Below are 60948 nucleotides of genomic sequence, written 5' to 3'. Positions count from 1 at the left end.
GTGCTAATCTTCGTCCAAAAGAGTAACTCACGACCTGAGTCACGAGTTCCGATTCCGAATCTGTGAGTTTCCGGTCCCTAAAACCTGTTCCACTCGGTGAATTTCGCTATCACAAATCGTCATGCGATTCGCGCGAGGAGGATCTATCATTCAATAGGCCATCGCTGCACGTGATGAAGTGGCACTCATCAACAGCGCTATTATGGGAACTCATTAGATTGAAGGCCACCGTTAGAACTCCTCCCAAAATAGGTACATTCATCAGGTGGACCACATCTTTCTAAACACAAATTATCAGCTTGATCCGAAACTTCTCCAGCTCTCAAGAATATTTTAATGGTGTACGTTCAAAATCCACTTTGTCGTTCACTTAATCATTTTACCTGACTCATTTTTTGGATAATATCTTAAAATGATCTAAATAAAATAATGAACGGCATGGATAAAATACTTACATCACGATGGCTCCACATAGCCCTGCCCGGACTGATTACGGTCCGGGCGGGGTAGGACGCAATCCGCGTCCTACCCACTTCCCAGCCGAGTTAAAAGAACCCTTCCTCACACACCCACACACGCTTCCTCTCTCTCTCTCTCAATTTTTTTTCTTTCAATTAATTTCTTTTCCTTTTTTATTTTTCATAAACTCCCGCCAAAATCCCATGGCTTTTCACGTTGCTTGCCCAATTACATGGTGCGTCTCGGATGCTATATCCTAATCTCTCTCTCTCTCTCTCTCGTCTGACCGTAACCTTCTCCCTGTCTATTTGCATCTGGCAGCCGGCGGATCTGCTATTGCGCACTGGGCTTTCCCTCGAAGCTCCAGAGCGAGAAGGGGAGGAGCGACTTCTTGGAGGAGATTTTTAGGGTTGAGGAGTTCCTGACCGATCCGTGGTCGATTAGGGCGGGAGGGAGGACGACGGTGCAGATCTCGGTCCCTCGGATCACAGCGGCAGCAGGGTCGGTGGTGGCCGACGGTGGAGATGTGGACGAGGTCTTTTCGGCGCAGAATAAGCGGGCCGCACTGCAGAAGAGGGCGGTCGCTGCATCTTTGGCGGCTGAGGATTATGCTAGGAGGTTCGAGACCGGCAATCCGGCGGTAAGCTCTCTCTCTCTCTCTGGAATTTTTGAATTTTAGTATGCTCATTGTTTGGATTTGATGAGTAGTTGGTTTTTCATCATCTTCTTCTTCTTTTCGTTTTTACGTGAATTTTGCTTGCATTCTTTTGATTCTTTTTATTGAAGAATTTTGATTTTTTAATTTTTTTTCAAATGTGTTTTTTTATTTTATTTTTATTTTAAATGAATGGATGTTTGATTGGTTATTTTCTTTTCTCTGTACTGGTAGAGTTCATTAGTAGAGACCACACAATGGCCTTTTTTTTTTGCTTACATTTCTTGGGCATTTCATACACTGAATATGTGGGAGTCTGCATTTGGATATTCTGATTTCATTGTGCATGCAATGCCTCCACTGAATTCAATATCAGTGAGTTTTATGTCTGACCTGAAACATAACTGATATTAATTTACGGCATAAGATTTGAGAAAATTGGGCTCACAAGTGATGTGTCCCGAAATCCATGTTGCCCCAAATGGTAGAACAGACAACTTCAGAATTCTGATCCAGATTTCATTTAGGGTGCAGCCAAACGCATCCTTGATTGCATGGTGCCTCAAAATTTGATTAGAATCTTGACTTGGTCTGTTATTGTTTATTCCCTGCATTTTTTTCATTGCTTATAGTGATATTCTTGTGTGATCTCAGGATGTCTCTGGAAAAGCGGTGCTGGATCTCATTGGAGAAGATTGTGGTTCAGCCCTTATCAAAGTTATGTGTCGGATATGCCTTTCTGGTGAATTCGAGGGAAGCGACGGAGCAACACGAATGCTCGCATGCAGAATTTGCAGTAAGAAGTATCACAGGAACTGCTTGAGAAGATGGGCTGAATATAGAGGTCTGTGACTATTTCAATCTTTCCTGTCAGGCGGACTGTAGAATAGTTGTAATTTCTCTTCCAATAACCTGTTTCTGTGGCATTTTTTGAGCAGATCTCTTTCATTGGAGTTCTTGGGCATGTCCCATGTGCCGCATTTGTGAGGTCAGTCCTTCTGTTGCTTTGTTGCTTTATGTATGTATTATCTCGATCCTTTTTCATTATATGGAAACCTGTACCTACACATGCTTCCAAGGGACAGATCAAGGAAGCGAATCTTCATCTGCTTAAGCTCTTTCAGGAAGCTTGGGAATAGCTTATAAGTTTTGATGCAAGGAATTGTTGTTATAGGAACAGAGGCATGGTGCTATGGCTTCGGAAGGACTAGCATGCTTCCTTCTTTAAATTTAACAATCGCCTGGACTGGTTTTGTGTGCATGTAATATTATTACATGACAGTGTCACAAACACCTTTCCTATGTTAATTTTTGCATCTAATTGTTGGTGAGAAACCGCACAGTTTTAGGACTTGAGGAAGCCAGAATGAACCTGCGTGTCTGCTCACTGCTGTAGGCACCATGTGACAGAATCTGGAAAGAACTTGATTAAAAGAAACCTAGGGATGCAATTCTCATTGATAAGTGGCGATATTAGGCATAGAGCGAGTGACATAATGGGGAAAATGCACTGAAAACTAACTTGGGCCAACACTAAAGAATTGATTAAAAAAAAATACTGTAAGGTACGGTGGACGCTAGTACACCTTAGGTCCATGGCTTTTTAAGGTCACAGGGTTTGCATGATTTTATCTTAAAATAATTATATTGATTTTTTTTTGGGATCCATGATACCTAAATGAATAGATCAGAACTAGCGTTTAGCTTCACAAACACAACATCTGAATTTGACTTTTCATCAACATTTTAAGAATATCAAATAAAACTCGCATGAATGATGTTGGATGCTATACCCAAGCAGGAGCACCAAGCTTGTTTAAGAAGCCTTTGGATCCATGCAAGTTCATTTGGATGTGGCCTCTAGACAACAAAACTTCCACCCAGTACATTGAATAGTTATTGGAGACCTACTATTTGAACTAATTTATTTTTCTCTTCTACCAGCCTATCTTGAGCAAACTTAATATTTTGGTCATGGTGGTAACTGGTAAATGGTAACTTGAGCCTTCAGCAGTTAGCCAGTTACCCTTTGGCTTTGGATGTGGAATTGTTCAACACCTTGTTACCATACATGTCAAGAACTTGGAATTGTCCTGTAATTGGGGACATATTGCCTTGTTGTGGTGTTATCCTTTTCTTTTAGTTAATTGAATGTCTTTTACCTATACAAAAGTAACTTGCAAGTGTCCTGAAGGTAAACTTCTTGTTTTATCTATAAAAAGCACTTGCTAGCATCATCTAATGCAGGATATGAAAATTAGATATGATGCGCAAGATTTTAGGCTTTAGATCATAATAATTTAGAGACAATCACAATAATTCCACATCCCACATAAAGTCAAGCATTCAACAAAGGGAATCTACGAGGGTCCAAGCCTACACATGTTAGGGCTGAATCAATTAAAAATTATATATCAAATAATAATCAAAGGATAATAGATTCATCCACACATGCAAAGAATTATTTCCCAATCCAAGGGATGCTCACGTTTCAATTTGGGAAAACTTAGGATTTCAAAAGTGGAATAGAACTTGGGGATTTGAGATGATCTAGGGTTAGAGTTATGGAAACAAGGCGAAAGAGGAGTGAAATAGAGACGAGAGGGAACCTGTGATCAGCCCGCACGTGTAGACAGAAACCGGCCTGACGCATGTGTGTGGGGCCCACAAATCTGGAATCGGCCAGCTAGGGCCTGGTCGGCCAGGGATGGGCCACCTTCCCTCCAAATTCCGGGCCAAACGGATGATCGGTTTAAACATGGTGCTTCGTCGAAGTTTCAGCCCTCCTGCAGGGCCAAATTCTGAAAATCTACTGTAAGGGAAAGATTAACTGCAAACGTGGGTGGATTTGATGAGGGGATGACTGTAGGAGATGAGGAATATGGAGGGTAGGAGATGGGGGTGATTTGGGATGGGTGTGCCCTCGCGCCACGATAGTTAGCCCTTTGAAGAAGGGAGGGTTTCACACCCAGTTAGGTTTTTACAACTCAAAGAATTAGAGAAGCAGGAAAACGTAGAATTTTATTAATCATCTTTAATGAAAAAACCCTACAAGGGGTTGCCTATTTATAAGAAAAACCTATACCTCAAAAGTTACACCATGTGCGCATACTATTACTTAAAGACGAAGTAATAAAAAATAACAACTAATCAATGCAATCTAAACCGTTCATGATGTTCCTAATAACGGTAATAAGCAAAACTCAAAGTCCTAGGTCACCTAGGGTAGTGGGCCACGATCATGAGATCTAATTATGGGATCCACATGATGTTCGGGTCCACCCCAAGGAACCAAAACACAGTCATCTAACTCGGAGGCCCTCCATGGATGTCGTCATCAATTCAGATCGAAGGTTGGGCCCTCCTTGCGTACGTGCGTAAGGGGGGCGTGCGTGTGCGCAAGATGTCCCCATCATCATCTTTGGTTACTTAGATATTTGTGGAGCATTACGCCATTTTCTCTTGTTTGTCTATACTGTCTGGATCCACCTGCAAGTGTCAATGGGTGTTGCCTAATGGCAGCGAGCTTTTTCTTCTTCTTCTTCTTTTATACAGTGGATATGTTGTCTTACACCTTATCTGTTGTGCATGAACCTTGACCTAGAGTGTCACAATTTATACATTTACTGTAGAATTAGACTGTAACATGGTTACTAACATTTGCATTGTGTTTTGGTTTCTTCCAGACGTGCCGAAGATCTGGAGATCCAAATAAGTTCATGTTCTGTAAAAGGTGTGATGGTGCTTACCACTGCTATTGTCAGCAGCCTCCACATAAGGTTGGTTATGCCCTTGCCTTTCTTTATTCTTAAAACTTGTATAGCAATTTTATTACTGCATGCACCATCACAACACATCTCTTTAACTGTGCAGAATGTTACTCCTGGGCCTTTTTTGTGCGCGAAGCATACAAGGTGTCACAGCTGTGGATCCACAGTCTCTGGAAATGGCTTTAGTACGAGGTAGGTTCCATTATGAAGAAAAGTTCTGCATGTAGTATCTTTATTTCTTCTTGTCAATCCAATATGTTTTAAACACAATGATTTAGCCTGAGCTGAGTTGCTTAATTGTTGAATTAAGAATTTCCCCTGATGTTTTTATACCTTGACTTAGCTACAATCTGTTGACATTTTTTTGTGATTCCTGTATGATTTCTTCTGCTTCCTTCACGCAATATTCATCTGGATGATAATCTGACACAACCAAATTGAAAAAAGGAAAATCTTGATTCAAATACGTACCTTTTTTCTTGAAGATCAAACCACAAGAGTAATTCGCAGATGCAATGGAAAATAAAAATTAAGGTTGTGGATTAATACCCAACAACATACTAGCCATGGTGTTAATAATCATCACATTCCTCGCCCTTCTTCTACCATAGGCAATACATGCCAAAAAGAAAGCAACTCATGCTTTGATATCTAATCGAGACGCTTACAAATAGCCTGAACTTGGAGGATTCCAATAGTTCGTGCACATGTTGCTCACCGGATTTAGATTTCATGCCATGGAAGGTTGCCCTATCGATTTGACGCGTAACCCCCTTCTTGCAACTCAAGTGGCATCAGAGCCCGATTCGGTTTTTAAGTTTCCAATGAATTGCTAGATCTATGCTAAGGTCAATGTAGGGAGCTTGGCGTAAGTTTGTTTGTGAGTGCCAACAAATTGCTTAATCTCTGTTTTGCTCATTGGAAGAGTCTTTTGGATCTTTGAAACCCTATCTTCCTTGATCTAAGGTATCGTCATTCAGTCACCATCATTTTCTATTTCTTTTCCATAACTCTCTACCACACCATCCCTATCTCAGCCAATCTTTACTTAACTATAGTCATATCAAGAGTCAAGACACATATAACACCAATTGCAATGATCTCCTACTACCCATTTCCACTTGATTTCCATTCGATAACAATATTCAATGATTCTATCGAATCTCACAAGCCCTAATTCAAATCCATCCCATCAAGAACCTCTCCAGACATGATTTCTCATACCAAACCCATCGGTCTTTTCTTCTTCTTTTTTTTTTTTGTTGAAAGATTTCTCATACCAAACCCATCGCTCATATGTTTACCCTTCCCATCAAGAACCCTCCCAACATGATTTCAAATATCAAACCATCAGCCATATGTTTAATGTTTCTTTGATTCCTTGAGTTTGAGGATGTCGAAGGCCCAACCTAATGCAAAAGACATCAAATCACTACGATATAAAATCGAGGAATTAACACAACATTTTGGGAATGATGATATTATCTTGGAATTAAGATTGAATAGCAGAATAGCTTGATGCGGGAGAGTGGATCTTGGAATTACATAGAGTTTTGGAAAGTTGACTTGTCAAGTTATTGGCAACTTGATTCAAGGGTGGAGAATTGGCATGGTCGAGCATTGACCATACATGGAAACGGCAAGCGTAGTCCAATATCATCATGCATTCCAACATGCATGGTTTAATCATAGATGCGTCTCCAAAGTGTGTAACTAAACCTCCAAGAGAAATTGTTGTTAGTTAATAATGCAGGGGCATTTTCACACCGGGCTCGAGTGGGGTGACCTGTGGGATGTAGGGCAAACTCGGGGTGGGCGGCCTGTGTGAGGCGGGTGGCTCATGTGAAGCGGAACCCATGTGAAGTGGGGCCCACGAGGGGGGTTTGGCCGAGATCCTAACCCCCAAGGGATGTGAGGCCTGGGCTATGAGATAAAGGGATTCATTTGCCATGCTCTATCAGTTCGAGCTTTCAGAGCAAGTGGTTAATTGTAACAAATAACAAATTTTTATTGGGCTCCTTGTACGAGGAATTTGTATGATGCAGGGGCATTTTCATAACAGGCTCGAGTGGGTTAACCTGTGGGATGTAGGGGCACACTCGGGGTGGGCGGCCCATGTGAGGCGGGTGGCTCGTGTGAAGCGGAACTAATGTGAAGTGGGGCCCACGAAGGAGGGTTTGGCCAAGGTCCTAACCCATGAGATGTGGGGCTTGGGTTCTGAGATAAATGGATTCATTCTCCATGCTCTATCAATTTGAGCTTTTAAAGCAAGTAGTTAATTGTCTTGCATCAGTTAAGGTGATGAGGGTATTCGAGCACCTATATGAGTTTATCGGAGGAGGAGAGCTAAGGCTCTAACCCCAGTTTCATTATGGTTGGATGATCATTACATGGGGCCCAGTGGACCCAGTTTAAGTTTTTAGCTGTGTTAAAGACCCCACATGCATGGTTGTGCATTTTTTTTAAAAATCCCACACCGGGATGATGCATGTGGGTTGCTTATTTAAAATTGATTAATGCATCTTTGGATTGTTTGGATGTCACCCAGCCTGACCTAGACCATATTTGGACGTTACAAACGTTAGACCATGTTGTTGGATATCTTGGACACATCAATTTAGTGATCCAGACCATTGGACATGTTAGGAGACTTAGGTTTAGGTGTAGTGTTAAACACTATAGTCTGCGCATCCGAGCCATGGACACGTTGAACCACATTCATCCAGATTGTTGATCACGTGTGGACGTGTTGACATACATACTGCACGTTGGAGATCATCCTTGTGTTGTATAGCATATCGTTATTTCTGTTTTATTTTAGGTTATTGGAGATTTATGTTTTAATCTTGACCGTTAATAGGTTCAGACGATCAAGAATAGTTATAGACTTGGGGTTTGCTTAGTGATGCAGGACATGAAAATTAAATATGATATGCAAGATTTCAGACTTTAGATCATACTAATTTTGAAACAATCACAAAAATTCCACATCTCACATAAGGTTAAGCATTTAACAAGGGGAATCGACGAGGGTCTAAGCCTACACATGTTAGGGCTGAATTAATTAAAATTATAGACCAAACAATGCTCAAAGGAGAATAGATTCATCCATACATGCAAAGGATTACTTCTCAATCCAAGGGATTCACACATTTCAAATCGGGAAAACCTAGGGTTTGTAAAAGTGGAATAGGACTTGGGATTTAGGATTAACTAGGGTTAGGGAAATAAGGCGAGAGAAGAGCGAAAGAGAGGAAAGAGAGAACCTGTAATTAGTCTACACGTGTGGACAACAGGCTGGCCTGACACACGTGCGTGGATTGCTGCCCCCACTTGTGTGGGGCCCACGAACCCAAAAAGGGCCAACTAGGGGTTGATCGGCCAGAGATGTGCCACCCATACACCAAGTTTCAGGGCAATTGGATGACTGGTTTGAGCATGGTGCTCCGTCGAAGTTTCGGCCCTCTTGCAGGGCCTGATTCTGGAAATCTGTTGTAAAGAAGGATTGACTGCAAAATAAAGGTAGATTTGAAGATTGGATGGTTGTAGGAGAGGATGAATATTGAGGGTAGGAGGTGGGGGCGATTTGGGATGGATGTGGCTTCGCACCACGGTAGTTAGCCTTTCGAAAATGGGAGGGTTTCACACCCAATTAGATTTTCACAACTCAGAGAATTAGAGAAGCAGGAAAACACAGAATTTTATTAATAATCTTTAATGAGAAAAAACCTACAAGGGGTTGCCTGTTTGTAAGAAAACCCTATACCCCAAAAGTCGCGCCATGTGCGCACACTATTACTTAGAGACGGAGTAACAAAAATAATAACTAATTAAAGCAATCTAAATCGTTCATGATGTTCTTAATAATGATAATAAGCAAAACTCAAAGTCCTAGATCATCTATGGTAGTGGGTCACCATCATGAGATCCAATGGTGGGATCCACATGATGATCGGGTCCACTCCAAGGAACCAAAACACAGCCCTCTAACTAGGAGACCCTCTATGGATGTCGTCATCGATCTAGATTGATGGTGGGGCCCTCCTCCTTGCGTACGTGCGTAGGGGGGGCGTATGTGAGCGCGAGATGTCCCCATCACTTAGGTTTTCTTATATATGCTTGTTTGAGACTTGAGACTTGGGATGATGGAAATATGAAATGAAATTTCTCTACATTGCTTCTTTTGAGCAATGAAATTTCATGTGAATGGAATTTGGTGTGAAGCCATTGGAGTGATTCCAAGTTATCTTTCTTATTCCTATCAAGGTTTTTCATTTTTCTCTCTCTCAATCACTCCTTTACCACTGACTTTTTTCTCTTCTTTATCAAACCCTAACTCCATCATCAACCCAACTCATCACTGACCAAACTGACCTAACCCCACTACACCGTTCGTACTACTGTATGGACGTGCCTGTACACTACACGGACCTGTCCGTACAGCCGAACGGCCTCCCCCCTCATTGATCCTCTCTTCTTCTCTATTTTATGAAATGACTACCTTAACATTTTATAAAATCCTAAATTCTCAATTTCTTGATTTCCAAAGCCAAACCCTAATCCATTCAAACCTTAGCAAAGCGCAAGTGAATCGTCGAATCTAGAACGAATCCTATACTAGATGGAAGTTCTACCTTCCATTGGGCCATGCCGATCAATAGCCTTAAGGATCTATTTTGTGGGATTGTGATGTGGTCTTGAACTTGAGCTTAATTGAATATTTGATTTTTCTAAATTTGTGGTAGATTGACTTTATTTTATGCTTCGATTTACTCTGGTAATCCGTTAATTAATTTATTTGCATCATCCTAATTTAGACCATCCATCTTGCATCAAAGGCGAATATGTATGCGACTAAGGGGATCAGTCTTGATCGACAAAGGCAATAAAAGAGTAACCTTGATAGGGTACAAGATCAATAAACTGGAGGCTGCAAGAAGCTTGTATACCATGCCAATATAAGACAATAAGTAGAAGATTTGGCTGAATTTCACAATTTTGATAATCACAATAGTAAACCCATTCCCCAAAATTTGCGTGATGTGCATGAATGATGTTGAATCGATTAATCACCTTTCATTCATTGGCCTTTTGTTCGAGGGTTTTGGATGAGTTTCGTCACTCTCTACAAATATCTTGTGTGATGTCGGGGTCTACTGAATATTTTGTCTTAGTCTGGGAAGGTGGAGGGTTTGGGAAGGAAAGCAAGGTGGTTTGTCAGCTAGTTGTAATGGTAGTTCTTTGGGCTATCTGGGGGGAACAGAACAACCGTTGCTTTCGAAATAGGAGTGGATCTATGGTAGAGGTGGTAAGAAAGGTCAAGGTTGATGTGGTAGAGAGGATTTTGTAAATCTTCTTATGCCCTATCTATGACATGGAGTGGGCTGACCCTCAAAGGGTCATAGGAGACCTGATCTTTGTGGAGTTGACCGAGTCACCAAGCATCTTGGGAGATCAGATTTATAATTGTACAATGATAATGTGGATGGTGAGGTTGTGTATGGTGACAAAAATGAAATTTGGGTGCTTTGCAAGAGCCTCCTAATGCCAAAGCAATCCAAGCTGGACAAGTCCCCAAATTTGTGAGCACCTTCGACGAAGAGCAAGAGTTATCATGGTTGACAAGGGCTACAGACATTGGGTGTATTTGTGCTGACAATTGACGATATATTCGAGCACAGGGGGATTGGGGACTGTTTCTTTACATGTCAACGACCATGGGCTACATGCATTGGTCTACTCATCCGAGCTATGACGATGGAATTATCTTTGTTAGTCCCGGCACCAATTATATGTGGGGAGATATCATCGGAAATTTCATGTTTTTATGTCTGTGTGCATAGGCCGTGACGCATACAGTTTTGATTGTGAGGTGTTTGATGTTGTGAGATTTCTCATCTCTTGCTGATGCAGGAGCATCTGGGCCAAAGTTAACTGCAAATGTCTTGGTAATGGTTCACCATATGACATGCTTTTGGTGATTTGACAAGGGAATGTCATGTTTGTCCATGAGGGTGGCAGAGCCCTTTGTTGGTGGCCCCATGGGCGACATCTACATGCCCAGACACACTCTAGCAGGAAGGCGAGTGAAGATGCAACATCAACTTGAGGATGAGTTCTTTCCAACCAGGGGAGTCTGATGTAGGGAAAATTATATGGCTGGAATTTGGATTTCTATTCAAGTGTTCAACAGCTAGACTGTGTGGTGTGATATGAAGCTACAAGTTGAATGGGTTATGGGGAGTAGTTTGGTCATTTTACTGCCCAATTGGTTGTTAGAGTTAGTTTTGATTAGTTGACTGTTGTGATTAATAAAGTTATCACATGATTAGTTATGGTTGTTCTATGAATACTCTGTTGAGTGATTGCAAGGTGTCTTTTGGCATTTGGTAATAAAATTTGATTTTCTCTTCTAACACGAGGGAGGGAGGGAGGCATTTGGTGCGCAACCCCCTTCCCAGACCAAACATGTTTTCTGAATGCCAAACAGCTAATAGTAGCTGTAATAGTTCTTTTGTTTAATATTTGGAATGGGAGTTGCTGGATCAAATTCTCGTGATGCATGTTAGCATTTGTGATGGGATTTGCTGGATCAAAGCTGTTATTCCAACAAACAGTTCCAAACTGCTACTTATAGAAGCATGCAATGGAATTATGGAAGTGGTTCGTTTAGATAAATGGCAGTGTATGTTTTAAAAGGTTATCTAAGAAAAAATTATCTAAAGGATGCTGCTTTACTATGTCAGTTACCTGATTAATGCATGGATAGCATGGACTCAAGTTGTTCTTAGACAATAGCAGATGACTAACTGTTTGCAGACTCCTTGTTCTATTTATCTGAGTGTTTAGTATTTGTTTGCTAATATGTGATGGCTGACTATCTGTTTACCTTTAAAACTTGCAGGTGGTTTTTGGGGTATACCTGCTGTGATGCTTGTGGGAGATTGTTTGTGAAGGGGAATTATTGTCCGGTTTGTTTGAAGGTATCATTTATGAGAATTATGGGGTCCTACCCATCGGAGGCCATACAGTTTGCTGATGCACTGGATTCTGTGCATCTGAGACTATAACTAAGTGATCAAGGCAATTGATCTGATGGGTCTCCCTCCCTCCCTCTCGCCCCTGCCTTAATTTTTTCCTATAGATAAAAACTGCTAGATGGTTTTAAACTTCTTTTGTGCCCACGATAACAGTTCGACACATTTTCTTCGTTCGACATAGGTTTACAGAGATTCTGAATCAACACCGATGGTTTGTTGTGATGCTTGCCAGCGTTGGGTGCACTGTCAGTGTGATGGCATCAGGTTTATTTCTGCTCTCTTTCTTAGCTACGCTGGTAATGATTCTATGTTGCTATTCTCATCCTTCTCATTGCATTTCAATGGGAAACATGTTTGAAAACTATATGTAAAAATGTTAATTTGAGACTGCTCACAAATTGCATTGTTGGTTGCACATTACTGTTACATCTCTCATTTATGCATATGGATGAATGTGATGATTTATGAGGGGTTGTGGGGTGAGTGTGATCTATATAAGCACGTGGCTGTTGCAGGGTATTCTGTGTAATGAAGATTCAGAAACTATAACTTGAGCCTCTTCCTTTTTGAAAACTATTAGTTCCAAGCCTTATCTTGTCTATCAACCTCTTCGATGAGGTTTCATCAATTATCATCTTTCAATCCTAGTAACAAGTGCCAGCCTTCTTTTGGTGGCTGCCCCTTCATGTGGAGATTTATCTAGTGTTTTAAATAACACGTAGTGTATTGTGTAGCATTCAACTCTCTATAGCATATAGCATAAGCTACACGATACTCCTATTTTTTTTAGTTTAAAAAAAGAAAAGAAAAAATGTGATGAATATTAAATAGTAAGAACAAATGTAAATTTTTTTTTTTTTTAAAATGATGAATATTAAATGGTAAAAAAAAAATAGAAGCCTGAAAATTTTATTCCATTTTTCAGGTAAAAGCATGTTCAAACGGTCTTCAAAGTCTCTTTCTCTTTCCCTTCAGACATCTCTCTCTCTCTCTCTCTCTCTCTCTCTCTCTCTCTCTCTCTAGCTTACTGAAAAATAAAAATTGACAAGTCACAAACTCACAAACCCTATGGATGACAAATAACATACTAACATTGAAGTATTTAACCATAGAAAACAGTGGACCATAGGAAACAATGGACAACCAAATGATAGAAAACAAAATCATAAAAAGCAATGGACAGCCACAATACAGAAAAATAGATCCACCCTGTTGGAGTAGGCGATGGGCCACACCATAAAAAATAATGGTCAATTATGAGCCACCTAAGAAAATCAAGCATATCCAACCATCATGTGGGCCATGCATAGAAAACAATGCACAACCTCCCAAACACCTCCATTTTTTAAAAATAATAATAATTAAAAATTAAAAGAAAGTTAAAAAAAAAAAACATTGCATAGCATTCTATACACACACATTGCATAGCAACCGGCCAAAACACACCACATAGACCAGAGTAGGCCCCTGAAACACAAAAAAAGGGGAAAAAATTGCATAGGAACCCTTGTGCAATAACATTGCATAGAGACCGGTCCCCTACAATGCAATTTAAAAAAAAAAATCCCCCCCCCCCCCAAAAAAAAAAAACCATAAATCATCATCCGAAATGAAAAAAAAAAATTCATTAACAAATATTAAAGGGCAAGAGCATACTTCTATCAAGCTCAAGTAGAGATTAAATAATAAAAAATTGAATATTTGAGCTTCATAGCCATATGGATCTAAAAAAGAAGAAATCTGATTTTATTTTATTTTTTTCATTTGTTTCAGCTCCAATGCTCTTGAAAATACAGCAAATGGACCTTGCAGAGTTGATTGATCGGCCAAAATCTCCTTTTTAATGGCTTTGAGGATCGAGAGAATCGAAAATGAGGATTTGGGGCCGGAGGGGTTTGTGCGTCAAGTATCAGGTTTCGAAAGAGGGCTTTCCAAAGGCCTCTCTCGAAGCGCTTAGGTTTTAAGATATTTTTTAAAATGTGAGTTCTACACCATTTACAAATAGTCCCAAGTCCTCAACCATACACACGGAGGCCCACTTATAGTTGTTTTATATGAGTACGTGTACAAAAATTTTCCATTCACAATAGGACCCACTATTTGGATGGTCTGGATGGCTCTACGTCATTGACATGTGTGAGAAGGATGGGTTACTGCCATTTTACAACAACAGTTGAGCTAACAACATTAGAATTTCTTATTAAAAAAGGTGTAATGTATGCTAAATATGCTACACACTAAGGCCCCTAATAGCATATGCTACAGGGGAAATGCACTATTTTGGTGTGCTATGTAGTGTTGTAGCTATGCTACTCTATGTAACGTACGCTATTTACAACATTGGATTTAGCTAATGGCCTGTTTGGATTGGTAGGAACCAAAACGTAGATGAGGAAAGGATAGTGCCACATCTGAGGAAAATTGTGGAGAAGGAAAAGGTTTCCTTTTCTTAAGGTCCGAGAGTGGAAAAGGAAATAGCCCTTTATAGAGAAAATCTTAGGAAAAGGAAATTGATTTCTTCAATCTTCCTGCCTTTTGCAAACAAGGGAACTGTTGCATCTGAGGAAATTGAATCCTCAATTACTTTTTTATTTTCACCAATCCTAACAACCCCTTAATGTATCATAGAAAAGGATAACCTGAATGGATGGTAGTCTCTCCAACTTTTTTTTAGTCACTCAAATGGGCTTTTAATATAGTTCTGTATTGTTTGCTTGAGATTGCAAAATGCTGGCTTGTTAGCATAGAAGTCAGAATATAATTGCCTCTTTCCTTGTTCAGCATTCCTTTTCTCTGTGAATATATGGCACCTTATCTACAAAGTCATCGTTTTGCAGTGATGAAAAGTACCTGCAGTTCCAAGCAGACAGAAACCTATATTACAAATGTGCTGCATGCCGTGGAGATTGCTACCAGGTGTGTTTGGCTTTCTGATAATTTCAGGTGGAAAATTCTTGAGAACTAGTAGGTAAGATTCTTTACATGATGAACAGGTGAGGGATCTCGATGATGCAGTTCAAGAGCTTTGGAGGAGGAGAGATGAAGCTGATCTTGACCAAATTGCAAGCTTGAGGGCAGCTGCAGGACTGCCATCTCAGGAGGATATATTTTCTATTCCCCCCTTTTCAGATGATGAAGAAAATGGCCCAGTTATAGTGAAGAGTACCTATGGGCGGTCCTTGAAGCTTTCTGTCAAAGGATATGTTGAGAAAACACCAAAGAGTAATAAAGAATATGGGAAGAAATCATCAAAGAGCATGTCCTTGAAAAAGAAGTATGCTAAGAAGAAAGGATTTCAGTTGTCATTAATGAGTAAAACAGAAGAACAACATCAAAGTTTTGAAAGACGGCATGAGGGACAATCATTGGGGAGCAGCCTGGGAGATGTAAGGACCAATGGCATGCGGTCATATAGAAGTGAAGGGCCAGAGGAATTTTCACCTCTTACTACAAAAAATCTGAGCAATGACAAAGAGAAATACTCCATTAATGAACCTGGAAATGCAACCTATAGCTTTATTCAGGAAGCTGTGGTGGACAAAAGTGATAGGAACTCCAAACTGTTACAAATTAAGAGTCGTAAGCCACAAGGTCTGCATGTTGGGGAAGGTGCTGGAGAACATGCTAGCAAAACTGAGACCGTGAAAGGAACAAAACTAGTAATACATTTAGCTGCAAGCAATAGAAATTTAACCAACTCTCCAAGGTCTGAAGCTCCTAGCTGTCATAAAGAGCCAAATTTAGCACACTCCAATGGTATGTGCAGTATATTTGGTGTCAATTTTTATTCCTCATGAAAAAATCATGTATTTTTTTTATTTTTTTAAAAAAAAATTTAAATCACGTATTTGAATTTGACTGGGGTATGCCGTGCTAGTTTATGTTGGAACTGTTGTAAGTAAATAGCTATGAAAGAACTCAAGTAGATCTTTAACAGTGAGATCCTGTTTTTCATCTGCCATATTTTGGCATTGGCTTGAGTGCTAACTTTCTGCTCATTATCAAGGCTTTGAAGGGTAGAAAGGCGCTAAAGCCAAGTTTGGATAGCAGGGATTCCATGCCAAACAATGGAAAAGGAAAAAGGGTTTTCCTTTGATGTGAAAATTTTTGTTGTCTGTATACCAAAGAAAAGGTTGTGTTCCACTAAGCAATCATTACACTTTTCCATAATCTGAATTCTTGGCACAAGAAACTAGGTGGACATTTGTAAAAGGAACCACTTGCTATCCAAACAAGAACTCTCAAAATGAAAATGATCTTTCAATAGTGTTCATGGAAATCATCATTATATAATATTTATTATTATTATTATTTTCCTTTCTTTTCCTTGGATTCCACATATCTGAACATGCTCTAAGAGTTTTAGTGGGCAGAATACATCTTATCTTTTACCAGGTGACCATGTATCAGGATTCAGGACATGTGGAGTATCACCTAGCCATTAATGGCTGAATATAAAAAACACATCCATCACTTTTTCTTGCTTTGCATTTCATGCTTTGATAGTGCAATTGCAGTATCTACCCATTCAGCAATTATTTTCACAGGTTACTGGCCAAATATTAATCAAAGTGTACCTGTGTTGAAAGTACTTTTCAAACCGATGGTCAAATGGATACATGGTGTATATATATAGCATTTCCCATTTTAACATGAATTATGAAATTAATCTGAAATGATCATGCCAAGAAATAGACTATGCCGAAAAAATTAATTTAGGTTTTTTATTTTATGCGGTCTGTGTGGTTTCTTTTTATTTACACATGCCTCAGTGATCGGGTCTGTACTAGGATGTGAGGCGGACACCATACCAATATTAAAAACTAGTTTGGAAAACCAGAATGAGATTACAGAAGTTAAAACTATTTTAGAACAAATATTAGATGTGGCCACGTGACACATGCAGAAAGATGCTGCATTTTTCATTACCAAGGGTACAGGAGTCTGTGCCTTCCTGGTACAACCTTACAAATTGACAACACTGGCCTGATCTGTCCATGTATATTGTCTAAAATGTAGTGGTAGAGAATATGGCTAAGAAGAAGAATAGTTCTATTCAACACTTTAAGCGCTAATCCTTGTTAAGATCATGTTTTCTATAATTTTTAATTCTGTATGTGATCAGTTTCAGTAATCATATATGGAACTTGCCTTTCTATTCCCTTTTTTATGGCAAAAATTTCCATGTCCTTCCAATATTAGTATTTCTCAATCATTTTACTACCAACTGCCCATTTTGCCTTTTCCCCTTCACACCCTATACATGGACGTCTATCTACATAAATATTTTTTAATGTATGCCATATGGCATGCCTGTGTTTCATACTTTTGTCATTCTATTGAATTTCAATAATCAAATGCTAGTATGTACTCATTAGTATTCTGGGCATGGTGAAACTCTTTTTTTTTTTAAATCTTTTTTTCCCCCCCCTTTTTGGAACAGGTAATGAATATACTAGCCAGCAAAAGGCAAATGATGGTATGCCTGGACTTGATAACGGAAAAGGTACTTTAAAAAAAAATGATCTATGACATATCTGTAGCAGTCTTTCATCTTGCTTTAGGGGCTATTTGGATGCATGCAGAATCGGGTGCTGGCACTGTCTTGCACATGCTGTGCAGATCATGCAATGCAGGACTATTGTATGTGGGTTCTATTTGGCAAGCACTTGGGACAGAGAGTGGCTGAAGATGTGGGGAGCTTACACAAGTGGCATTATGGCACATATGTACACCAATTAACACTGGAACATGTGAGGCACTTGAAGATTAATGGTGGCACATGTAGGTGCTTAAGCATGGATGGAGGCACATGTAAAACATTGGGCATATGTTGTGCTTGTTCATGGAACAGTATGTTCCTGCATGCACCATACAAAGTTTGTAGCATGTGTAGTCTAACCGACCTTTTGAGCACGGATAGATTGTCCATTGGTAATGGTCATATTTTCTGTACATGTTACACCCATTTTCCTCTTTTTGCTTGCAAAAAGGTGCTTGACAAGCCATGTAACTGCTGTCTATGAAGGATAGCTTGCCAGTGCATGACTTTGCGTGCATCCAAACATCCCCTTAGTGTTCCTTTTAGTTGTGAATTGTGGTAATGCCTTATTGGAGTACATTTCGGCTGAAACTTTATTCTTTGTTTGTGGGAGAAGGATAACCAGCATGCATAGCCTTATCATTGCTTTGCATATGAAAGACATTGTTTTAGCTTACTATTAGCGAAAGTGATAAGGTTCTCAATACTTGCAGGAGTTATACTTGATGATGCAAACCAGTTAAGGAGTTCAAAGCAGAGAGGAAGGGGAAGTAGCTTGATAAAGCTGGGAAATGTGAAGTCAAGCTTTTCAGAGTTTAATTCCCCAAACAATAGAGGAGATACTGCAGAACAATTGGAGTCTACCGCTCTAGACGATAGAGTTGTATCGGCAAGGAACTGTGAAGGCACGACTGCAGTAGAGCCAAACACGCATGACGAGGTAGCACTGGGAAAACAATTAAAAAGCACATCTATTATTTTACATGGCGAAAGCCATGATGGCACACTCTCACCATCTGGTTCTGGCTCATCTTCCAAAGACCCCAAACCATTGCTGAAGCTAAAGTTCAAGAACCCGTATTTGGTCAATCAAAGTTCTTGGGTACCTCAAAGTGAGGAAGAGAAAAGTTCTGTTAAAGGGCAGAGGTCAAAAAGGAGGAGACCATCGCATGTTGTGGAGAAAGCTCCAGTAACGGAAGATGAGAAGGATGGGCAATTGCATCAGGAAGATCCGATAGATGAAGTCATGGATGCCAACTGGATATTGAAGAAGTTGGGTAAAGATGCGATTGGAAAAAGAGTTGAAGTCCATCAGTTGTCAGACAATTCTTGGTGAGTTGTTTTATTATTTGCCTGATTTGTGCTATAAGATTTTTTTATTTATTGTTTTTTAAAAAGGAATGATGAACTATTCTGCTTTGTTGTGAAGTGGCCAAAATTGGACCAGACAAATGATTCTAACCAGTTGATTGGAGGATTTTTTTTTTAATTTTTTTTTTTTTGGGGGGGGGGGGGGGTGTGGTGGGGTAGGGTTAAGAAAGCATGACTGATGGCTCTCTAAATTGATGGAAGTCTTTGAGTTTAGTGTTGTCTGAGAGGTGTGGTTTTCAGACAATGGCCAGACCATGGTGCGGCCCATCAAATGAGTGCTCTATATTTCATTCACATCTGCTGCGTCTCCATAGATGGCATGTGACAATTGCCTGTGATATTCCCATTCTTCCGTTATGAGCACTGAAGGTTCCACCACAAACCGATGAAGCATAGTGATGCTTTCTTCAAAGATCATAGTACTGCATTGCCTTGCCAATATTGAGAACTTTGCTTTTTGACCAAAATATTTTCTTTTGTGAGTAGTGTTTTGAACAGAGGAGATGCTTTTCTGCATGTCAAAACCATTGTCTGACAAGCATTTGCTTTCTGTAGGCACAAGGGTGTGGTTACCGACATGATCAGAGGCACATCGTCTTTAGCTGTTCATCTGGACAATGGAACGTCCAAGATCTTGGAACTTGGTAAGCAAGGTGTTCGCCTCATTCCCCAGAAGCAAAAGCGGACTAAAATGTGAAGTTGGCCCGGTTTATATGGGTTTTTATTATGCTGAGAAGACCTGTCTCTCAAGGTGCAGAGGCGGTTTTTACAGGAACTAGAGCTTTGTGCACTGCAATTTTTCGACAGTGGTGATGCCCATCGCTCAAGGCGCAGAGGCAGTTTCTACAGGAACTAGAGCTTTGTGCACCGGTGGAAATGCCTCCCTTGTTTGTTGGTGGTGTGATTGGTCGACCAGAGCTTTTGTTGTATAATAGAGTAACAAGGCCTATCCATATATCAATTGGCTGCATTTGTCACCACTATTTCAATATATCCTTTGTCATTTTTCCATTTTATCCTTGTTGCTTCAACCCAAGGAATCAACCATTTCAAGAGCATAAAAACAGGAAGGTGTATGGAATGAGGAAATGCATTTGATTGAAGTTCTTTTATTTACTACTCAAGCAGGCGGGTTGTGTTTTTATTTTTGGTATGATGAAATTGGAGTTGGAATGCAGGGAATCTAGTTCAATGCTAGCAGCATAAAAGCAGGCTATTTCAACCTAGTTGAGGAAAAAAAAAATGAACCAGGAGATTTTTATGGTTTAGTGTGGAATTAGTGTGTTTCTGCTTTCTTTTTTCTCCTTGAAATCTTGGCCTTGTTTTTTGTCACATTTGATGGATGCCGCAGGGCTGCACTCACCATTATGGGAATTTGCACTATTCAGGACAATGGGAAATCAAGGGCGAATTGGATTCTTCAAACCCACAACTTTCCTGTTTTCAGTAGGATCTTTCACAAAAACATGTACAGTGATTGGAGATGTATGTCATGTGGCTCCCAGCACAGATGGGCTAGATGGTTAAGGGTGCATTTGGTTAAACCAAATATCACGAAATTTCAACCAAATGAACCCAAAAAACAAAGGACTCCATGTTTTTGGCCCATTTTGGTACCAGTGACCTGACAATTAGGGCAGCCCATTGGTACCATTTTGCTAGGGGGCATTTACAAGCGGCCTAATCTATGTTTGTATGAGTATATAAGCAAACCAGTTTCTAAAGATATTGCTACATTTAATCATTTTATTTACACAGTCCTTTGTAATGGTGATACAATGACTGTTATATTGGTGTTATACCAGCTAAAAGGGCGAACCTGTGCAGTTATGTTTTGAGGTTGCAATAATAGCCTATGTAATAGTGCCAGCTATGGTCTCTAACAGGCTGATATATTTCCTTACAATGGCCTTAATTTTGGTCCCATGCAACTGATAATTAATCAATTGATTATGATTAATAAAAGTACTAATTACATTTTATTGTCGATTAATACTATTATTGTTATCATATTATGTATAACATGCCAAGGGCCTGATTGGGTGCTACTAAAAAAAATGAGTTCATCTCATTTTAGTTAATTATAATTATATGTTAGAGATAATTTTTCTTTTTGGTAAGGATAAAAACAATCTTGATAACCAAAAATCATGATCTCTAATACGTAATGACAATTTACTAAAAAATAAGATAACTCATTTTTAAGTGGCACCAAAACAGGCCCTAAACATTTTCAAGAATGCTAGTTGAAAAGCCACAAGGCCTGATGTATCACTGAGATCTCAGTTCCTGATCTCAATATATATAAAATAATAATAAATAAATAAAATAAAATAAATTCAAAGAATTATTGAATAATCAGTGGGTGTGTCCTGTTCCATGCAGAACTTTAAACGGTGCTCCTTTTGCCTTAATCAGTGTACTGCATCCTTTGATACTTTTCTCTTGACAATGGACAATTCCATTTTTTGGTGCATCCTCAATAGTTCACATGGCATATGTGTGCATCAATCCAGACTGTCCAAATACAGTGAATGGGGCATAACCAAAAATCACACTGACTAGAAGATCCTAACCATTCAAGTGGTGGCTATCAAGCACTTGGTTTAAAATAAAAGCATTCATTGATCTAAATTCAAGTAGAAAAATCAGACAATTAAGATTGTTCAAGTAGAATGAATGGGGCCCACAACTTGGACTGTCCTGATTACGCCCAATGGATGAGTCAATACAACCTAAGTGGTGGTGAATGATCACGATAAAGTAGCCCATCACTGAAATATGGCCGGGCATTACAGGGGCAAGGATTCCACATTTTTTAGGGTGGCCCATATAACAAACTGAAATTTAAACATTTGGTTTCTCCCGGTTATCAAGTCCAATGACTCGGCCACTTGAGTCACATGCCTAACCTTAGAAGATAGGAATTCTGTGAGTTTATAAAACTAGCATGAATGTGACTTTCCACTCAATTTCCACCATGCCCATGTGATATTCAAAAGTTGCAGCTGCAAACTGCCCCAAAATTCCACTGAGCTCGTTGCAAAATGGCAATTTGAGCAAATGCCCACTTTGACCAACGGGAATTATCTTTTTTTTTTTTTTTTTGGGGTTAGCTTGTTAGTACACACCCATGTCAGTACACACACTCCATGTTAGCCACCCCCACTAGGGATCGATACCAAGACCTCAAAGTGTTGAAATGAGGTATCTTCACTCAGTCTGCCAGTTGAGCTATGGATCTGGGTGTAAGCATTATATCATTATCACCATCTAGTGATGAAATTGAATTTTATAAGCCGACGAGTGTGACATCTTGTGCCAATTTCCAACACCAATTCAAATGTCTGTATACAAATCACGCACATACCGCTGATGGTTTTGGTTTTTCTCTACCACATTCAAACCAGCTAATGGTGGACAGTAAAAGTGGACTGCATTTTTCAATGCAACAAGGAATGTAAGTACAAGTTCATGAAGTGTAGATTAAATAAGCAAGACTAACATAATTTCTGTGATCATACAGGTGGTGGGGGCAGGTCCAATAGCAGCCAAAACCCAACACAGTCATCAGAATCTAAATTATCTTGGATGGCAAGAAAATGCAAGCCCCCACATTCCTTCTTTGCTGCTTCCCACGCCTCAGCCTCTTGTGTCGTCGCTGCATTTTTGTTATACCTAGCATAGACATATCTGGTAGAAACACCCACTGATAGAATCAAGGAAGCCTGAGCAGCGTCGACTTCAACTGAACAAACCTCCAAGCCATTCATCCACGCTGGTCACATTAAAATACACACATCTCTTAGCACTTAAAACAGCCCATGATATTTTATGTTCGTATTAGGGAGCGTTTGGATGCACTCTAATTGAATGCGATTGTGAGAATAATGAATCGGGTATAACCAGATTGTAGTTCCCTTGGCTTTCATGTTGAGGTCAAGGCAAGTTACAATTGCGCTACCCAGATTGTAGTTCCCTTAGCTTTCATGTTGAGGTCAAGGCAAGTTACAATTGCACTACCTTCAAGTTGCATCCAAACACAGCTTTAATCGTCCATGCTATTGAATTTCTTTTTAGAGACCGGATTCGGTACAAAGATTTGTACCTTAAGCTTAGCATTAAAAAAATTTATGTAAGTGTGTCTAAGTTCATCTAAGTGCATTTGAGTGCATCTACATGATGTAAGGGAGTGTTTAGTTTTCCAATTACAACAGTAACTGGCTGGAAATGAGTAATGATTACTTGCTCCTGGAAGTGTGTGGTGGCATCACCTATATTTGACTGCAATGATGAGTTTGCTATCATTGTTTATTTCACCTAGAAATCACTATCAAAATGATGGTTTTATAATGTAATGATTATAATTTCCTTTACTAGTGTATTTGACTCTCGAATTACGAGCCGTAATTCTTATTTAAACAAATACCTTGAAATGCTAATGATGACTCATTATTTTGCATTACTGTTCTAATTGGAAAACCAAACATGGCCTAAGTGTGTCCAAGTTCATTTAAGCACAATGCACCGAGACACCTAAAATGCGCTCAAATGAACTTAAAAACACTTGTATGCAGTTTGTACTTTATGCTGCCTATTTGTTTTGTCAATTACCCCAGTAATGTAAATGTGTCATCATTATGATTTTACCACTGCCAAATCAAACACAAGAATCATCATTCAAATGCAGATGTATTCAAGATATGGGTAAAGGACTTTGTAATCATTGCACCTTTTCAAGGCATTATCATGAAAATCTCAAATCCCAACAGCAACACCAATGTATTTTGGTGATGATCTGACATTAAAGTAATATAAAAATTCCATCATTACAATTTTACTGCCGATAAACCAAACAAGGAAATCAACGGTCAAATGCAGATGTCGTCAAGAAATGAGTAAAGTAATCTGTAATCATTGCACATTTCCTTTATATTACCATGGTAATTGGTGAAACAAACAAACCCTTAACATACAAAGCTTTGTATTGGATCTGATCTCTTCTTTTACGTTCTACATTGAAAAATGAAGTGTACTAGGACAAATCTCACTTGTTTTTTTTTTTTTTTTAAAGACATGAAAGAAATGAAGTTGTGGGTTATATATGTCTATATGAAAGAAAATTGAGATTGATTTTAAGGGTGTATATTTCATATGTAAACTACTAAGGTGAAACATACCTGCCAAAGGTTTAGCGCGTGACGATGCAACAGCCAATCCTGGAACCAATGTCTTATCATCAATTTCGAGGCCCAAAAGATCTAAATCTAGACTCCCGCCAAATGCAAACCTTGTTTCTAATGAAGAGACCTCCTCTTGAACAGCTGACATAAGAAACAACAATTACCCTCCTTGAAGAAAATAAAGATTCTATGATATAGAGCAGATGCTAATTTGGAAGAATGAGAACTAGATATATAACGTTAGCCATCTCGACATGGGATCATTGTTCGACAAAAGCCGTATAAAACTAAAAAGAGAAAGAGAAGAAGAAGAGGATTTTGGTTGACATGTTTACAAAGAAGAGAAATTCCAGCCAAGATTTCTCATCTCTAGTTAAAATTTTAGGCTGTAGAAAAAGGGTTTCGAGTTAGAGGTGAAGGTGGCTTCCTTCTATCTTACATTTTGGAAGATAATATTATAAAACGCTGACATTGTTAATCAGAAGAAAAACAAATCAAAAGCATGCTAAATGGATTTGCACGATGGATGTGGAGGGAATTGGTATTAGAGACACCAACATCCATTGTATAAATATCAACATATCTCTTGGCGTGCCAAAAAATGCATTGTATAAATTCATTTTGATGTGTGCTGCTTTAGGGCCAATCTGGATAAGGTTGGATGGGACTGTAGTTGCATGAACCGTGATGTCAAATGGCAACAAATTGAGGTGAAAGAGTGGGGAAGCATCTATTTCAAAATGTTTACAAGTACGAATAGATAGGAAGCAGAGTAGGAGTGCAAGTCCAAAACGCAATTTGAAGCTGGAGCTACACCTAGTTAGAAGGATCGCGCAACTAAGGATGGGCAGCTGATCAGCTGCACAATTCTTAAGGGGAAGATTTGGGGAGGAAGACATGTGGAGGACCATTTGGCCCGAAATTTTGTTCTCTGACAAACTAGGGCTATTGATGTGCTAGGGCTGGTCCAAGCAAGCTCAAAGTTTTGAATAGGACAGTTCAAATCCAGGCCGAAGGCCCTTTGACAGCCCCAGAAAGATCAAGTACAAATTTCCCAAGATATAAACTAGGGGCACATGCAAACAGGCTCCTGCACTTACTAACATATTTGTGGGATAAATCTGCTAAAAGACACAACAGTCAATACACGATGTTCGGAGACTAATTAACTCCAATGGTGATGTTTAGAGGTTCATGCTTAGGGTGCTAGTTGCACCAAATATCATGGAATTTCATGATTAATCAAATCTAATTTGGAGCAAAATATCATGATATTTGGTGCAACCACGTGCATCATTACGCAAGTGTAAATGAAGGATTGACAAAGTAGATAAGTTGGGGTGTCAATGAGACGGACCTGGCTGGGTCAGCCTGTGTGTGAGCCGATTATGCAAGTCCTGGTCCCCAGCTGCCCCCAACCCAAGACATGCCCCTTTTTTGGGCCTAAGCCCAACCTGATTATAATTTTATAAAACCCAATCCTGGCATGATATTCAATTTCTATGTGCAAATTAATGATATTCAATACATATACACACAACATACACACACAATTATTATCATGGCCTGGACCTGAGTCCTAGCCTGACTGAACCCAAGTGACCAATGAGCAGGACTCAAGCCCATGATTGGTAATTAGGACCTGACTTTTAGACCCAATTGGCCAGCGCATCTCATTGACGCCCTTTCTTTAAGCAGTTTCTGGTATAAAGGATTGATAGTCACAAGAAGAATCTTCATAAAACTTGGAAAAAGATAGCGGATTGCTTGGAAGATGTTACATGCCATGCTTTACAATTTAAATAAGAATAATCTGAATGAAGCGTACTATACAATTCCAATGAGATATATGGATACCTGTAGAAAGAGAATGCTGGAAAGATATGACAGAAACACACATGGATACTGAAAGAGAGAGATTATTCATGTACCTGAGAAAGGTAACTGGACAAAAGCCCACTTCTCCCCAAAGAGGTTTTCAGGAAGTTCCATTGGGAATGGATTATCTAATGCCAGAAGAGGCTTTGATCCTTTCTGAAAACCAGGATGACGCATATATACGGTCTCATACCGCTCTTCCAGCCACAGTATAAGTGACAAACACTGTTTATGGTAAAACAATTGTTAGGAAAGAATAAGATGGGATTGAGGATGTCTAGTGTCTGTGGGCCTTGAGTTTACACAAGTGGGGTTGTGGTTCAGTGATCTGGACCTTGAACTGATTTTGGCCACCTTGAATATCTCATGATCCCAAAGAACTTCCAAATGGGACAGTCCCAGTCTAGGACTGTCTGGATCACCTACTCGGGCACTCCACTTGTATGGATAGCTGATGTACCATAAAATCTCCTATCAGATCAGCAGCATGGATCATCGAACCATGCACCCCACTTATACGGACCTCAGGCTTGCAACTAGAGAGCCAAGATGACAAGATTATGCTTATATGCAAGCAACTGGAAACATAAGAGGTATCATAATCATAGCAAGACCTTGCAATGAACACTTCTTTGCCACAAAATGCATTTGATTCTGTGGTATGATTGGTGAAAAGCATACATTTAGTGTGTCAGGAAAAGACATTGAGAGCTTCTAAACCTTGAACAGAAGAAAAATATAAGAGAACTAAAATCATATAAGAATCATGCCATTTACAGAAAAGTTTGGTAAATATAACTGGTTCCACATGAACTCTTCTTGGACTAGGGAGCAAAAATAATAGCTTCTTCCAGCATTCATTAAGGGTGCGTTTGGTTGCACCACATATAATGAACTTTCATGATTAATCAGTCCAATTTGGTGCAATGACAACTTCAAACTGAGAAATGACAAAATCTAGCTGCCGAAAGTACTCAAATGTATAAAATAAAATAAAAAACCAATAATTCAGCTATCGAGAAACTGTCAATCAGAACATCCTTATCACCATTGCCTTAAGACAAGTATGAAATGTATTTTGTTGATGATAGTGATGAATGTATAGGTAACACGAGTAACATGAGATGGAAGGATCATATTTCCTACCTATTAAAGGGAAATAAGAAGAACAAGATAGGAAAGCGAACAGAGGAATTGAGCTATTTTGCCTCTACTATAATTCTTAACACTTAATTTGGTTATTGTATGAGCTTTACAGCCTATGATGATGAAATACACCATACAAACTCAAGCTTAACATATGTTTTTGTGTTTCCGTTTCTTTCTTTCTCTTGTTTTATTTAAATTTATTTTTAGGTCATGTGGAACCTTGGTTGTAAACCATGTATTACCTAATTACCACAGATAAAAGGTATCAAAGATTCCTGGCAGTAGCATATCTTAATCATGAAATTTGTGTAATTGGGTCCATGTGGTATTGGTAGCCAACTCTTCTTGGGCCTCCTAGATTTTTCTCTTTCTCATTCTCCAATATCCTATTCGTGTTTGCTCTAATTTCATTGATCTCAGTTCATTTTCCACTAGTTAACGCTAACCAGTTTTATTGGCTTCATTATCTATATGCTCTGTTCTATTCTTCTGGTTGTGTTAGTGACCAATCTTTTTCAAATTCTTACTTCAAACAGGCTGCGCTTTTCAGTGGTCACATACTCTTTTAGGCCATTTTTGCGTAATGACTATCAATCAAGAGACGCAAACTCTGATGTATTCATTTTGATCATATTGACATCCATGGTATTACATCATTGTGAAAAATATCGCCAAGATTTTTTAAAATCTTGCAATATTTCCATGGAAATTTGTAAAACAATCACGACATTTTTGGAATCTCAGCATATTTTAATTTTGTGATATTATCACAATTTACTGAAGAAATTATTTAAAAGTAAGTTATCTAATTTACTAGCCATTTATTTAGAAATTTGAAATTATTCTATTTCCATTAGATTTTCCTGATAACACCACAAGGCAAAAAAAAAAAACTGATAGTCCCCCAAGATATTCCCACACTGAGAAATTGCCGAGAATGAGATTTGTCACTATGTATTACATGTTGTGATAAATGTAAAGAATCATGAGATGGGCTGCATTCGATCCTAGCCATTGGTTAGGAATAGCCAGCTGGAGATGCAAACCATGACTTCTCACCACCTAGGCGTTGTTCCTCTTCTATATCAGTATGTGGAAGCTAGTGTTATTTCATGCATTTGGTGCATAACAATTACAGAAATTTTAAAACCGTTTGGAGACCCAAGAAAAGAAAAGAAAAGAGAATAAGGATGGTAGAAAAGATAGAACAAGCACCCGTTTGCTAGGAACCGGTTTTATACCAAGCTCTCCACAAGCTTTGGTTATGATTGTTTGCATCTGCGACCTGAAACAAGCAAATCAATCTAAATTATCATTCTGGGAAGCAGTCTCCATCACCCAAATGGCAAGCTTGGGATAATCAGGACTGCTGATCAGGTGGTCCACCATGTGAATGAATCATGAGCCAGAAACCACGGAGATTGGACATCCGATCATTGTGAGTTATCGTGTTGAAGGTGGACCATCGTTCACTTCTTTTCAGCTCTGCATCAACGGTCCATCTGCGGGCCACTGATCAGATGGCTACCATAACCCAACCACCTTTATTTTTTGGGCTATGATGGATCCACGCGAGGGCCTACCAAACCAATGATGCTGATCCCCATACACGTGCCACACATACGGTTGAGATGATCTGGCCCGACACTTGGCTGTAGTAAACTCTGTAGAATCCAAAATTCACCTGAAAAACCGAATTTTCTCTGGCAAGGGGACGCCCAAGATGTCGCTTATTGACAAGATGGCGTCCCTCAAAGTGATGCTGTTGATGACATTGTTCGGGAAGAACTTGGTGTGCTGAAGTGAGAGTGTGCCATCGCAGACAACGAGCTCCCATAGCTTCTTCCCTCTGATATCTAAAATAGGTCTTGAGCAAAAGTCCAATTCCCATTCGGAAATGCTTCGGGGATCGACGTCGGGGTCTAAAAAGCTCAATTCGGCAGATGGGTCATCGTCATTTTCATCGCCCGTTATAGAAAACGCGGAAGAATCACCGGTCGGTGAAGAAATTGAGCTTTCTGAGATGGAATTGGATCGAAATTGGTGTGATTTGGGTAGGAAGAGCTTGGTTTTCGTGGAGGAATGGGAGGTTGGGAGTGAGATTTTGATGGGTTCTGAGAGAGAGAGGAAGCTGGAAATGGGTTTTTGAGATTCAGACCTGGACTGGTTGATTTTGGATGGATTTAAGCTTACAGTAGCCATGGTTTCTAGGCGTTCTTGGGTGCGGGACGGGGTGGTGGGATGGTTTGGGAGTTATCCACCACATATATCCGTTGCTGACGGTTGAAAGAGTATGGATGTATAGGATAAGGGTGCGTTTGGTTGCACCCAATGTCACGGAATTTCCTCCTATTTCATACTTATTCAGTCTATTTTGGTGCAAAATATCACGAAATTTCATGATCTTTGGTGCACCCGAACGCACCCTAATCCTTCTCTCCTTTTTCGTTCTCGGGGAGTTATTAAATACTCCTGTTGCGCATGGCACTTGATAATCAGGCACTTCAAAATTATACAAGTGGCATATAAAAGCTAAACTTACGTTGGACCAGTTAAATTGTGTAAGTCACGGTTTCCAAGTTACATGCCAAGAATCAGATGGACTTCACAATCCTAATCTCTGATTCGTGGACACTTGTTTGTTGAAATAAGACTATTGAATACTTTTCATTTTTAATGGTACAAAATGTTCGGAAATCTCATAAGAAGATTATCAATCAGCACAATTTTTGATTATATAATGATACATGTAAACTTTTATGTATAAGTTGGACCGTTTGATATGCCACGTTTGCAATTGGTAAGTAAGTTATAAGTGTCTGCGTATCATCCATCGCACTCAACCAGAGTATCAAAGTTGTTTTTTTTACCTTTGATTGGGCTGTCATTGGTACAGTTGGGGCCCACCTTCGTAAATCCAGGCCATTACCCTGGTGGGACACACTGTCAAAAGGAAATGCACCAATATTCTCATATATTAGAGTATAGCGATCCAGTTTTCGGTTTCAGATTGGACGGTTACAGTGAATGTTCCAAATTTAACAGTGGCCCAATCGGGCAGGTGGTGATTCCTAGATCTCTCCCATCCGGGCCACAGAAAGATAAATTTCCAGATCAATGCAAGCATGGGTCCCACGTTAGGTGGAGAAAATTGCTTGATCCGTGTATTGGGTTCGGTATTTTTGTTTGGGAGCATAGATGGTCTCGTGACCCACTTTACGTTAGGTCTAATTTCAAAAGCCTGTCCATATCTCCCACTTCACAATTTCAAAAGCCCAACACCGAAGCGAGGCTAGATCCTCTGCAACTGATGTAGAATGAACTCATTGTACACCCCGTTGTGTGAGGACCACCAGGATATAGGGCCAACATCCAATCTTCCAAAAGCTGCGTCTCATAATGTTCTCCCCGAAAATAAAAAAAAAGCCTGATCCAGAACACATGTGTCCAAAATGTTAGGACTTAGGATGGGGAGGCCCACCTTTGGAACCTTCTAGATTGTATGTCAGGCCCATCCAATTATTCAAAAACCACGAACTGAGGTGGGCCCTGCTATTGAAATCACACCACGTGATTTATAAGGTTTCAGCATAATTTACATGGTGTGGCCCACCTGAGTTTTATATTCAACTGGTTGTTTTGGTTCAATTGAGAATATGATACGGCACACATGATGGAACGATTGGATTTTATGCATACATAACAGGGACTCATATGCCTGGAATAGGCTTATTCGAAGATTGAAGATCGCACTCTAACAATTATTTATTTATTTATTTATTTATTATTATTATTATTATTTTTTTAAGGCCTTGGGAAATGGGTGGGTTTGGCTTAGCCAGGTTAAGTCCAGGCCTAGCCCAACACTTGAGAATTGAGGCCTGAGTGGGGCCCAGCCTAACATGGGCTGATACGATAGGCCCAACCTGAGTGTGAAAAAATTGGTGGTGCCTACGCAATAAACCACTCACTCGAATATCTTGATTCTTCCTTTTTAACACTTTTACTTGAATTAAAGGTCCTGTAAATTATCATTTTTGTAACTTATAACAAGGGGGTTATAATTATTTACTATTAAGGGAGCTAAAATTGGACCGAGAAAAATGGAAGTAAATTACTTTACACCACTCAATTATGTTAGGCTGAGCATCTTTTTATGTAAAACCCACTGCATCCATCAGATTCTATACTTTTAAATCACGAGGACAAAAATCAATTAGATCCATAACTAAAATGGGCCACACCACATGAAATAGTGGGAATAGAATACCAATATATTTAATCAGTATACCATTACCTACTATGGAAAGATGGCTCTATAAATCCATTCATCTTTAGGAGTCATATGATAGCTTGGATGTTGGAGGGTCTGTAATTTTTTGAACCTTTGCTAGTTAAGATTTTGAAGGATTTAGATTTTGGTTGTTCCAAAGTCAATTTGCAAAATCCATTTCACTGGGTTTCAAAATCTGATAGATTCGAAGGAAATTTTAAATCTATGGCTGCCTCCAAAGAATTTTAAATTAATACCTGCCAAATGACTCCTTGGTCATGGAAGCCACTTATATGATTTAGCCCACACCAATTAAATGATCTTAAGCATCCAATCATTTAGGTGGAACTTAGGCCATGGGATGCTTGACTTTTATCCATCAATTTGCTTGCCTTAGATACGGTAGTAAACCCTAAAGTATGTGTTGCGCCCCCACAATGAAGTATATATCTCGTCTATGCAGTTCATTTATTTTTGACAACTCATTTCAAGGCATTAGCTCAAAGACAAGGTAAATTCATGTCGTAGGTGGACCACACCATAGGTAATAGTGGTTATTGAACAACCAACATTAAAAACTTCCTGAGGCTCATTAAAAACATCACAGGTCCTATTATAATGTTTATTTGCCATATAAAATAAGGGAAAATATAAATATCAGTTTGATCTAAAACTTTTGTAACCCAAACAATTTTTATTGATAGGTGTTCAATCACTGTTATATCTTGTGTTGTGGTTTACTTGAGATTGGTGGATATATCAACAAATGGTTTAAATCTGTGTCAGTGTTTGACAGCCAGAGAATGAATGGTAAAGATGGTTCGATGAGTGTGTTCCTTTGATGCGTTGCATCCAATTTGTAAATGGGCATTACTGGCAGGGTACATGTGGAAGTCGTGTTAGGACTTGATCGGGCCAGTGGGTCCAGCAGGCACCGCGGAGTACCCGATCGATCAACTTCTACCTTCACAAATCACACTACAGTCTACAAAACCCTAATCTCACCCTCCCCTATATAAACCCACCTCTGGTTGTATCTTTTTTCTTCTATCACTCTCCGTAATCCTCATCACCACCATGGCAGAGAGAGGCGGCGACAGAGGTGGATTCGGACGCGGATTCGGCCGTGGAGACCGTGGCCGTGGTCGCGGCGATCGGGGAAGGGGTGGTCGCCGCGGCCCCCGCCGCGAAGAAGAAGAGAAATGGGTCCCAGTAACGAAGCTGGGCCGCCTCGTCAAAGAAGGGAAGATCCGCAGCCTCGAGCAGATCTACCTCCATTCCCTCCCCGTCAAGGAGCACCAGATCATCGAGACCCTCCTGGGCCCACAGCTCAAGGACGAGGTCATGAAGATCATGCCCGTTCAGAAGCAGACACGTGCCGGGCAGCGTACCCGCTTCAAGGCCTTCGTCGTTGTCGGCGATGGCAACGGTCATGTTGGCCTTGGTGTGAAATGCAGCAAGGAGGTGGCTACGGCGATCCGGGGCTCGATTATTCTTGCAAAGCTGTCGGTGATTCCGGTAAGGAGGGGCTACTGGGGGAACAAGATAGGGAAGCCTCACACGGTTCCTTGTAAGGTCACAGGGAAGTGCGGGTCGGTTACGGTGCGGATGGTGCCGGCTCCACGTGGGGCTGGGATTGTCGCGGCCAGGGTCCCAAAGAAGGTGCTGCAGTTTGCAGGGATTGAGGATGTGTTCACGTCCTCTCGGGGATCCACTAAGACACTCGGGAATTTCGTCAAGGTTTGGATTTACCTTTTGTGCACATAAGTTGGTATTTTTTAAAATTTTATTTTTTGTTTATAAAATTGTCTTCATTTCAGTTCTTTATTTGTTTATCCTTTAGTTGTTTTGTACAGAGATTGTGTTTCTATGCTATTTTATAGATTGCTTTACTCAAATACTATTTAGAAATTGTGATTTTAAATGAAAAAAAGGTTGTTCCATGTTTAGCATACATTCATGGGGAATGTTTCTGCCTTCTATTATTATTATTATTATTATTATTATTGGAAGTGAAGAGACATTTTGCCCCTTTAGCTTTTGCTTTTCCGAAGTTATAAATAGCATGTGGAGTTATTTAGTACTCTGTCAAAGTATGATGCTTGATGCTTAGATACTGTGAAATTTTTTATAAGTGATTTATATAAATTCATAAGAAGCTGTCTAGATTGTGGAACATACCATGGATATGTCAGCCTCTTGAATTCAGATAAAGGGGACGATCTGCGGCGAGCACTTGTTACTGCATTGGGGCCAAGATGCTGATATGGTCCAGTCATCGGAACTGTCCAGTTGTTGGATTCTATATTGTGCATGCGTTGAAACTTACTGGACCATCTCTAGTGTGGGTCCTGTTCCATAAAATCCTATGGCAGTGTTATGGTTGATACAATCTGATTTTAGTGTGATGATGACTTTGCTTCCAAAAAAAAAGTGTGATGACCTGTCAGCAGTGATTGGCAATTTGGATGGTTTGATCTAAGCTAATTTATACCACTTCTATAATTTCCCAGTGCCTTTTTTTTAAAAAAAAAGTAACGGAGAAGATATATTAAAAAAGAAGAAAACATACAAAGAGGACTGCTGAGATAGCAGCCAGAAGGCAAAACTATAAACCTAAGAAAACAAGATTATAGTCTTTTAGACACATTACATTCGATACCCATTCCACAATCAACTTTTTGGCGTAGGATCCCACTGATTTAGCCGTAGCCTGAGAGTCTTTAAAGCATCTTTTATTCCTTTCCTTCCAGACCGCCCACCAAATTGCAATAATCGCCATTCTCCAAATTCTAGTTTTCACTTTACCTAGCTTTTGCCCCTGCCAAGCTGCTAACAAAGACGCTGCAGAATTTGGGATGCAGCCAACAATATTGAATCTAGACCAAAAGTCCCACCAAATTTGAGTGATAAAGGGACAATGGACCAAGAGATGGTCAATTGTCTCCTCAATGCGCATACAGCGGCGACAGATATTGACAATCTGCATCACACGCTTCCTGAGATTATCTCAACGAACGTCGTAGGAAAAGAAGCCTGTGAACAGCCCAAAACATTAGCAAAAACATCTAGCTCGTGATCCGATACGTTGACCCCATAAAGTTTAGATTTAGCCATGTTGATTTTCAAACCCGAGACAGCCTCAAAACATCTTAGAGACATATGAAGATTGTTAACCGAAACGTCATCTGCCTCGATCATGATCAGGGTATCATCAGCGAATTGAATATGGGAGATAGGAATGACTGCATCAGTGAGGAAAATACCTCTGAACAAACGAGCAGTTTGTCCACTAAGAATCATTTGCGACAATGCCTATCCGATCAGAAGGAACAGAAGAGGGGAGAGTGGGTCACCTTGGCGTAATCCTCTTGAACCAGGAAAGAATCCTTTTGGAGAACCATTTAACAGGATAGAAAATTGCGCTGACTACACACACGATCTGATCCAACTTCGCCATCTATCATTGAAACCCATACGTAGCATCATGTATTGTAGAAAATCTCAATCTACGTGATCATAAGCTTTTTCGATATCGAATTTGTAAAAAATGGTTTTCCTTCCAGATCTGTGAGATGAGTGCAAGCATTCATTTTCCCCATGTCTTGACAGTGCCTTATTATTAACAGTCAAAGGAAAAAAAAAAAGAAAAAAAAAGAACTACCATCACACTGTCAAGTTCATTATCCCCATGTCTTGACCATGATGGGCAACATGCTTCCCGGGACCATATGCGAACACGGTTTGATATTTGAAACCATTCATTTTTTTTAATGCTACTAGAGTTGTGATCTAATAGTCACACCTTGAGGATGGGCATGATCTCTGTGGCTTGTTTGGTGCCTGGGAATGCATTCCCAGGTTTGTGTTTCCTGAGGAATGTTAGGGTGAATGACTAAATTTTGGTTGGTTGATATTCCTGGTTTCCTAGGGAAACCTAGGGAAAGTCTAAAAATCTGTTTTAATCATTGCCCAGGTTTTTCATTCCCTAGCAAAAAGTTGGGGCTAGTTTCTTTCTTCTTCTTTTTTTCAGGAAAATCTGGACAATGTAAAAAACCAAGCAAAAAGTCTGAAGCGAACTTCTTATATATATATATATATATATATATATATATATAAGAAACTGGGGAATTACTAAGCTGAGAAATATAAAACCAGCTACCAAAACCACCTTAATTTTTAAAGTTCAGTGTGAGTCATTGAAAATTTTCTTATGACATACTACATTCGCTAAAACTTTTGATTGTTTGAGTCTGTTATTCAGTGTAAGTATCTTATTGTTGGACCACATGTGGGCTGACCTGACCACATGTGTGCCGTGGTCCCTTGATGTCTTATGTGGGGTCTCATGTGTTGGGTTCTATGTTTAGGGCCTGTTTGGGAGCGTGGATTTGGAACCCCCTGGATTTGAAATACTCCTATTGTGTTTGGCACCCTCGATTGGGAATCAACTTTAATCCAAAAGTAGCTATGCATGGTATATTTACAGGGGCTTGAACTTAATTACTAAATCAACTTTAATATCTCTAATTAGTGAACTATGTAATGTTTAACGCAGTGGTTGCAATAAGCCTACCGAAATATATGCTTTGCCCGAAAATGATGAAATTACAAGTCTCGGATGGGCCCCAAGCACAAAATCATGTCTGATTGACTGACCAAAGATTTTTAACCGTTGATTTAATGGACAATGTTTGGACGGTGTTGATCATCATATTAAAGTAATTATAGTGATGCAATTGATTATCTAATTGTTTTGGGACATCATTAGTGGGCCATGTGCCCAATAGAATAATAGTCCAGTGACATACATGTTACACATGCAACTCTTGGAAGGATTTTAGATGTAATCCAAGCTCTCACCGTGGATTTCAAACCCCCTCTTTGAGGGGATTTGAAACCCCCAGTTACTTTATGGTGCCAAACAACCAGGGGATTTGACATCCCCTCAAATCCCCCCAAATCCATGGTGCCAAATGACCCCTTAGGCTTTAGTTGGTGTGTTTGGGCTAGTATTCATACGCCCATGAGATCTTTATTATTTTACTTTTAGTGAGAGGGGTATGTAGGTAATTTTCTTGTAATGAGTGGAAGCCCTATTATAATAAAAAGAGTGGGGGCGTGTGGAGCTCTATTGAGCTCCACCGTCTCCTCTTTTCCTTTCTCTTATTCTTCCTCCGTTCTTCTTCTCTCTTCATTTTAAATAACACTTATGATGGCCGTTAACATGGACAATTCGATCATTAGGTCATTTCAACATGTGGGTTCAATGGGGCAATGCATGCTAGCAATCTTGAGTCTCCAAATAAGCCAAACAAACTTGAAAGTATCTAATAACTGGGCTAGATTCCTTTGATGGTTTACCACCATTTTAATAATAGTAAGCTTTACGGCAAACTAGACAAGCCAAATTGCTGATCCATTGTGGGCGGAGCATTAATAAAAAATTTAACTGAAAAAATAACAGTAACCAATAACCATCTGATTTTGCCTTGACCCATTTGTGGATGGAACATTACCCAAAATTGACACTGAAAAGATGATGTCAACCATCTGATTTGCCATTGGAATTTGGACCACCTTTCTATTTACTTTGAACCATCCATTTGATAACGATCAATCGCATGGGTATGATTGCTTGATCAGTGTGATTTTTAGATATGGGCCATCAAGAATGTGCCTCGCAATTTGTACTGTCTGGATAGCTGTACATGTGCGCTACGAGAGAAGAGGATGGGTCACCACTACTATCATAGGAACCTAGCCGCCCCCCCTATTTTCCATTTTCAAAGAAAATGTATAACAAAGGCAAAACTGTAATTACACTTCCATCAGTGCATTAAATGAAGAATATGGAAGCCATAAAGGCTTTTCTCTAGAATTTATCCGACGACATCCAGGTCTATAAATTCAGAGCCTTATGAAATTTATGGTGTAAAGACCACTTTATATGTTGATGATTTGAAATGTGTTTTGTGCTAGGGGATATGGTTGGATATAATGCTATGGAATAAGGACAATTTATTTTACATTTTGTGATTATTGATATTGTTTATGGTTGATTCTCTATCAATTGTGCATCAAAGTTGTGTATTAAATTGTTGTGTGATGCTCATAGTTTGTACGTATATAGTTTGATGCACATGAATGGTGAACGGAAATATGAAGTGTGTAGTCTTAAATTGTCATATGTGGATTATTTGGCTACATATCATGTGATGGGAACAAATCAAATCATGTGAGAGGTTAATAGAATCTTGGAGCATGATTTGAACTTTGCTTGATTTTTGAGATAAAAATGAAATGCTAGATCTAAGATTACTAGGTCCATGGCAATTGATGATTTACAGTCAACACACACACACACACACACATATGCTATGTAGATGTGTTTTGATTCCATCTGCTCGTTGTCATCGTCGAGGATGATAAATTGATTGGAATCAATTTCATAGACTGGAAGTATTCATGTAAGCAGCGGTCTTGTTACCTAATGCTCTGTTTGATGCTTTAGTGAAGCCATCAAAGATCTCGGGGCCAATGAGCTATCAAATACACTTCTTTTTTAGGGTTTTTGAAACATGGTGTAAAGTTTGAAAATCCAGTTTTAAAATGTCAGATATTTTTCTCCAATATGTAAATTGTTAGATTTTTAAAAGTCCAACAGAAGCAGGGATGAGATTGAATAAAGAGGAATTAGATTCCCGATGAAGAGGAATTAGATTCCTGACAGATGGTAGGTGCTTTCTATAAAGGTTAGGGAAGCGGAAGAGATGTCAAGGCAGTGAAGGTCAATCAGTGGTTTGTTGTTCGATGGGGGAGGAGAGAGGAGATAGGATCATTAGAGGGCTAACGATTTTGGGTCATGAGGCAAGCAGGTATCAATGAGAGAGGGTTTGATGGCACTTGGCAGGGAAGAATATTTTAGCAGAGATACCGCTCCAAATGTCCTCAAGAGAGTGGACCAATGGGATAATGTGTCTCCTTGACGTTGATGGCTTTTCCATTCAAAATAAGGTCATTTACTAGTGAGATTATGCATACAAGTGTGTCCCTGCTAATACAAGTAACTCTTGCTCACCAGAATGCGTGAGATTTTGAAGTGATGTGCGTTATCATTGACCAAAAAAAATGCTATTTTGGCCACAAACAGAGTATTTCTGCTGGAGATTCTAGGGACATGGTAGCTTTGGATGAAGCAGCCTTGGAGCCGGAGCCAAAGTTAGGCCCTCTATTGGAGTCTGTTGAAGAAGATAGCTTGATGAATGATGAGTGGTGGTGCCATGAGGACTTGCCAAAAGGAAGTTGTGTCAGGACTCACGACGATTCAGGCAACCCAGATGCTGACGTAACCAAGCTCTAGTGGAAATCTGGACATATTGGCAAACCATTAGCATTGATCCAAATTCATTGGAAGTCTTTTGTGTGCCATCTGAAGAATGCCCCTCCTGTCCAACTACAACCATTTTGCTCTCTCCCTTCCCAAAAAAAAAAATCCCATCTAAATTCAGGAACTCGCCAGCGTCAAGGTCAAAAAAAAACCCTAAAGAAAGGCCAGAAACTTCAAAATATGTGGAGGATTCAAGGGCAGCAGGATTGAGGACATAAATGATTTCCATCAAGATAATCAAAATACACTTAATGGTTGGTAACTTGGTCTTATCAGGGATTTAGATCTATGTTGCGTAAAGGGGAGAGGAAGTGATGACCAAGCTCTTTGAGATTCTTGAAGAAAGGGATGGAGGAACCATTGTAGGGAGAGTAGTTCAAAGGTCAGAGGGAAGTGGGAATTGGTGAACCTGGCATTTCCATATTATGATAAAGGCTCGGAACTCAATGGTTGGAGGAACAGAAAGGTCAACAAGGGTTATAGGAAATGGGAGGCTGGAAATGACGATAGTTGCTGGAGAGTTGAGGAGTCTTCATGATCCTGATTGGAGATTGGCAGTTAGCGAGCTTCTTAGGTGGCGCAATATCGGTATTGTCATGTTGTTAGAATCCTAGTTAGAAGTGGTCTATGGGGGTTCCACGACAAAAGGTTTGCCTTCTTACCAGCACTTAGAGCTGGGCATGGGACGACTCAACTCGACAAACTTGACCTCGTCCGACTCATTCAGACCCAACTCAATCTGAACCGAGTGGGTGAGTCGATCCAAACCGAGTAGTTTTCGTCCAATCCGAACTCAAACCGAGCTGAGTTCAGGTCACCCAGTAACTCGACTCGACGCGAAATCCAACTCAGTACTGACTCAACTCAACTGAATTCGAAACTCAACTCGTATATATATATATATATATATATATATAACTCAGATCTGACGTTTCATATTTGAGATGCCATATAGCTGATTGAGAGGCTGCAATTCTAGCAAGTGCACCTAGGTTTTGAGTTGTGATTTCAGCCCATGGATACCTGCTGCATCCAAGTCGGTTCTTGTGATTAGTTCAGGCTAGACCCGGACTCGGATTGGGTCAGGCATGCTGGACTCGGTACCAAGTCGGGTCGATTTCGGGTCAGGTCTATTTCAAAACCGGATTGAGTTGGGTCAGCCATAGCTCGCTTTGACACGATGCCCAGCTCTACCAGCTCTGGACTGAAAAGGCAGTATCATTGTTATGTAAAATGCTGATAAGATCTGGGTGGAAGATCTGTTGAAATGTGATTTTTGAGTTTATTTGCATTGAAATGCAAATGGGTGTTGTCAGCAGTTTATGGTCTGAACAACCCAAGGCTTTGCTCATAGTTCTTTTTGAGCTGTCCAAGGTTAATAGCAGGTGAACTAATCTTGGCGCATTGGCGGTGATTTTAATATAATTAGATTTTCACATGAAAAGCTTGGGAGGATTAGAGGGAAAATTTGCACTCTTCTAAGCAAATGGCAGTGGAAATCTAGGGAAGAACAGGAGTCGTCATGGAGAAAAGTCATTTCTGAGAGCTCGGGCATCTTAATAGGGTTTTCCCTAGTGTTACCAATAGGTGTGTGGAAAGAGGTCAGTAAGGCAGAGAGATGATCCGAGGAGCTGAACGACATTATTTCAAGGAAGGTTTACTGCAATTTTGAAAAAGGAGTCCAATTCCTTATTGGGAAAGGGGTAGAATTCTCTTTCGGAAGGGATACGTGGCGTGATGACATGCCTCTGGCCAAGTCTTTCATCATCTGTTTTCCCTCTCTGTATCTAAAGAGGAGAAGATTATTGACTGTTGTGACATTTTCCCTTTCTATATCTAAAGCAGAGAAGGTTATTGCCCCCTCTTTCCATCATCTGTTTCTCTTTATATACATACAGAGGAAAAGGTTATCGACTGGTGTGAAACTTTGGTAGGTGTGACGGTCCGGAACATTTGATTTCGTAGAGATATTCTCGATTATGAAGTCAGATTACTCAGAGATCTCTTGAAGATGCTCTGCTCAGTAACCACTGACCTGCTTGCTAAGGACCAGAAAGTTTGGAAGCCAACCTCAAAAGTTTGTGGGTTTTTTTTTTCCGCAAAATATATGTATATGTTGTGGAGGATTTCTTGCAAGTCCAGGCAGCAGGCAGCGTGTGCAAGGGCATGGTATGCTTCTGTCCTACCAAGGTGCAAGTCTTTGGATGGGTTGCCATGGCAAATGAGATTCTTATGCTAGACAATTTTAGATGTCTTAGATCCCTTTGGCAAACATGTGCATCATGTGCCGTGAAAGTGAAGAAAGTGTAGATCATCTGCTCCTCCATTGCAAGGTAGCTGGGTTAGTATGGAGTTGAATCTTTTGCACCTTCGATATTTGATCGGGCGCTCAATGGTTCTCTGCCCAACCTGATCGACAGGGTTGAGTGGTTGGCTGTTTCAGCCTAGTTGGCATTATTCTCTGAAAGATGCTTCCCTTTGGTTTTATATGGTATGGTGTCTTTGGTGGAATAGGAGAATTTTCAGTAAGATTTCCCTACTATGAAGTCCAACTGGGGTATTGTGCTTATGATCACAAGGTGCATGCTTTCTCTGATCAAATTCAGGGGTTTGTCTAACCATACGCAAGTGGAGAGTGTTGTGATTTTAGTTTGTTAAGCCTCTGATAGCGCAGTGGTTTTTTTTTTTTTTTTTCCACGGGGTCGATCTGTGTGGTGATAAGAGGGTCACCTTTTGCTGGGCCTCGTTTTCAGGACTTTTGCAGTAGAATTTTCAAATTATTGTGTAGTTACTCAGAATAATTGCAGACTTGAAGAGTTAAATTTTAAGAAACTAAGAATGTGAAGGGTAGCATGTCCATTTGAGCAACATAGTGTGTTGATTTGACAGGCACTAATATAAAACACTTTTGAAGTATATGGTGTATATTACTAATGTGGATCCTCTGTTTTTTCATGTAAACAAGATACTTTGGTGTCCGTGCTGTTATGGTTTAAAAGAAACATAAAATGTAACAAGAAAACAATACATATATGTGACAATCAAATGTAAGCATTTTGAACATCATGGAGCAGTTCAGAATAAAATGTCTTGGCAAGTGTTTACTAATATTAGTTTTACGAAAAGTTGATTCCATCTGCATTTTATGTGCAGGCTACATTTGATTGTCTGCTGAAGACTTATGGATTCCTTACCCCTGATTTCTGGAGGGAGACCCGCTTCACGAAATCTCCTTTCCAGGAGTACACAGATCTGCTGGCGAAACCCACAAAGGCAATCATTCTCGAGGATGGCGAGAAGTTGGAAGCTTAGGGAAAGTGCAGAGAGAGTCAGAAGTCAGCTTTTTTGTTTTGTTTTTGGTTTCTTTTTCTTTTTTTCCATCCAAGGACATTGATCTCTTCCAAGGGTGTTCTAGAAATTATAGTACTGTCTTTTTGCTGTAAAAGGTTTTGGTTTTTATGGATCCCCTGTTATTAAGTGTTTGAAATTCATTGAAAACTTTGAGACCACCAGAGCTGGGGGCCATGCATGATAAGGAGTGTTTATTGCTACAGAGGATTGAAAATGATTTTGATTTTTAGCTGCAGCTTTTGATTTTTCTTACCCATATTATCCACTGCACCTTACTTGTATGGCCATTTCCTCATTACCCCTAATGTGATTCTACCTTTTCAGATTAAGGGCCACCGCTGCTTTCTTGAGTATAGTTGAAGATACTAAATTACCAATGGCTGATTAGTCTTGGCAGTGGCAGGAAAATGTTGTGTGCTTTTATTCTCCTGTTTCTATGTTTTTGCATGTTTAGGTTTGCTCAAATTTGGTTGTGGTTTAAGTATTTGCAGGTTTGGATGTGTGGACTGTTGTACTTGTTAAAGAAAAAATCTTTATAGCCCATTAAAAAAAAGGGGGGGGTTTCCCATATGGTATGGTATGGTCTGTGGGGCTGCCCATCCATGCGGGCAAATCATATTAAAGGCTGTGATTGGATTATCCTAGCAGTCCAATTTTTGCAAGGATACCATCGAATTTGTATCTTATTTTCTGCAACTTGCGACTGTTTTCTCGAGCTGGAATGTAAGAGCGGGTTTGTACCCGCTCAACGGAAGGATCTTTAGGGCCTGTTTGTTTTTCAAAGAAATGGGAAATACCTGGGAAATAGTAATTATTACAATTTCACTGCGTTTGAAAATTCATGGGAATTTGTGCCTGTGAAATTGGTTTAAAAGATGTAATTTTAATTTTTGAAATGCAAGGTAATGCCAATGATATATCCATTCCATAAGTCTATTTTATTACAATATTTTGGAGCATGAGACAAAAAATGAGGCGGATTTGCACTCAAGTGGCCCACGCCAAAAGAAACAGACTACGCATTGGAGAAAGACTCATCTTTGGTGTGCCCTCTAGATTTGGCTGATCTTGCGTTCACCAATCTGATGGATCTGAAAAGGATCCACAGAACCTTTTTAGGAAGCAACCGGACATGGATGGACTATGAGAGGCTAGTATTTTTTCTGAAGCAGTGGATTAGGCATTTATGCTGTTTCCTGAGGGTTTGGCATATCTTACCGATCTTCAAACGTGTCCAGACCTCAAGTCTGCTTTGGCCCCCAGAGATATGCTCTGATTGTGGATGAATCATGCGCCAACAAATTTCCCTGTCCAGGGTGCGGCATCCAAACACCACGGAAATGGATTCGAATTATTAGATCAACCATTGCAGTTCAATTCAATATTGCAACCAGACACCCTAAGAATGCTGTATAGAATTGGATCAATTGCAATTCAATTCAAATCCAAACACACCCTAAGAATGCGGTACAGAATTGGAATTCAAATCCAAACACGCCCTAGGATTCAAATTCAAACCCTCGAGGAATAAACAGTTTCATTTTCTTTCACTTACATTGAGGGTTTAGGCCCCAAATTACGACCCTGAACAAGATTGTGTACTTTTGGCCAAGATCTGTCCCACAAGCCCAGCACTTCTGCATGATCAGGCTCATAACTCAGTTCTCAACTTCAAACGTGGCTTACCTTTTTATTTTTATTTTTAAAAATAAAGTCCGATCTGTAATTTTCTCATCCTCCATGAAAATGAGCTTCACAATTCAGATTCACATGTGGATTGCTTTCAAAATATCATTAAATACAATTCAGATCCAACAGCTGATGTCCCACCATACCCTTTCGGGTGTTACACTCTTTTAGAGTATCAGATAACCGCCCATTTGCAATCACTCCTCAACCCGCTCTCCATGTCTTGCAAAATGCTTCCTCTCCATGTGCATCGCACTACGTGCCAGACACCTTAGTTGCATTGATGGCAGGCATGCAAGGAGAAATTCCCATTTCGCCCTTGCGTGCACACCTCCCACCCAAAATGCATACATTCATACATGGACAACAAAGCCTTTCCCAATATATGATGAATAAATGCACAACCTTTAGGATTGGACTATGCACCCAGACATGCACCAGTGTACATACATTACCAAGAATATACCTCTTGCTCTCTCGACATGTATGGAGCAGGCATCAAGTCATGAACATCAGCAAATGCATCTTCACCAGTAGATTGGCTTTTGGCAAGGGTTGAATCCAACACTGTATCAGGAATTGCATCCAGGGTCTCCTCGAGAAAGGACTTGACAGTCTACACAGATCAAGAGGGACAAAATTGTTTTATCTTACACGAAACATGAGGCATTGTATGAGAATTGGGTCCCGAGTCCATGGTCCACAGCAATGGAGCCATGGATTGGTGTTCCAAACCATTGATCCGATGATCTCCACCATGGATGGCCAATGCCCAGAAAATATCCCTGATGGGGTGAATGCTAACCGTTTCGTTGGATCGCTAGAAAATGGATGGGTAAGAAAAAATATATATGGAAAAAGCTCATATTCAACGGATAAAAGGTCAATGGTTGGAAAGTTAGGATCTTCTAATGTTGGATACTTTAAGGTTGTGGTCCATCCAATGATTCCACAACAAGCCCCCATCAAAGGAATACTGATAGTTGCTTAAACAGTAGACATTTGTCCACAGAAAGTGGAAGAACTAATAGTTTTTTGGCAGTTGGGTGGGGGGGGGGGGGGGGGGGCAAGGTTTGAAGTCTCATCAGCAAACAGTATGCATCACTGAATACGTACTGGTGTTGCCCGTGAACAATATGGCTGCATTGACCTGTATCAGCCTGAAACAGCCCGATACAGGTGATACGAGCCATATCAATGGGGAACAATAGATGACACCCCAATTTAAAACCTTGATTGTTTGTTCTTTGCAGAAATCTGCCAACAGTCAATTCAGGAAAAGGGAAATTGAATTTTTTCTCCAAAGTTGACATACCGTGCAATGGTGTAATGCAGCGTCGGCCTTGCGTTTCCAGAGACCATTGCCAGGTTCCGAATGGAAAATGTTTAGTAGAGGCTGCATCATTTCAGGAGAAGAGAAATAGAACATTGTTAGCTGATATGCAGTGATATAACAGTCTAAACAGTCTTTGAGTGCTTTGGCTGTGTTTGGATGCACAAGTGAACTAAATTGTGGAAGTAGCATAATTGCAATTTGGAGTGCAGAACCTCAATATGAATGCGAAGGGGAGAAATTACAATTTTGGTTATTTCCACTTTATTAGACAAATTGTTGCAATTCAATCTAATAATCCATCCAAACACACCCTTAATTTTACATAACATTAGCCAGACGCATCCTTGCTAGGCTGACAAGGACAGACCATGGACCCATTTTCAACAGCACGAAGAACATGGTGAAGATTAAGAACATACATCTTATCGTATTTAATGATATTTTGAAAGGAATACCATGGAACCATTTTCAACAGCATTCCAAAATGGATTACGTACCTAACTTTGGAATTGAAAAGACCATTCGGACTATAACACAATTATAAATAAATACCATGTTTTCTAAGAAAGAAATCCTCAGTATTAAATAATGGTGACAATGAGAAAATGATGGAACCCAAAAGATGGTGAGTTGAATCATCATCATCTAAGCCTTATCCCAACTAATTGGGGCTGGATATATGAATCCTTTTCCACCATTCCACTATTAATAATCGTAACTTCAGTTAGGCCATAGGTCACCAAGTCTTTTTTTACTACATCCACCCACATCCTTTTGGGCCTTCCTTGCCCTTTTAGAGCCTTCAACTTGTACGAACCCACTCTTAACCAGTGCAGTTCTTGGTCTCCATTGCACATGACCAAACCATCTAAGTCTCCTTTCCCTCATCTTATTACCTATTGATGCTACTCCAAAATTCCCTTAAACGCATTCATTTCTAATTCTATCCCCATCTTCTTCTTCTTTTTTTATGAAATGACTAATTCTATCCATCGCAACAACCTTATTTTGGACCATCCAATCAACTTATAATCAGCTTATTCCTTAGTTGATTGTGATCAACCTATGTAACAGACTATTAGATAGTGCTTGGTTGTAATCAGCCTATTACATTGCGCCTGTGGGAGTTTTATGCTCTCACTGCTGGTCCCCACTCCCCAGCCCGGATAAAGGATGGTTGCAACAGGTTGGCAGCCAGTGTCAAACTTATGCCATAACTTCCAATGAATTTGAACAATATGCCGGGCTGAATCCAGGTGGCAACTGACACAGCTCTGGATAACTAGGTGGAGTTGCACCACCTCTTCATGGCACCATACCATGGATCTAATGACATCTCCCCGAAAGAAACCTTCCATCACAAGAAAAAGAACAAAGCTTTTATTCGTCTTTAAATATTCATCATAACATAAAAGAAGTGACATGCCCAAATGGTCTGTATAGACCGCAACTTAATGAAACCCCGAATATAATGAGAAATGACCAGAATAGCTTGCATATGGGCAGCCCATAGCAAAGGATATTTTCATCGATTCCTTTATTAGAATGGCAGAGCTTATATTTGTTCAAAATAACTAACACATCACGAGATTGCTGATGTGCAGTTATGTGGGGTCCAAACGTGGGATTGGGGATCTAATTGTGTCAGAAGATGGAAAATTATTACATAGTACTGTTAATCAGGTTTCGTGGCTCGTTAGTTGCTTCCATTTCCTACAAGGAGAGTCATTAGATACTCCAGCTGTGTATGATTCCTTGATACACAGGCAATTACAAATGGTACGTGTGGTGTATATTAAACCAAATTAAATCAAATATATTATGGAACCCACGGTCAATAAGTTACAGTATAAAAATCAGGTTGGTTGAACAATCCTAACCTCTGACTCGGAGAAACTTGATTTTTGAAATAAGAACATTGGATAATTTCCATTTTTATGTCCTATAAATCACCAGCAATCTAATATACCGATAACCAAATTAGGGTAATTTTTGTACATGATACACCTGAATTATTTGTATGCCACATAAGTAATTTCTGGCATTTTATAACTGCCAGTGTATCAACCATCTCACTCTGCTAGAGTACCGAAGTATTTGTCTTCCTACAAAAATAGGGGAACATGCAGAATTAACAAATGCAGACATCTAATAGGAGGCTTTGTGATGCAGGACAATTAACCACTTGCTCTAAAAGCTTGAACTGTTAGAGTATGGCAAATTAATCTCTTTATCTCATAGCCTAGGCCCCACATCTCATGGGTTAGGACCTCAGCCGAACCCCCTTCGTAGGCCCCAAATCACATGGGCCGCCCACCCAGAGTGTGTCCCCGCATCCCAGGAGCTACCTCACTCGAGCCCGGTGTGAAATGCACATTAATCACCCCAAATGAGGAGTCTCGAACACGAGACCTCCCTCCTGGACCCCAAATCACAGGGATCACCCACCCCGAGTGTGCTCCTGCATCCCACAGGCGACCCCACTCGAGCCCGGTTTGAAAACGCCCCTGCATTAATCACCCCCAGTGAGGAGTCTCGAACACAAGACCTCCCGCTCTGATACCAATTTGATGCGGGACAATTAACCACTTGCTCTAAAAGCTCGAACTCTTAGAGTATCGCGAATTAATCCATTTATCTCATAGCCCAGGCCCCACGTCTCATGGGTTAGGACCTCGGTCGAACCCCCCCCCCCGGTGGGCCCTAAATCACATGGGCCGCCCACCCTAAGTGTGCCCCTGCATCCCACAGGTGACCCCACTTGAGCCCGGTGTGAAAATGCCACTGCATTACTTTGAAGCTTAATACAAAAATGGCAGATGATGTTCATTAAAAGGGAAACAAATAAAGAGAAGAAGAAGAAGAAGAAGAACGTTGTGGTATCCTTACTGACCTTGACCACTTGCCGAAGATTTGGTTTGTTAGGTCCAAACATTCCTATAATGGGATCAGCATATACCTGGAACTGTTCAAGGATCTGCACCAAATATCATATGGTAAGACGGAGCTAACACTCCAAAAAAAGTAGCATCAGTAGTTGCTAGATCTGTTTGAGAACCTGACGACGTGACAGACCATTACTGGGTACACCATAAACTGTGGCATCGACATGTCCCAGAGTAGACCACGGGCTGCCAGAAGTATGCACTAGAATTGTCAGTTTTTTCGTCTGGCAGAGGCCAACACTGAAAATCAGGGAGCACTTGAGGAAAAGAAATAAGCCAAGCCACTCAGGAGATGTCAAGTGATGGCCCTGGAAATTCCAAATGGGCAGCAAAGCCTTCAAACACGTTTTCTTTTCTTCTTCTTTTTTTATTTCTTTTTTGTTAAATAGCAAAAAATTCTGTTTAAATGTAAAATTACATCAATGCAAAGAGTACTCCCTTATCAAAATAAAATCCCACCACACCTCAATCTTGTTTACTTCTTTATGTACAGAAGCCAAAAAAAAAAAAAAGGCTTAGGGCCTGATTGGAATATTCACAAAATGCAAACAAGACAAAGGTTTCCAGCCCAATAGGAGAATGTGATTATAACAACCAGGAGTCATTTTCATCGGGCCTGCATGGCCTGCATTTTCCAAGTGGACACTCTCCCCCAAGGTGCAGATGACGGGATGTGCCTTTGATCCCATCCCCGTTTTGGGGTACACTCCAACAAGCCCTCAAGTTAAAGCCAATTCACAAATCTCATAAAATGTAGAAGAAGCCACCAAAGTTGGTGTTGATTTTAGTTTAAGCAACCCCCTAGACAGACTTCAAAGAGATTTCAGAACTTGGTCTTAGTGTTCTTTTAAAGGTACGATCGGATTGAACCTGGAAGTACCGACACTAGCAGAGAAGAAACTAGAGAAATTGTGAAATAAAGGATAGAGAAAATTCAGGTTTTAAATAATTGCAGAAAATAGATTGTGAGTGCTTCAAAATTTATTTCAGGCATCTACTGCCTAATTATTGTGTAAGAGATACAGCACAACACAGTAGTTGCCAAAAAACCAATCTTCTAAAAGAATAATGTCTGCTGAAATGAGCAGATTATAAAGTAATTTTCACTACATGATATATTATTTTTTTCATACTTATTGTATGCCGCCCGTCCGACCATCACCCCATGAGCTCCTTGTTTTCGAGCTGCATCCACCTATTTAAATAGAATAGAAAAGGCTTAGAACAAAAATACAAAATCACCATATACTATAGCACAAAAGAAGATATATCTCTATCTCTTTACTTCGATTCACATGCCCGGGGGGGGGATTGGTTTCCAAGGCTTCTCGAGTGGCTCTCCTCTGGGATATGATCTAATATATAGAGAAGAGGTTAAGGTTCCAAGAGAATTTGAATATGGTACCCCGCCACTCTACACACAACTTTGTAACCTACTGTGGGGGAAGTGTGTCAATCCACCTCATCCATGCATGTACCAATTATCTAATCCCTCCACTAACATGGACATCCACCAAAGATCTATATCCCATTGTTGATCAAGTGATGGTCATGGACCACGACTATCAGATCATCAAGTACGATCAAAGCAATTTTAATGGTTAAAATCCTTTAAAGGCAATTAAAACATCCTGAGTATTGGACTCAGCGGAAAAATCACTTAATGACTTCCTAATCTAACAGATTTAGCCATATTTCAGTCCCTAGATAAAACCCAGTGGATCCCTTCTTTGCCCATGCAAGAATCAACAGTTCCTGATGGAAGTATCTAGCCCCGTCCACTTTTAATGGCTTCTAAGTAGCCTTGCTACTAGTCCGGGCCGTGATCCTTACACACCCTCAGGTCCAAGGATTGATCAATTTCATACAACATCAAGTCATGATCATCATGATCATCTGATATAGGTGAATAGGCACACAGATCAGTGACTTAAACTCAATCCTACCAATGTAATTACCCCAAAGGTCCAACCCAGGATCTTATATCAATGGCACACTCACACTCCTGTATGGGTTAAGGGCGAAGGCACACAAACATTAAGTTGAATCCCTGATGCTGGAGACTATTCATCTTGATCCAAGTCAATTCCCTAACACAAAATGACTGTACATCTCATGATAGAATGTCCACGGGTATGTCTTAAGTGCCTGTGACAATCTGACATATACAGGGTGCTAAGATCCATGGATCACGACTCCTCCTAGGTAATAACCATCGTGTTCAATCTCAAGCTCCCAAGGACTGCTATAGGCCTCACTCCTCAACTAACCCATATCCATAGGTTCAAGGTGATATCAAATACATTAAGGCATACAAGGTGCCCACAAGAGATTCATGGTCATCAAGATCTATAGCCCCGTCCCATCCACATGGGCAATGGATTGGGGCTCACATTGGTTTTCCAGGACATACTCCAACATAGATGTTACCCAGGAGAGGAAATAAACAATAGTTTGATAGTTAGAGTAGGAAATGAACTGGTATTTGCTCATTGGAGGTATCTAGATTGTTTCGCCTTGATGAGCCATCCCCAACAAAGAATTAAAAAGTATAATGGTCGAAAGAGTTTTTCCGTTAGGCATGACCAAATCATGCTAAGAAGTGGCTGGTATGGAAATGCTTTTGGCTACATTTTGCTTGTAACTCACACCAATCTCCACTAATTCTAGATCCTGGGAGCAGATAACACTTGAATTCTCAATAGAAAAGGACACATGAATCATACAAGTTGGTAATAACAAAACAACCCCTCAAACATTGGCACGATGCTATATGCTTAAGAAAAGAACAAAGAGAAATAGACACGATGCTTAGGATTAGAGGAGATAAATGATGTGGCAAACAAGGAACTTAATCCTCCTTGGGTGGTAGATGTTTGCTGAAATCTTTGACATCATTGAGATGGATTCCTTCTCGACATGGTACGAACTAAGAGGCTATGCTTTTATAACTAGAAACCAAACTTGGATGTTTCGTTGGTTGTTTTTTTAATCAAAACATTTTTTTGGAGATGTTTATATATATATATATATATATATATATAAAAGGATAAAAACCATACAAAAAAAAAAATTGATATAGGTTTTTGAGCACAAATGGCTTGGACAACATGCCTTTCTCTTGGGAGTCATGGAAATAATATTTCAATCATGCAGAAACTTAACATGTTCATTCATTATTATTCAATCTTATGCATACCTTTTAACACCAGATAATCACTACAAAAGATGAATCATGTTTTCATTAAGTGAAGAAACATTAATTCATTATCATGGATTATCAATAGGAACCACAAGGTTAATACCAAATGACTCCTAACTCCTAAGACATTCAACAATCAAACAAGAGTTTCATGGCAATGACCACATAGCTTTTACTTGCTATCTATCAAAGGCTTGGCTCCAGTGGTACCAAGGTATTCTGTATTGGTATCAGTGGCTTTAACGGTCACCACCGTTACCAATATGGGTATTGGTCAATATGGGGGCGTAACGACCCCCGTAACGGTACAGAAAAATTTGCCCGGAAAATTCTAAAAAAATATATCTAGAAAATCTAGAAAAATGTAAATATTCCAAATTTGTATTCATTTTTTGTTTTGAAAAGGTTTATGGTAGCGTAATGGTCCACTCTTTGGTGAGAGTGCCGTATTGGTAAATTTATGAATATGGTTGTGTCTCTAATGTTTACACATCATAATTAAGCATTAGAATTAGAAACCGGATAAATGCATATATACCACTATTATTTATTTATTTTTGAAAAAATGGCCCTCAGAGCTTCTATTCGCCCAAATCGCTTCAATCTACTATTTTAATCATAAAAACTATAATACTAGTAGTCAAAATTTGTTGTAGAATAACGTAGAAAAGCTTTTGGAATAAGAAAAGTAAAGAGAGAGAGAGAGAGAGAGAGAGAGAGAGAGAGAGAGAGAGAGGAAAAAATGGATTTACACATAAGAAAGAAGTTACTGTTTTTTTTTACCGTTACGAGGGTAATGGTCGTTATGCCCTATAACGGCAGTTATGGCCCTGGTAACGCCAATATGGTCCAAAAAGCCAACTGTCTGTTTCTGTCTCATATCGCATAACGGTCACAACCGTTACCTACACGTATCAACTTTTACGTCCGTATCATAACGGATACGGAACACCTTGAGTGGTACTGGTACCATTGTCAGCTTCTTGTGGTATCAGGCAAATGTGGGGCGCACATGATATATGTAGATATTCAAGTATCCAATCCGCCAATCAGATGTATGAGCTCATGTTACTCCAGTTATAAATAAAAAATAAAAAATAAAATAAAAAATCAGCTCGATCCAACACTCTGAGGGGCCACAGCACAAGGAACAAGATGGGAGCGAACACCCACCCTTCATTTGCACCGAGGTCCACTTGAGTTGCAAAACAGCCTGATTTTGGGCCTGACCCTTATCCAGGCCAGATGGTCTGAATGCCTGGATTTCAGGAACTCTATACGGTGAGCCCACTATTCCTACCAACAGCAAACATCCACTCTCAACTAGTTCCCTTTGTTGTGGTCCACCTGAGCTTCGGATCAGGCTGTTTTTTGAATACCGGGGGTAACTTGAGGTCACGCATCTGATGGGCGAGTTGGATGTCATGAATACATCATGTGAGCCCCACTTCTGTTCGTTACCCCCGAAGGGTGCCCCTAGATGATGATGATGATATATAAAAATAAAATGGTTGAAAATATGGAGTCCAAGTTCAAGGTCATCAGGTTTTTCATTCCAAGCATGGTCAATCATACCAACAGCTAACGTGGTCCAGTCTCACCTCATCTATGGAAGTTATGCCCCCATTTATTGTGAATCGAAGTTCTGGAAAATCACGCAAAAGCCCAAAGTAGTACTCGTACCTATGGATCCAAATAAAATACTGTAAATAGGTTGAATCCAGCATGTTATAACAATAATTCTCTATGGAATACAGTGAAGTATAAATTTGGTATTAAAGAATTCAAACATATCCCTTATTCTTTTTAGATCTTGAAAGATATCCTGAAAACTCTGATATCCTCAATGACTATAAAAAAACAATACTTTGGGGGAAAGAACATATGCAATAAAGACAACAAATTATCTGTGTATATTTTCTTCACATGTTCACTTATATGATTTTATCGACCTACTTAATTGTATATACAATGATAAACAGTGAGGCCACCAAGTAAAGACATACTTCAATGGAGGAACTGTCCGATTTTGAGCAGGGCTGATACCGTTGAGCAGTGCCTTCCGTGCGTGTATTACGAAATGTCTAGTTGGAGAAAGAGAAGCCACCGTATAAATGAAGTTGCCTGGGAAATAATAATAAAATCAGAAAGCACTGCAGCGATTAAAGCGCGTACCATGCTAGAGGGGGAAAATTACTAGCATGATTATATTGTGATCCTCTTCTTTACAGTAATTCAATCTTTTTGTTAAGAAGGACTTGAGACGTACAATAATGATCATGTTAGGGAATGGTGCTTGCATGCTTTCCACTCAGAAACAAAGTTGTGAAAATTTTATTTCCTAATTTTATTGTAACCAACACAAAGATGCAGCAACATCAAAATAGTGCTGCAAACCACTACAAGAATAATTAAATCACGCTGCAACACTTACAGAACAATGTGTGAAACTTATTCAACCATATCATATGATACGCAGACTGAAAATTTGTGTAAGTATGTGTTACATTTGAAATGGGTCAGAAGATGGACAATGAAAACTTAGAAAACAGAAAAGCAGAATAGCATTAGACAAATAAATCCATATCAGTTTCTGAACTGCCTCGTCACTAAATGAACAATTACTTCTAGGCTAACAGAAAGCTGAATCTGTTGCAGATATCCATTGGAGAGAACAAGAGAGTTGATGAAAGGGCTCACAGAGTTCATTGTAGGAATCATGATTGTCAACACCAATTCGACATTTCACACTTACAGGAACATCACAATTGGCTGCAATGGCTGACATAGCCTCCCCAACAAACTTCCCTTGTGAAAATCAAAATATTTATATCAGGCGATATTATCAAAGAAAAGTTAAAAAGTCTCAAAAATTATAAAGTAGCAAGGGTTTCTTTATGGGGTAGAACATGGTATCCTTATATGTGATTCCACACCAATTGGGTTCATAAAATCCTAAACAGTTTCTCTCCTAAACAATTATCTAATTGCTTTTTGAAGGGTTGGATCTCCCAAAATCCAACAGTGCAGGAAAAACAAGTCTGGTTACTACCTATTTTTGTTTCATACCATAACAGCGCCATGTAGCAATTCCTTAAAAGATAAAGTTAGCATAAGCGTGCTTCATTATCATACCTTTGGGTTAAGCATAAGCCGCACACCAAAGCACCCATGACCAGCTACTTTTCCACTTGGACATCCACAGCTGGCAAATATTGTACACAAGGTCACAAATCATGGATGAAAAAGGAAATTTTATATAACATATAAGCAAAAGAAACATGATAGATGTGGACTTCAGATTAATCTCATCGTAACAGTATGAATTTGCAAGCTCAGCTGCTTTTGCCAAGTTATCCAGATTGCTCCCGCCAATTTGAAGAACAATTGGATGTTGCTCTGGAGGAAATGCTAAGAATCTGTCCTGAAGAATACCAACAAAATTGAAGATAACTTGCTGTTAAACAACTGACACCTACAGTTACATGAAAACATCAAGGTAAACATAAATTGAACCTATCTTGTGAAGCAGCAAAAAAATGAGAGTAAGGTTATGGTTGCCATAATCCTTGAAAAAAAGAACAATAACAATGAGGAATATTTTTATTCTCCCATAACTAGTTAAGCTTTTATATCTCTAAAGAAATAGAATAAAAAATAAAAAGGCTCTTGTGTTCTTCATGACTCGAAGCTAGCCTGAATTTTCTCGGCTCTGTTAAATGATATATCTTCCTGTTAAAACCAATGCCAATAGTCTAGAATAAATTCGTGCTTTAGAAAACTTACTTGCAGTACAACAAATAAGGATGAAAAATGTTTGCATTGCATTACCAATGAACATTGGATTCACACCTCATTGCATATTAATCTAACCAAGAAACACAAAAATTACCTGAATTAGATAATTGTTGATGCCAAAAAGTGGATAAAAAATGGACATATCTTCATGTTGACAAAATATCTCAACCTAGTGGGCTAACAGTATCCTAGAAACATGCAAAGAAGACCAAAATCTACCAAGAACAATGGTTCAACACCCAATAGGCCAAACCATACAACCAGGATCCATGAATAGAAAAGAAATATTGCATCTTATGACAACGTTTGAATGCCTTATGGGATTAAATAACTGGAGGGACGTTTAGGATGTATCCCTGAACAGACAACCTGAACTAGTATCTAAGGAAAACAATAGAAAAGGTAAGGAATGTTAGTCCCTAAAAGTCCACTAAGAGAATAATGAATGCTCAATGCTCTTATTGCAAAGAAATGGATCAATAAGGATGGTGATTCTGCACGCATATCAAGTTTCAAGTGCAAGCAAACATGACAAGTTTGCTCGCTAAAGTTGTTGCACAGATGAGATACTGCATGAGATTGTATTACTCAAAAGCATCTAATTCGTGTTTGAGCACAGATGCCTCTCAAAATGTGCATCTCATCTGCCAATCTAAAGCAAACATAATCAAATTACATGGCCAGCTCATGCCAATGACCTTGTAATTTTAATTAGTGATCTCCTCTGATGAGCTAGTTGCAGCTTTCTTTCTGAGATAACCAAACTCCTCGTCCTCATTTGCATTCTTAGCTATTTAACGTAGATATGGGCATGTACCATTCAAAAGAAAAAAAGAAATGGATACAGCCATGTGCATCAGTTCAGTTGTTGAACATGGATGTACAATGCCAAACATGCCAACTACAAATGCATGGAATGCTAACATGCCCATCGATTCAGTAAAATATGAAAAGACAATGTTTGAATATAAAAGATAATTCCAAAATATCGGAAGGGATAAGCTATAATCTCAGATTCTATTTCCAGCCATGCCAACATGCACATCTATGTCAATATGCATTGTCCAGCCCTCCCCTTTGTATAATATACTATAGAAAAATAAAACCAAGCTTAATCTTCAAAAAGAGATAGATAGATAGATAGATGGGGAGGGAGGGAGAGAGTCAGGGAGAGAGAGAGAGAGAGAGAGAGAGAGAGAGAGAGAGAGAGAGGACCAGAATCTTCAGGAAACCTAAATAGTGGAAGTGCTTAGGCCTTGTCGCATAGATTTTGACAACTTAATAGTAGAAAAATCATAATCCACACTACTTCATACTAGCATTCATGATACTTCGGCTGTCTAAATTTTATATACACAATATTTTTATGGAATGTTTTGCTGATTCAATTGGCTCATATACCATAGACATTCTCTTGAAATCATAGTTTAAAAACTCAAAAACTCGACCTGACTCAATATCCAGCCTGGTCAGGTCAACTCAAAGACTCGATCAGACTTTACTCATAATTAATAATTAAGCTAGGAATAAGATTACACTAATAATAGATACTTAGTACAGTATGACTATAGAAACAGGTAACTAAAGCATATAAAACAGCTCATGGTCTGCTCGTAGATGTTGTCTGTTTGAGGGATTATGGTTCCAATCCTATCAAATTCTTTTCTTTTTTTTTTCTAAATGGCTTACTCAAGCACTTGGTTCAAGTCATGCTGAGTCATGTCGAGTTGACCAAGTAAGTGAGACAGCTCATCAAGTCAACCCGAGTTTGAACAAAGCCAAGTTCCTCAGGGAGTTCAATAGTGAGCTCAATTTCTCGTAGAGACAAGTTGACTCATTTCTCATCAAGTCGACTCAGCCAAGTTTCCGGTTGAGTCACTGAATATGCTTGAAAAACTATTATACAGAATCATGATATTCGTACGTTTTCCATCAATGCAATCATTTGCCCAGTAGATTTCTCCTTGTTTTTATCCTCTTTATCAGTTTCTATTTTCTTTTTTCCTTTTTCTTTGATGCAATCATTGGAGCATGGTGTTGGGCAATAAGGACGCAACATGAGTAGAGGATAAGCATTGCACAGATGAGGATGTTGAGATGGATGTGTGGGAGGTCTAGGAAGGATAGAATCAAGGAGGTCATCTGAAGCAACCAAGCACTAGTCTCACTATGAGATGAAGTATTGGAGAGCAAATCGAGATGGTTTTTGCATGTGCTACAAAAACCAGAGATGGCCCTAGAAAGGAACAGACTTTGATTAGGGTTGAAAATCCTAAAAGGAGGACAAGATAAAACTTACAAGGACTCAGATAGAGTTGGTGAGAGGCACATGAAGGCTCACTCATTTATTGAGAAGGCCTTGGATAAAAATAATAATATAGAAAATAAGATGATAAAGCCTTGGATAGCTACGACAAGGTTATTTTACTTTTTTGCTTTTTGACTCTCTTTTCATGTTATTAGAAGAGTGAACCAAGAAGCATACAAGATCTGGAAAGTATAAAATACCAGTCACGAATTATGTGAGAAGACCACCAAGTATGATTGCAGAAGGCTTGCATTAAGCAATAACTAGTTAGCATAGGAAATGCAACATCAAGCACCAATTGAGAGCCTGTAGTATTATATCTAGCATTTTGCACCAGAGAAGTTATTAAATTCATGAAAATGAATCAGCTTGTCTCTACATGGAATAGGTGAATGAATATCCTAGTTCACCTACCAGATTGTCCTTCTGATGAACAATAGTTTCTGCCACAACCATTTCTGTGTAAAGCCATGCATGCTTTGATATGAGACGTGCAAGAGTCCTGTAACTATTATCCGTCCAGTCCATCATCGGAGCAACACTGCAAAACACAATAATGCAGTTAATTGGCAGTATCCTGAGAAAGGCAGCTATTCTTCAAGCAAGTTTTTGATTTGGGCTTCTTTATGTAGGCTCACCTGAACAATGGAGGAAGATAGGTCCCACCAACCACAGTTTCTTTTATTTTCAGTGGGTGCTTCTGGGCTTGAGAACACAGTCTTTTACATTGTGTCGAATTCCGATATAGCAGATTGAAGGATCGGCTGTGGTGGCTTTTGAGGTTGCCGGAATGAATTGGAGCCCATGAAAAAAACAAAGTATATGTGGATGATTTCATCATCATTCCAATTGAAACATCACAGCACTTTGAGAAGCTCTTCACTAGAAGGAACCAAGTGTTAGCTCCTTCAGACTTTTTCAGACCGGGAATGTCTCATATATGATAGTATAAACAACTAATACAGTTTTCAGTGCATTCTTTAAACCTCAAAGCGACGTTTGAATATTGACTTCCATGATCTCATCGTTTTTTTTTTTTCCTTTGCTTTGCAATAACTCGGGATCTAGTCAAAGAAGCCAAAGGCACTAAAACGCAAGTCAATTTGAAGTCTATCTAAATGCACCCCAAATGCTTTGCTTTTATCTAAGATTTGGAAAGACTATAATGGATTGCTAATTCCTTCAAAGAAACCAAAGGCAAAAATCTCAAGCATGTCAAGGACCATAGCACAAGAGCTGGCAGTAGAGAATGAAGACCAATTCTCATAGAGTATGGATTGACCATTACTTTCCACCAAGGTGTTCCGTATCCATTACGTACGCCCATAAAGGCCGATAGGTATAGGTAATGGCCATGACCGTTATGCGATATAGTGGTGAAACAGGGCAGTTGGTTTTTTGGGACCGTATTGGCCGTTACGGTGGTTGTAAAGACCGCTATAGGGTTGAAAATTGCCATTTTTTTTATTTAAATTCATTTTTCTCTTGCTATAGTTTTTAAGATTAAAACTGTAGATTGTAGTGATTTGGGCAAAGCTCCAAGGGCCATTTTTTCAAAAAATTGAAAAAGTGGTATTTATGCCTTTTTCTAATTTCTAGTTCTAGTGCTTGATTGTGAAGTATAAACATTAGAGACATATAATTATGTTCATAACTCCACTAGACAGCCCACTACAACACTCTCACCAAAGAGTAGACCATTACACTACCATAAACATATTCAAAACAAAAAATGGATACATATTTCGAATATTTACATTATTCTAGATTTTCTAGATATTTTTTCAGAATTTTTTGGGCAAAATTTTTTTTAACCATTACAGGGGTTGTAACGTTCGTTACATCCTTGTATCAGCTGTTATGCCCGATACCCATATTGGTAATGGTGTTGAGCATTATGGCCATCATTACCGATACAGATTACCTTGCTTTCCACACATCCTAACGGTATATGTGTTGAACCGGATTCCTATATCCACACCCTTGTGTTGAATTTCAAGAAACGCAGAATTGCATCCCCAATCCCAAGGTCGTAAAATCCATGCCAGTATCCATGTTTGTATGCAGGCATTAAAGATACTAAAGACATCTCTACGAAAAGAAAGAGATATCCGTAGCATGTTTGGAAACTCGGGGAAAAGCACACTGATCCATTATTTGCCGGCTAAAATGCAAATGAAATGACAATGGTTTGGTCCAGCAATTACGACATTTGTGTCTTGTGCCTGCTTTCCACACTTTCCACACTTTGCAGGTTGCGCCAAACTGCCCATTTCCACAAAATGCAGCTGGATCTGCCCCATTTCTCATCAGTCTCACTCTAGGGTTCCATCCAAACAGGTGTTTTGCTTTGCAAACCACTGTCAATGCACTAAAACTGCATTGCATTACAGCAAACATTAAATGTGCACTTCCAGATTAGTGACATGCTGGTGTTTGACACAATTTAACAATAAGTCACACTCATGAGGCGTTCATGACGTACCCAGGTGTTGATTGTATCATCCATATGGTCTATGTGGCAGATTGAGATCAAGCAGCAAAACCCGCCAAAAGATCCTCACCGTTAAATACTCGCATATTAAATTGATTTCATCAATAATCTTACTATAGCTGAGGCTGCATTTGGATGCACCGCTGATTTCAAGTGCAATGATTAAGCTGTGACAAAGCGAAATAACCAAATTTGGATTCGTCGCTCTTAAATTAAAGTGAGTCACAGATCCCATATTGCAATTTCTTCAATTTTGCAATCGAAAAATATAGCAATAAGTCAGTTTCAGTTCGTTGCGTCTCAATTATCGCAAGCGAAATCCATTAAATAGCCATACGCAGCCCAAAGCAAGTGATTGATTATTAATTTACTACAATTTCTATCTATCTAAAAAGGAAAATAGAATATTTGGTTGAACGATGGAAACTTAGAAATTAGAAGGCAGTTTCATTTATCGAAATGGATCAGATTATTTTAAAGAAAATGACAAGTAAAAAAAAAAAAAAAAGAAGAGGGGAAATTAGGGTTTACAGAGATATTTTGGATGCGTCGACGCTTGCTGCGTTAGAGCGAACGGCAAGGAAAAAATGCGGGAAAGAGGATAAATCGTCTGGATGGATACAGTAAATTACAAAATTGCCACTGCCTGGGCGCGGATTAGCTACTGACAGGTTGAGTAGCGAGACTCGCTACTGAAGTGACGTCAGTAAGTTTCTTGGGCCCCACCATGATGTATGTTTTGTATCCACGCCGTCCATCCATTTTGAGAGATAGTGTTAGGGTAATATCCAAAGAATGAGTTAAATCCAAATCTCCAGTGGACACCAGCATAGAAAACAGTGGGGGCAGTGACGCCCACCATTAAAAAACCTCTAAAAGCCACGAGAGTTTTATATCAACCTGATATTTGTGTTTTCCCTTCTTTCATGTCTTTTTTAACTTTTGAACAGGTTGGATTTCAGATAAACATTATGGTGGGCCTTAGGACAGTTTCAACGGTGGGAATCACTCTCCCCACTGTTTTCTGTGGTGAGGTCCACTACAAATTTTTATCTGCTTCATTTTTTGGCTCATGCTCTAAAATGATATCTCAAAATGGATGGACGGTATGGATA

The 60948-nt window shown here is 39.5% G+C and overlaps 4 protein-coding genes across 6 annotated transcripts; 2 read left to right on the top strand and 2 right to left on the bottom strand.

Annotated features, from left to right (window-relative positions):
• The first annotated feature begins 560 nt into the window (after window positions 1–560).
• On the top strand, window positions 561–19961 carry LOC131221557 (uncharacterized). The gene is made up of 13 exons (XM_058216846.1): window positions 561–694; window positions 781–1099; window positions 1769–1958; window positions 2053–2102; window positions 4801–4893; window positions 4988–5076; window positions 11789–11867; window positions 12106–12188; window positions 14762–14840; window positions 14918–15680; window positions 17368–17430; window positions 18180–18798; window positions 19393–19961. The coding sequence occupies exons 1-13, from the start codon at window positions 663–665 to the stop codon at window positions 19532–19534; spliced, it is 2601 nt and encodes an 866-aa protein (XP_058072829.1). The 5' UTR covers window positions 561–662; the 3' UTR covers window positions 19535–19961.
• Window positions 19962–22254: 2293 nt separating this feature from the next.
• On the bottom strand, window positions 22255–29426 carry LOC131221550 (protein TAB2 homolog, chloroplastic). Its single transcript, XM_058216835.1, has 5 exons — window positions 28732–29426; window positions 28263–28332; window positions 25952–26123; window positions 24018–24161; window positions 22255–22615 (listed from the first exon to the last, which is right to left on the bottom strand). The coding sequence occupies exons 1-5, from the start codon at window positions 29247–29249 to the stop codon at window positions 22356–22358; spliced, it is 1164 nt and encodes a 387-aa protein (XP_058072818.1). The 5' UTR covers window positions 29250–29426; the 3' UTR covers window positions 22255–22355.
• A 2857-nt stretch (window positions 29427–32283) lies between these two features.
• LOC131221545 (small ribosomal subunit protein uS5x-like) lies at window positions 32284–42296 on the top strand. The gene is made up of 2 exons (XM_058216826.1): window positions 32284–33060; window positions 41864–42296. The coding sequence occupies exons 1-2, from the start codon at window positions 32398–32400 to the stop codon at window positions 42020–42022; spliced, it is 822 nt and encodes a 273-aa protein (XP_058072809.1). The 5' UTR covers window positions 32284–32397; the 3' UTR covers window positions 42023–42296.
• A 1482-nt stretch (window positions 42297–43778) lies between these two features.
• LOC131221526 (uncharacterized) lies at window positions 43779–60482 on the bottom strand. 3 transcript variants are annotated; one of them, XM_058216818.1, is made up of 13 exons: window positions 60365–60482; window positions 57978–58221; window positions 57754–57880; window positions 54530–54657; window positions 54369–54438; window positions 53934–54036; window positions 53240–53357; window positions 52835–52916; window positions 49165–49226; window positions 48145–48217; window positions 47980–48063; window positions 45066–45146; window positions 43779–44366 (listed from the first exon to the last, which is right to left on the bottom strand). In XM_058216818.1, exons 2-13 carry the CDS (start codon window positions 58181–58183, stop codon window positions 44202–44204), a joined length of 1299 nt encoding a protein of 432 aa, XP_058072801.1. In that variant the 5' UTR covers window positions 58184–58221; window positions 60365–60482; the 3' UTR covers window positions 43779–44201. The 3 variants fall into 3 exon arrangements, with proteins under 3 accessions (XP_058072801.1, XP_058072805.1, XP_058072798.1); XM_058216822.1 differs by having other exon boundaries at window positions 57978–58216; XM_058216815.1 differs by lacking the exon at window positions 60365–60482 and having other exon boundaries at window positions 57978–60297.
• Between the last annotated feature and the right edge of the window lie 466 nt (window positions 60483–60948).

This window comes from Magnolia sinica, chromosome 1 (genome assembly GCF_029962835.1).
Source record: "Magnolia sinica isolate HGM2019 chromosome 1, MsV1, whole genome shotgun sequence".
In the NCBI taxonomy this organism is placed as follows: Eukaryota; Viridiplantae; Streptophyta; class Magnoliopsida; order Magnoliales; family Magnoliaceae; genus Magnolia; species Magnolia sinica.
This window is presented reverse-complemented; position numbering and strand designations above follow the sequence as displayed.

What these genes read in the sequence shown, in the direction of transcription:
- LOC131221557 (XM_058216846.1), top strand. Translation starts at nt 663, where the DNA reads ATGGCTTTTCACGTTGCTTGCCCAATTACATG. An exon ending in GTTGCTTGCCCAATTACATG is followed by an intron (nt 695 to 780) that starts GTGCGTCTCGGA and finishes TGCATCTGGCAG; the next exon opens with CCGGCGGATCTGCTATTGCG. An exon ending in GTCAGCAGCCTCCACATAAG is followed by an intron (nt 4,894 to 4,987) that starts GTTGGTTATGCC and finishes TTAACTGTGCAG; the next exon opens with AATGTTACTCCTGGGCCTTT.
- LOC131221550 (XM_058216835.1), bottom strand. Translation starts at nt 29,249, where the DNA reads ATGGCTACTGTAAGCTTAAATCCATCCAAAATCAACCAGTCCAGGTCT. An exon ending in AACCGGTTCCTAGCAAACGG is followed by an intron (nt 26,124 to 28,262) that starts GTGCTTGTTCTA and finishes TACCATAAACAG; the next exon opens with TGTTTGTCACTTATACTGTG. An exon ending in ACGCGCTAAACCTTTGGCAG is followed by an intron (nt 22,616 to 24,017) that starts GTATGTTTCACC and finishes TAATGTGACCAG; the next exon opens with CGTGGATGAATGGCTTGGAG.
- LOC131221545 (XM_058216826.1), top strand. Translation starts at nt 32,398, where the DNA reads ATGGCAGAGAGAGGCGGCGACAGAGGTGGATTCGGACGCGGATTCGGC. An exon ending in CACTCGGGAATTTCGTCAAG is followed by an intron (nt 33,061 to 41,863) that starts GTTTGGATTTAC and finishes TTTTATGTGCAG; the next exon opens with GCTACATTTGATTGTCTGCT.
- LOC131221526 (XM_058216818.1), bottom strand. Translation starts at nt 58,183, where the DNA reads ATGATGATGAAATCATCCACATATACTTTGTTTTTTTCATGGGCTCCA. An exon ending in GCATAACTTCCATAGATGAG is followed by an intron (nt 49,227 to 52,834) that starts GTGAGACTGGAC and finishes CTATTTAAATAG; the next exon opens with GTGGATGCAGCTCGAAAACA. An exon ending in ATCTTCGGCAAGTGGTCAAG is followed by an intron (nt 45,147 to 47,979) that starts GTCAGTAAGGAT and finishes GAAATGATGCAG; the next exon opens with CCTCTACTAAACATTTTCCA.